The sequence below is a fragment of the Catharus ustulatus genome, chromosome 8 (genome assembly GCF_009819885.2).
Source record: "Catharus ustulatus isolate bCatUst1 chromosome 8, bCatUst1.pri.v2, whole genome shotgun sequence".
In the NCBI taxonomy this organism is placed as follows: Eukaryota; Metazoa; Chordata; class Aves; order Passeriformes; family Turdidae; genus Catharus; species Catharus ustulatus.
The window spans coordinates 25,232,470-25,293,417 of NC_046228.1; the positions used below are offsets into that span (position 1 = coordinate 25,232,470).

A 60,948-nucleotide genomic window follows, 5' to 3' on the forward strand; every position below is an offset into this window, starting at 1 on the left:
ATTGCTAGATCAAAAGGATTTTGGGGTCTGCTTGAAGCATTTTTTTTCCCTTTTTTTTAAAATTTTTATTTTTGTCTTAAACTTATGCTTTCTGTACTTTGGAAGAACAAGGCTATGTAAGGCCTGTTCAGTTCAGTCTGGAGAAGACAGCTCTTTAAAATCCAATGCTCCAAGCTCTGTTCCCCATCTCTGCTGTCCTCTTTTTGGAAACTCATGATCTGTATTCAGTATTCTTTCTTTTTCTCCATCTACCTAGAAATTTGCCTGGGATCCACTTCCCAAAATAACATTGCATTATTGAGCTGACAGCATTTCTCTGATTCCATGCTTTTTCATAAATATAAACATGTCTCATCAGCAATTACACTCTTCCTGTAAGATGTTTATCATCAACTTAAGGTCTAGGGCACACACAACAGAATTTTCTTTCACTATTAGGAGTGAACTACATTTTTTTTCCTTCCATTCCTGCATCAGTGCACTGTAAATTAGCATACAAACTATTTTATCAGTGTTTCTTATTTTCCAAAGGCGAGGGACTGTTGAACTTCCCATATTTTTGATTGGTTTTGTGTCAATAAAATTAAGTTGCAGGTGGAAGGAGGTAACACTTCACCTACTGGATTGTTTCATGACCTAAGAGGTGACATATGTTTAGTGCCCTGTATTTCTGATGAAGTCTTAAGCCAATGAGCACTCTTAAAACTAACTACAGAAGCTTAACTTTATGACTGAAAGTCAGCAAAGAAATTCCAGTGGAAATACGAGGCAAACATAAAAAATGCCTGTTGTTTGGAAGGAGGTAAATATGGAGAGTTGGCCTCACCTGCTCACCACACAGATGCTGTGCCAAGGACTCGCTCAGAGAGTCGATATCAGGAACCCACAGCACAGTGACACACTGTGAATTATTGTCTCACTAATTGCTGGTATAAACTGGCAAGGCTGTACTATTTTATGTACACTATTTTATGTACTATTTTATGTACACTATTTTATGTACTATTTTATGTACACTATTTTATGTGAAATACACAGATCAGGATATGATAAATTATCATATTCATTTAGTAATCAGCTTGCTACAAAACAGCAAAATGAGTTTACTTTGTTTTCTGAACAGGCTTGAAAGCTGTATAAAATTAGTTCTGGTTCTGAAACCTTGGCAGCTAGTTTTTTGAAAGAAGCGGTTTTTTGGCTACATGATATCTTGAAAATCAGATTCCTTTTTTCCCCCAAGTCCCCCTTTGCTGGTAGTTGAGCAGAGTTTAGGTTGAATTCACTGGCAGCACAGCATATTTAATATTCCTATGGTTCTTCCTAGTGATAAAAAGAGCTATGCAGTACCTGGGGTCCACTGAAACCAATAAAATTCCCTGGCTGTAGGGGTTTCCCAGCTAAAGGCCTTCAGCCATTACCACACAGGTTTACCTACAAATTTCAGAATTCCCATCCTTGTAGCTATTCTACAGGGATGCTGGGTTGCAGAAAAAATATTTGCTTTCTTTCTTCCTTGTTTGAGTATGTTTGTTTTCCCTCATTCTCTTCTGCATAACTAAGGAAAGTAAATCTAATGACTAAGTAATCTCTCACACTGGATTATGTTTTAAATTTCTTATCAGATTCCATTGTGTAAGTATAATCTGACTCATGGGAGAGCAACAGTTAACAAATGTATCTTTCTTCAAAAGTTTTGGTAAAAGATAATGATTGATAAGGTTTTCCTAGATGATAAGCCAGGTTTGGGCCCATGCCACACCTTCATAAATGGACAGAGATAATAGCTAGTGGAGCTTTACTGATCTCCCTGTTAAATGTTTTCAATTATTTAATTGTTTTATAATATAAACTGTGTTAAGTGGAAGAAACAGTACAAATCTCCAGAGATTTACCATGTTCATGTATCTGGGCTGCATGACATGCAATGATGGAGCAGGAAAAGGAGCCCTTACAACTGCTGAAGTGTTGCCTAGAAATTGGATCTGTATGAGCTTTTGTTCTGGTAACATTCCCAAGAACCTGGGCACCTAGTCATTTAAAATATTGCTTCTCAAAATCTGGATCCATTAGGTTCCGTCTTATTCTGAAATTGAAGGAATTTCCTATGTACCCCAGAGGTCTGCTGCCATCCAGAAACAGAATTACCTGTGTCTGACTGTGCTCTGTTGTCTGGTATCTGTGCTATTTCCAAACTGCAACAGGAATTGGAAAAAAAATATTTTATCTGTTGGGTACTGTCTAATCCACATCTTATACATTCAACACCACTTTTTTACATCTACCTCACCTGGACTACAGAGAGAAATAGTTTCCATTGGTGGGGTGAGAGGTTTCGTAAAAGGACTAATCTGCCTTCAGAGCTCTGCTCCCATCTGGTAGAGGAAGGACTTTGAAGACAGATTGTCTATAAGATTCATTTGTGGGTGTTAACTGTCATTTGCCAAGAAGGACACCTGATATGTCCTCATTTTGTTGTTTATGGGGGTTTTTGAGATGGAGAACAGGCCATGCTGGGTGCTTTTAACTGCAGGACAAGGCTCACAGTTGTGAATGGAATTGGATTTAAGTGCCTGCACTAAGTCCAAGGGGAATCCTAAATGTTCCTTCTGCTTTGGCATTTGATCTTGGCTAGGTCAGCCAGTTGATATTAAACATCTCTAATTGCTGAACAGGGAGCCTAAAGATGTTAGCTTGCAGCTGTGAATCCTGCTGTAATTATTCAGAAAGAAAAACACTATTATTAGGGATGGTGACAAAATTTAAATCGTTTTAGTAAAATGCTAATGAAAGAAACCATCCTATCCTTAAGAGACCAAAGTATAAACTGATGAAACACAGAAAAGCTGTGGAGCTGAGGCATTTCTATCTTTCACTGATGTGTTGGCTTGCTGAGGTTTATAAAACAAACCCCATCCAAACACTCTAGAGTAGAAGGCATCAGAACCAGAAGTTAGAAAATCCAAATATTTATTTCTGGGAAACAAGAGGAGCAAAACCTCTGGTTTCTTTTTTTTTTTTTTGGAAAATGATGCCCATTTGAGAATTTCCTGCATGTGTACAGATTTTTTCCAAGATCCATCTCTGACCAAGAGAAGCTGTCTTGTATGTGCAAGAGAGAGCAGAAGCTCATGGAAGCACTGAGCATTCACACACATAGCTAGAAAATTATATCAAGGTAAGATAAGTACACCAGATGCAGAGAGGGGAGACAAAGTTTAGAATTCTGATTACTGGGTCAGATTATGTGTAAGATACCAGGCTTCCCTAAGATTAACAAGAGTATCTTTCCTTTTACAAGAGCCACTGGTGATCATCTGCCATATTTTGCTTTTATAAAACAACTAACAATTTTTAAATATGACATATTTCAAGTTTTTTATAAATTTTGTGTCTTCAAATCTGGGGTTATCTGTTAGTTCTGGATTGTATTTTCTACAACTTTGGCTTTATTTTGTTAAAAAAAAAAAAAGAAACCCTTATAACTGAACTCAGTATTTGCATAACAAGTATGCATGCAAATCTGAAAAAGCTCATTCGTGGCCTCAGCATCCACTCTCCACTTCAGCCATATCATTTAACAAACACAACACTATATAAAGGGGATTTGTGTGAACTGCTTTTTCATTTCATTTTGGAGCAGACGGGTAAGTTGAATTTCCTTTTAATAAATCACGAGAAATTTCAGCTAGAAGGCAAACCCATTCTTTTTTATTTCTTTTGTGGTCATATTTACATTCTAAAATTAAGTTTCCCTTTATTAGTAATTTTTTTACTTTGCTTATACTAGCAATTTTGGTAGACAAGGAGGTGCCTGAAGGATGATAGATAGTAATGACCGATGAAAGTCATTAAAACTGGATTAAAACTGAAGAGCTGTGTTTTTTCAATTTTGCTATAACTGATCAGGAGCCTGACTCTGCATCATAATCCAATTATGAGCTGGATGCAGTAGTCCATTCAAATGTAATTCCCTGAATGACCATCCCCAGGCAAAGGGTACATGTTGTAATTGCATTTCCTTACCTCAAGGATGTAAGCATTCCTGGGCACCTAAGGTGGGTTTCTGTTAGGGTCTTTAATGATCTGCTCTCTCTGAGTCACTGGGCAGAGTTTCCAGAGGTGTCTGCTGGCCTTCAATAAAGGATAAACAGCTTGAGATGCTTCAGATTCAACAAACAAAACCCAGCAGCACCTTTAGTACTGCACATGTGCTCTCAGGTGGATTTGATTTTACATTCTTTCAAGTGCAAATTCTTGACCATACTGCTATTAGTTAAACAGGTCTTCAAATTTGTGACATAATTGAATATATTCAAGTATATTCAAGGGTATGTCACATCAACTTGACTTTGATAAGACATTCCTCTAGAAAAACAAGTTGCTGTTGATGCAGATTAAAAATAATCTCAAAAGTCTTCCATAACAGAGCCAATGTGGAAGATACATGTTTAATGCTTTTCTTTTAAAAGCTCATCCCATTTAATAAATGACACTAGACAGATATTTTGATTCTGCTTGGCATATATACTTTGAAATGTAATAACAAATACCTCATTATAGCTGATGAACCTAGGTGTTAATAATCTTACAGCATTCAAGCCAAGGATGTTTTTATTTTAAATTTTAAGTGGAGCTAGACTTAGAACCCAGTATGTGTAAATGCTGATTTTTTTTAAAAAAAGATTGAAGTTTTAAAGAGAAAGCAGGTGCAGGATCTTCTTTGAGCTGTGCCAACAGAAGAGTGAAGTAATAGATATTGAATTGTTTGTTTTGTATGAGACAACCCATGAGCATCACCCCCTTGGAAATGGATACCCATTCCAGCATCTTGAACTTTTCTTTATATCTCCTGCTAGTTTAACTGAATGGTGCCAACAACTGGATATTTCTATGCTTTAGTATCTTACAGTCCTTCAGGTTTCACAGCTGCACAGCACACCCACTCACTCTGCTGTAAACCCACCATGTACAGTTTTAAAATGCTTTTTAGTCACTACAGCTCAGCACTAAGATTGTAACCCTACTTAACTGTTTTATCTGTAGGGATAAATTAAGATGAGTAAGCCTATTGCCAACCAGCAAAAATACATTTTCTACAAGATTAACTGACATTTTCAGGCTTGTGGAATTTTGTTTAAAACAGGATAGGAATGTCAATTGAGCTATAAAGTTTGGCCCATGTGCAAAACATTATCGGTTTATGCCAAATAAATGTGCTTAGACAGTGTTGTGCTTTAACAAGCTCCCAAACATTACAGCTACCACTGTAACAGAATTGCCTTTCAGGTTAATATCCTATGCATCATTGAGTGATTATAGTCCTTGCAGGCAGCTAATGGCTTAAGATCAGTTGCCTCTGAGCCCATCATTTCTCAAGGATTAATCTAACAAATAGTCAGTGACAGTGGAAGGGATCATTTATCTTCACTACTCCAAGTGTATCAGTCTAGAAAGAGTTTTGTGTATAAACTACGCAATGGTCACAAAATGAATCTGGGAAATCTCTTATTCCTGAACTATAAACTTTATTTAACCAAGGAAATAATGTAAATGTCAAGAAGGAAGGATGGGGGAAGGAGTGTGCAGCTGTGTAAACCAATATAAAACAATTTCTTACAGAATCATTACCTGACAAACGTGTGGCTTTTTTTACAGCTGGCTGAGAAATCATGTTGTCTCACTCGTCCTCCATCCTCATAGCCCTGGCTGCTTTGTTAATGACTTGCCATGCATTGAGTATATGTCCAGGAATTTCTGGGATACCTGGTATCCCTGGAAGAGATGGTCTTAAAGGTAAGCAAACTTGCCTCTCTTGCAAGAGACCCATGTCACAAAGGCTGCATGACTGGAACCAGATAAAACAGAAGGACACTTGCTCTCAAGGAAGCAGATGTGTTAAGCACAGGAAGGAAAAGAGAATGGAGGAAACGGGCAATTTAATTTTTTTCTAAAAACCAGATCTCCTCTCTCTTCTGGGGAATTTAACAGATTATCAACACTTTAGAATATAAATATTATGTTTATGTATGTAGAAATGCCTTCTCCACATCTGCTGACAAGGCTAAAGCACTATCAGAATTATTCCCAGACTACCTGCATTAGGTCAAGTATGGTTTTTTTAAATGGAATGTGAAGTGCAGTAAGAGTTGCAATGCTGCAGCTGAGGGATGCAGCAACCTTTTGTGCTTCTACCTAGCTGCTTGTTTCAGTTGTGAATAGGGGGTTGTGGTCATGGGAGAATATTTTGACTATATTCTACAGGTAGGACCTCTGCTACCTGTGGAAGTTGGTATGAAAAAAAGAATCTACCTTTACAGTGGGCTCCCATCTTTAGCAAGCAGTGCTGGATGTATTTCACACTATCCAGAAACCTTCCACTACCACTGTTTATGGCTCCCATTAATGAAAGATAAACACAAAGCATACACCCTGCATTTCAAAAAGAAAATCACATGGTACCATAAAAAACTGTTTCCTCCTCAGAGTATCCCTCGTGTGTCTGTTCACTACCAATTACTAGAACAAGCCAACACTTTTTGGCAAAGCCAAAAAGACACAACTAACAAAAGGCTTCAACCTCCAAAGCGTCTTTTCTGCAGAGGGGAATTATCAGCATTTCAGAGGATTGGATGTTTTTGTTAGTTTTCTTTAATACAAACCATCAGCAATGTGAAAAAATACTGAGAAAATATTTATTTTACACTTGCTGATGTTAAATATATTTGACAGCTAGTTCTGAAAAACAACTGGTTTCCTCCAGGGCACTGTTCCTAATAGCACAGCTGGTTTTGCTTGATTGTGTGACTTCTGTTTTTACCTGCCTAGGTCTGCCTGACTCCCTGCCCACCGAACGCCACACTGCTTTAGCGAGTTTGAAACACCGGCTGCTCCGACTCGAGGCTGGTAATGCTTCCCCTTGTCACTTCTGCAGCTCACAACCAATTTTGGGTGCAATAGGCAAAGTCAGTTACAGAATCACGACTTGCAGGAAACAAACTGCATTTGGAAAGGGTGCTACATCCCAAAACTCCATTTTCTCAGTCAAAGCAGAAGTCAGATTTCTTGTTTCCCTGGAGAGAAGCAGATTCCTCTTGGCAATGCACGTTTATTCAAATTGGGTTTATTTTTAAAAATATTCCGACTGCCTGATGTTGCACTTTCCACATGGAGTCATGGAAACTCAGTCTTGTACCACTTTTATCTATCAGCAACCAGATTTGTTAAAGGTGGTAAATAGTTTTGTACTGAAAAGGGATTCACAAAACAGATATCGTATCTCTGTTTCCCTTGCTCGAATCTGAAGCACACTGATCTTCTTTAGAAATATAACAGGGCTTGTATTTAGCAGATAATGTTGGGACATCCTTGTCTTGGAGACAAGGACTGATGGTGGGCCACAAGCAGCTAAATATATTTAGTGAACTGTTAGTGAATGAGTAAAATTAAATATTTTTATTCCTCTTCATCCTTTGGTCCCTTTTTTCCCTCTGTTCCTCTTAACACTTTTAGTTTTCATCTCTTGATTTCTCTTTATTTGCTTTCACATCATTATGCCATAGAAAATTTACAAAGCTTTTCATGTTTCAGTGCTCGCTTTGAATGGGAAAATAAGAAAAGTAGGAAAGAAAATGCTTGCCAGCAACGGGAAGAACGTCGACTTTGCATCTGCACTACAATCCTGTGAGGAGGTTGGAGGAACTCTTGCAGCTCCCAAGAACGAGGAGGAGAATAAAGCCATTATGGACATTGTGAAACAGTATAACCAATACGCTTACTTGGGCATTAGAGAGGGGGAGACTTCAGGGCAGTTTCAGTATATAAATGGCATGCCTCTGAATTACAGCAACTGGCACCAGCATGAGCCTGATGGTCAAGGGAAGGAGAAATGTGTGGAGATGTACACTGATGGCACCTGGAATGACAAGAAGTGCAACATGTATCGTCTCACAATCTGCGAATTCTAGAACGGCCTTTCAGCCACTTCAGAGCAGGGAGAGAGTGAAGTGTCTGTGTTTCAGGCTGATTAAGTTTCTGCAGTTTCTCTGTATCCTAAAATATAAAATGAATCATATTGTGATATTTTTTAGCCTTGGGAAAATGCCAAATGTGCTCAGTGATTAACGTGATTAAAATGTGCCTGAACTGATGTGCTGATGTGTTTCCTTCTTTTGGGAATAGCTCAGAATTCATTCCTCATGGCAGATTGTCTCCATACCTTTGTGAAGATTAGAGGGAAATTCCAAGGTTTGACCTAGGATATTGGAAATGCTGAAGTTAAAATTACCCATGGTGTTATAGTTGGAAGTATTTTGAAGTACTAAACAGTTTCTGCCTCAAAAGAGATGCACAGAGGTTGACTTCACTGAGCAATAATGGTTTCAGGTTTTGGGCATCACTTTCAATCACAGAGCCTGTGTTGTGTCACATTGAACCACTCACTGATTCCTCAGCATTCACCTTTTGTTTCATGAAAATATCAGTAATTACCATCCATTTTTCTAGTTTCAGAAGCTACTCTCTATAAAACACAAAGATAAATATTGCACTCGAGTCAAGTAAACAGAGTGTGTAAAATGCTAAAGATTGCATTTTGTTGCTAAAACAGTTCATTCCCTCAGAAAATCATGAGATTGCAGTGTTGGAAGGCCTCATGGCTTTTCCCAAAACACTAAGTAAAGCAGATAATATGTTGGGAAGGCAGCTAAGAGGGCAAGTTCACACACAAATATCTCTGCTGATGTTATACCAAGCAACAGCACCAACAGACTTCAACTCAAATCTGGTAGGACCAAGAAGCCTTTGCACAAAATACTTTCACTGCTGCCCCTTTTGGGCAGCTGGTGAGCAGGGGCAGCTGAGCAGAGTACCAGGAACAGCAAATTCTGACATTCCCACCTTGCAGTGAGGAAGTCCTGGGCTCATCCATTGTCATTACACAGTACCTGAGGGAAGGGGAAGAAAAGAAAGCACTAGGTTTAACATTCATGCATTAAACACAACCTTCTCCCCCACATTTGGCTCTGTGAGGAAGCCCCTGGGAAGCTGGATTGACTTTGGGCAGTGATGTTCCCAAGCCTCCCGTGAGGAGGAGAGGTAGGATCTATTCCCATTCATTGCAAGCCCTGCCAAATTTTTGGCAAGGGGATGATTCTTCTCCAAGCTGCATGCAGCACTCCAATGGATGAGAGCAGACCAGGATTCTGAAATGATAAAAATACACCCAGGACCATGCTGGATGGATTTCCAAAGCAGCTTGTTTTTAGACCTATGACCATGGTACCCTCTCAGCCAAAAGTTTCAAATGGGAAGGGAATAGAGTCATGACAGCAACATAGAGAAAAAAGTAAGGCTCAAATTATACCTTTTAATTTTCCTGGCTTTACATATGACCAGCTACACTAAACCTGCTAGAAAGAAAGGGTTGAAGGCTTACTTAAAACTACCTCTTAAATATTAGTATTTTAGCAAGCAAACCTGAGTAGCAATTTTGGGGTCTAACTATGCAGTTTCTTTGTTAGAGCAAAGTGTTTGCCTATCACAAAAAGTCACCAAAACCTCCCCCCAAAAAATTCCTACCAAGATAATCTTTTACTCTCTGAACTGAAAAAGCATTTTTTTATTTTTTTAATGGACAGAGAGGTTAGGCACATGAGAAAAAAAATAAATGGTTTCAGTGTTCTGCTATGTTAATATAAATAATTTTGATAAAATCTGTCCTTGAAAGTGCAATGAGCAACAATAATTCTTGGTGTACAATGACCAGACCAGGAAAAATCCAGGTTAATAATTTTTTCCTTCTTTTATAATAATTTGCTACAGAAGTGCAACATAAAGGTAAGATGGTTAAAGTAGAAAATCAGTTACTGCCTAAATGCTATAGAAGCTGTTTTCAAGAATTAAGATCCTACTACAAGTAAAAAGATGGTAAAAATTCCAACCCTTTTGAGGCAAGTGGATCCTGTCTCACATAAGAGAAATTGAATGTAGTTATTATGGTATGTTTAACAGTAAGACTTTGCCATAAAATTATGGATATTTATTTCAGAGAGAATTGTCTCTGGTCTAGAGTGCTATCCTCTTTCATAGTGGTGTAATTTAATTAGTTGTTTCAGCTTTGAAGTACTATTATCAATTTTGGGCACTCAAAAATCTCACACCAGCCCCCATCAATCCCTACCACACCTGAAGAAATTCACCATCAATTCCAGCAAACACAAATTTTCCTGTGGCTCTCTGATTTTTTGTAGAAACTTGATTTAAAATCCTCATGGCCCATGGTTTTTGAGAAAACTGAGTTCAAATTCAGCCTGTTGTGACCCTAACTGGCAGGATGTGACACAGGCTGGCAGGGCTACCTTATCTTGTATAAACTGTGAGCTGCACCTCAGAGTATCAGGTTGCAAGGGATACTTCATTATAGGAAGTTGAAGCATATTTTATAAAATCCTATTAGCCAACAGTTACACAAACACAGCTGATTTCAAAACACAATTGATACAGGACTCTTGGAAATTAGAGTAGCATCTTAAAAAATGGTAAGAGGACTTGGATGTGTTTTTGAAGTTAGGAAACCAGGGTTTGGCAGAATTTGCCTCAAGGGTTATAACCCAGGTGTGATGCCAAGTGAAACCTGGAATGAAGCTTTCACCCATCCCTGCCCTTGTGGCTCAGGAGCTGAACAAAACTCCAGAGCAAGGGCATTTTAACCCTTGAAGAGGGTGGCAGTGGGAATTATTAAACTGTGAAAGAGAGGAGACATTGTCTTGCTATACAGCTTCTGAGTTTTTTCTCAGCTGAGCTGCACCAAGTGACATATCAGAGACATCCAGAGACCTGCTCTTAGATCCTGCACTTAAGTCCCAGGGCAAGGTGGCAGTAGCATTCATGTGCACTGATCACAGGCCAGATGAAGACTTTCTGCTCTAAAATGCTGCTCATAATTTAATTCTTTTAAAATTCCAGTTAAACTCTGCTATCCCCAAGTGTCTACATCTTGCTGAATTGCTTTCATTGCTCAGCAAAAATAGCCTTAACCCTCCTCTGAGAAATGGGACCTTGTATCTTCCCATGCTCTGTGCTCTTGCTGCTATTCCCAGGCATAAGAGAGTTGCCGGGGAAGACAGTCTGATAATTATTTGGAAGAGGAAAGGAAATGCAAAAGGCACAGGACAAGGCTGAAACAAGGTAGGGTGGAAACAACAGCAGAACAGAACAAAATCAACTTAAACAGAAAATATTGGTGGGGTTGGGGGCATTTAAATACAGAGAATAAGAAAAAAAAATTAAGGTTATCTGTGAATAGCACTATGGGAGAAAAAAACTAACTTTCAGGAGACTGAGTATACCAAGGAAAGGCTAAGAGACAGGCTCATGGAAGGAGCACACAGCCATTCCACTGCTCAACTCTGTATTTCTCAGAGCAGCTGAAAAAGCAGCAGTGACCAACCTTTGTCCTTAGCAGGTTGTGCCTTTGCCTGCCTACACTGCACAAGACAGCTCAGAGTATCTGACATTTGCCTCAGTGCCACTGAAACTATGAAACCTCTTGATGTGGACACTGAAGAAAAATTACCTCAATACTCAAAAATAGTTTGTTCTTTATCAGATCTATGTCCTTGAATCTTGCTAGACGTCTGTGATATGTGGTTCAAGGAAAGATTAGAAAATAGTTCACAAGCTATGGTAATTACATAAAATATTACATTAGGTAATCATAAACAAGCATATTAGAAATTCAGGTGTATTTAAATATCTATTTAACTTGCACCTTCTTATTAATAAGCTGATGAAAATCAAGACAAGAAAAATTTATAGTTTATCAAACCTACATCAGTTTTTCCTCAGGAGTCTATCTGAAACCCACAGCTGCAGGCCCAACCTCCTCCTCTTTTGCACTTGCCTAACTTGTGCTTTCTTCCAGGTGCATTAAATGTTCAAGTTGTTCTCACCATGGATGCAAAGGGCCAGGGGCTGCCAGTGACCTTTTCCAGGGCTCACACAGAACCCAGGCACTGGCTTGGCTCACATTCTCAGTTTGATTTTGGTGGGGTTTTTTTCCGGAAAATAACAATTTAAAAACCTCTGCCAGAAGAATGTTGAAAGCATTACACCAAACACTCAAAAACTAAGAAACTTGAAATTTGACAAGAATCTTGAAACACAGGTTACTCGTGCAAATTTAAAACAGCCCTCTTCTGTCAAGGTGCACAACTGGGCACTGCCTGTTTATTTTTCACAGGACTGGGGCACTCAAGGGCACTCAACAAACAATGCAGCAGGTCACTATCACTAGTGAGTTCCCAATCTGTACCAAAAATGATGGTGCTGCTCCTGGTGCATATTGTATTTCAGGTGAACTCATTATGCCTTATCTTGTGTGACATTTGCACAGCCACTCCGTGGAAGCATTAGGTATTTCAAATATGAATTGAGAAATTTGTTCTGTTCCAGAGTTGACATTTTAAAACTTGTGAAAGTGTTTCTGCAAGTAAAAAAGTACCTTCAAATACTTGTACATTTCCCTCTTAAAGAAAACAATCCCCCTATCATTCAAGTTAGAGTTCATTAAATTTCCATTTATATACAAATTCCTATCACATGACATATTCTTTGTGCTTTCTGTCGGTAAGAAGATGAATCTCAAGTTACATACCCTATAAATTGGACCTCCTAATGAGTCTTTCTTAGTTCACACTGGAGCTGCTAGGTAAGTTGAACATCTTTAGACAGATTGCTGCTTAAACTATGTTGAATCTATTAAACTGTACCACAAAACCTTCCAATTTTAATGTGTTTTATTTTTATTAACAATTTCACCTCTTTCTATAGACCATGTCACCTGAAGTGAAGAAATGTTAAAAAATGGATACTGCAATAGAAGAAAAAGCATTAGCAGTTGTTTTGCTCTTAAACCAATTGACAAAGACAGCATTGTCTTAAACATTCTCTTGCTGAAGCATCCATGTGTCTATTGTTCTCCTGTAAAACAAAACTATAACTTTTTCCATGGGAATAAATGGCATATAATGGTATATGATGTTTTGGGTTTTTGCTCTGTTGACTTTTGTTAACTTAGCAGACTCTTTGGAAAAATATTTCAATTATCTGAAATAAGATAACTTGACAACTACATGAATGACATTCATGTCACTGTCAGCAAAAGCATAAGACTTTATACCTAAAATAATTCTAAAACGTTATCTTTTTTTTTCTTTTTTTTTTTTTCTTAATGCAGGACTTTACAGTGGACAGCCAACCAGTCTGGTTTACTTTTAGCTTTAAATGATGCTGCCTCCCCAGCTGCACAAAATCTTAGCAGTAGTTTTTTTCTTGCTCCCATTCTGTGCTCCAGCTAAACTTGCAAGACTTTTTCCTTTTTTTGGAGATGGGAGTGATGACGAACAAATACCAGGTACATGAATTATCTCCATTTTTACCTGTTGTGTTCTATGCTTTGCAAACTCTGTGCTATCTACCATAATCTGATGTGTGATCTACTTGAAATAAAACAATCAGGACTTTATTAATTCCTTATACAAAGTATGAAGTTTAAATCTGTTGAATGATGAGTGGTTCAATTCACAGAGAAAAGTTTAGAATTTTCCATAGCACAAGAAACTTGCTGAGTCCTAGGCTGGAGTTGTAAGCAAGTGTTTGAAAAGCCTGAAGGATTCTGTTGAGGATTCAGTTCCTACACACTAGTGTCAGTGTTTTGCCTGGACTGGCTCAATCACTTAGTGAGAAAACAAACTCAGTTTCCCAGTTCCAGTTTTCCATAAACATCCCTGCTCTGCAGGTGACTTCCAGGATCTTATCCCCTACATCCTTACAAAGATTAATGTGTGAAGATATCTGTTTAAAACAGAGCTGTAAACTAAAGCTTGTCAAACAAACACTTTAACAGTTTGTATCCATTTCATATGCTGAGCTCTGCTTCATCTGAAATCCAAGATGAAGCTGTAATGTAAAGTGCATAATAGCTGGTTTTGTTCGCAGATCTCACATCACTGGCTGGCAGTGAGAATGGGGACGTTATCCATCAACTGGAACATCGGATTTCCAGACTGGAAGGAGGTATTTTATCTACCTTTACTTTCTGCTGCTGCTGGGTTAGTGGGGATAGACCAAGTAGGCAAAAACTGCTTCTTAAGAAAAAGGCAGAGTTTTCTGCAGTTCTATTGCATTCCTTTTATATCTCCTTCACTGTTATATCATTGAATGAAAACTTTCAAATGAGCAGGGGAGTGGCAATTAGAATTTTATAACTAGTGGGAGACACCTTAGTGACAGCTCTGAAGTATGAGCACAAGGAAGGCAGGAATGTGCCAGATTAAAATCCCTGCCTGCACAGAGCTGCTCCATGCACACCTTGTGCCCCCAACAGACACACAGAACACTAAAAACATACTAAGACAATCACAACCAGATTGAAGCTAAGATCCCACTCACTCAGGAACATTGGTATGCTGCAAACCACCTCAGAGTCTCAAAGAAAATCATAAGCTTTTTTAAAAAACAGAATTCCTCATTTCCTTTCCTTCTACTGCAACCTATGTAATTCTCTTGTTTCATCACCTGTGTATGTAGGTCTTTCTTCCCTTTTCCCCCCTCCTTATTTTCAAGTGTCTTTGAAATTTTGATTTCACGTTCTCCTTTCCTTTACCTTTTTCTGGGTTAAATCTAAAGTTATAGAGCAAAATAGTAGGAGTTAAAATTGACAGCAAATTGACCACAAAACAAATATTTAACAGCTCTTCCCTCCTCTTGCAGTCCTTCGCTTGAACAAGATGATAACAGAGTCTGGAGGAAAAATATTTGCTTCCAATGGGAAAAGTGCTGATTTTGAGGCTACAGTGGAAAAATGCAGAGAGGCTGGAGGCTCTATTGCCACTCCAAGGAGTCCTGGCGAGAATGATGCCATTCTGTACTTTGTGAAGTATTTTAATACCTATGCCTACCTGGGGATAAAGCAATCCCTTATTCCAGGCAAATTCCAGCTCCTGAATGGTGCTCAGCCCAGCTATACTAACTGGTATTCAAACGAACCTTCTGGCAAAGGGGAGGAGGAATGTGTGGAGATGTACACTGATGGCACTTGGAATGACAAAAAGTGTAACAAGAATCACCTTATTGTCTGCCAGTTCTAGTGCTTCCCTTGCTGCTCTCTGGAATATGCTTCCCTGTCACTTGTCTCTTCATTTGTAGCTAGTGAACTTAGATAATACAGCATGAAAAAATAGAATTTACTCTTTCCCAATCTGATTTGTCTCTTAATCAAATACCAGCCATAAAGAGGAAACTATAATAAAAGCAGTGGTCATTTTGTCTGTTTGTTAATCATTTCTCACCAAGTGTCTTAATACTCCTGCCTTTGGGTTCCTACTGCTGCTAGCCTGGTGATTTATTACAAGACCAAAAATCAGAGTTCTTGGCCACATATCTAAAGTGACTTGCAGCCACAAGACCTTCCAGTAATCCTTTATCCATTAACTTCTACTTTGTGTGTATTGTGAGCCCTTTCTGTAAGATTTCCTCACCAAAACTCCCTGTACAGACACTCTGCTGCTGCTCAGCCCCTGTTGCTTTAGCCACCCTCACCCCCACAGGTGCCCTGAAAGAGCAGTGCTGCTGGGGTGGCACAGAGCCACCCCCCTTACACTTCCCACTGGAAAATTTCGGTCAGCAGGTCTTTAACCTTCCTGCACCTCCAGAGTGGTGACCAGAAGCCACCTGTTTAGCAATTCCTAATCCATTTCCTGACTCAAAGATGTAGGAGCACAAGAACACCAAGGTGCCCTGGCACAGGGGATGTGTGCAGAAAAAACACAGGAGAATTACTGGGCCTATGTGGTATAGGGAATATCAGCAGAACCATGACAAGATGACCAGACCATTTTTTTTAAGCTATATTGTCACAAGATTCAGGTACAGTTAATTTTTGGGCACCACAAAGGTGCTTCTCAGACCCTCATTGGGATTCCCACAGGGTCAGGGTTGGCAGATGCCAAGTGACTCAGCACTCACTGCTGCTCAGTCTCCACTATCCAGCTTAAGATAAAGGGTTAAGAGAAATCTCTCTCAGTTTTCCTGCTTGTCTGTTCACCTACTGAAGGTGAGAATTCCCCAAGTTTAGACACACAGTTGTGCAGTACAGCTGCACACTCGGAGATATCTGATTTGGGTTTTTCCTTTCTCCAGGGCAGTTGAATTCAACATAGCTTAGGCAATGAAGGCTCTGCATCAGCTCCATGGTGCCAAGGCTGGCTGAGCATCTGGGGACGCCTCCACAAAGCCAAAAGCTGACTGTCAGTCACACTCCTTCACACTGTGCTAGTCCCAGTTTGGCCACAGAAGCCTGAGCAAGGACACTCAGATCGGCTCCCCTCACCTTCTGTGTGTCAGGGAGACAGAACAGCCACAGTGTGGAAGGCAACAGGGGAGGGAGGGTGTGCTCACAGCTCCTGTGGACCTGGGGGCCAGCAGAGAGGCTGCTTGGAGCCTTGTACCTCTGCAAATCACTGCAATTCCAGAGCAGCAACTTGCCGTGCACAACATTCCTGCGCTGGCTTAAATTCAATTACAGGATTATTTTGGGCACATGGTCTCACCACCTGCTCTGTGTCAAGGAGTGGGTCTTGCTGGCCCTTCTTTCACCCCGCTGCCTGATGTCAGGGCCTGTGAATCATTCTTGCTGTTATTCTCTGCAAACTAAGCTGCTTGTCTTTTAGGTATTAGGAAAATTAATTCAACAAGGTTGGTGTCAAACCAAGACACCTTTCCACTTGAACAGCCTGGTGCCTGCAGGTGGTCCACCTCCACAGGTACACTCAATTATTCACTCCAGCAGTATTCAAACCCTTCATCACAATGCACATTAAACAGGACCAAGAGCTATGAAGTTAACTCCACATATGCAAAGGTAAAACTTCTGTGAGCAAAGTCCTGTTTATCCATGCATCTGTTTGGCATGTGAGGAGATCTACAAGCTGTTAAAGAATGCCTTATTTCTGGACAGCACAGCCAAAATATAAACTATTGAATCCCATATCATGTAAGATCCAGACAGACTGCTCTGTTGACCCAGGTGAAACAGGTACACAGAGGGGAGATGAGGACTCAGGAGTCCATATGGCACTGTTTCATTTTCAAACTCTATTCTTACAGCATTTTACAGCTCACCAGTATGTGCCTGCACCCATCAGCTCCCCTGCCCAACCTTCAGCCTTGCGTGACTCCTGTTGTGAAATTAACTCTGCCACGAGCACAAGGAAACAGGATCAAAGCATCATCTCATACAGTAATTTTCCACTCATCATATTCCAATAAAGTTTAAGACATTTACATTAAACTGCCTGAGAATGAAGTTGAACACACAGTTCACCACCACCACCACACATTTAAAGTCATAGTAAATTTTTTATTTTATCCTGCTAATCTCCAGGGGGTCACAGAGTTATCACAAAATTAAAGCTATAAAGGTGTGTGAAAAAAGCAGCTACCTTCAGTGTTAATCTAATGAATATGTGCCAGAAATGTTCCATCACTGCCTCAGCTTTGGGCTTTTCCCCTGTGGGTTGCCAGGGAAGAGAGTAAAGGATTTTGTTCCTCCACAGCTGCAGATGCCCTGGTGAGGCACTGTAGCTACCCATGGTGTTGGGATGAGGACACAAAACCTCAAAGCAAATGTTTGCCACCCTGCCTGAAGCTGCAACCCTGCAGACAGCAGGCAGGTCTGGAAACAGCCGTTCTTGGCCTGAAAGACTAATTCAGCCTTTGGGCAGTGAATTTATTTCCTAAATCTGAATGAGAGGGCTGTACAGCATCCTCTGGTTTGTAGAAAGACAGGATTACCCAAGGCTAGCAAGCATTTACAGTAATTTCACAATTATAAGCTGCACTGAGTATAAGCCGCACTTCTGAGTGTCGGTAACTTTTCATTCTTTGTCCATACATAAGCCACACCTGATTATAAGCCGCACATTACAATACAGAGTGTGATAAAAGGTATCTGTCCTATCACCATCTGTTGAGGGTGGGGGCAGTGATCCTTATCTCAACGGCAGATATTCTGCTAATGGGCCATCCATTGAAACCAGGCAGGGCATTGTTCTTTATCTTTTCACAACCCATCCTTCCTCCAGCGAGTCATTTTCTGCTCATGGCCATTGAGTCCCACTGTGGGACTGATAAAATTACTGCATCCCATTGGAAGTTGCTCCAGCCAGGGGAAGAGCCCAACATTTTTTACCAAGATAAAAACAGAGGTTTTGGGACACTAAGGCAGCCCCTTTCTCCACTGGACTCCAGTGGAAAACCGGATTTCTCCACATCACCACTGGACCTCCAGAGGGAAACTGCACCTTCTACAGGAGCACTGCTCCAACTGAGCCACATCTGTCACTGCAGGAGGATGCAGCCACCATTTAATGGGACTGCTACCAACACCCTGCCTGACAGGGTGTCAGGTTGTACTCTGACTTTGTCAGGGTTTGGAGTTTGTTTCTTTGTAGTACTGTATTTCTATTTTAATTTCCCTAGTAAATAACTGTTATTCCTAATTCCCACATTTTTGCCTGAAAGCCCCTTGATTTCAAAATTATAATAATTTGGAGGGAGGGGGTTTACATTCTCCATTTCAAAGAGAAGTTCCTGCCTTTCTCAGCAGACATCTGTCCTCCAAACTAAAACAGCAACTTTTCATTCTTTATCCATATATAAGCCACACCTGATTATAAGCTGCACTTTGGGTTCGGACCAAAATTTTAGTCAAAATGGTACGGGTTATAATCGTGAAATTACTTCAAAAGCTGTTTTCTGAAACATCTGTGAACTTCTTTTAAAAGCTCAATCCACCCTATCCTAACTTTAAATACTAGTTGTGCTTTTAAAAACTGCCACTATTTGGCATGAATTTGCTAGTACTTGGGGCTATTCTGGGGCACCCAACATGCTGGCAAGCCAAACTCTGTGATGTTCAATTTTCAGTCAATGGCATGCACTTTCCCACTCTTGGTTGTAGGACTAATAGTACCACCAGCAGGATTAAGTAAAGTTAAAATTGTATTAATCTGATGAGTTAGTAAGAGAACAGGATCAACAGGTTTCTTGGAAAGCAACTAAGTGAGGAATTTGATTTTAGCAAGAAGAAATATTAGTGTCAAATACCAGGAGAGGTGGAAGTCACTTGCCAAGTTCTGCAGGGAAAAGTGTTATTGATTCCACCTTATACAGTGGAAAACAATTATTCCTTCCACCCACCCACCCCCCAGCCAAGAATTGTTCAGAAAACTGTTTTGAACTTTATAAAAATATCCATTATGTGAAAAACTATTTTTAACAGCTGTTATTTTCTGTGAAAATGCTCTAGTTAATAATTTTTTCTGCTTTGTAGGAAACTGAAAAACCTATCGATGGCTGTGTGGCTTTCAGGTCTAAAGGGGCATCATTGCAACCTGAAGCTCTGTAGAGCCCTTTGGATGTCCCCATTCCAGCACAGATAGTTCCAGAGATTCACTGCTCAGTTTTGAGGGCAGGCTGCAGTTTGGCCTTCACCTCTTCCCCTGTCAAGAGGCAAGAGCCAGATGCAGCAGGGCCACTTCGAGGGGCTGTGCAGTGCCACCTCCAGCAGCACGGACAGGAGCCATAGCTGGCTTAGCAAAGCCACTGAAGGGGTTTTTACATGCACTTCATGTAACAGACACTGCAGCAGCCTGGGCAGAGCTTGATTTTTCAAATATTTAAATAGAGCTAAGCTGTTAAGCAGCAAGTGGGTTGTTGAATATACTTAGGTGGAAGAGAGAACACCTTGGCTCTGCAATAAACTTAGGGGCACACTCTGAAGGCTGCAAGTGCTGTTCATAATAATCAGAATGAGTTACTCAATCAGGTTGCTCTCTCCTGAGTAAAGCAGATGATTGACAAGGAAAGGTTTTCTGGTGAACACTGGGTGCTCATTTTTCTCTGCAGGTGGCTGTGTCCAAAGCAGGCTGTGCCTGTGTGAAGAGCCAGGGATTGTGTGACTGATCCCTCCCTTCCCCAGGAAGGCTGGTGCCACTTTAAGAGCCGGAGTGGGAGGTGATAGAGGTCTGTACCACTGCACAAACAGGTGCTGAGTGCTCTGCTGCGCTCACCTGAGCCCTGCTGCACCAGGGCACCCTGCCCTGCCCTCCCACAGGTGGCACAGCAGCTCGGGCAGAGCAGGATGGGCACCCAAAAAACACCAGCCCAGCCCGGGGACAGCACCTGCAGGACACCCCGAGGGCCCTGAGCAGGTAAGGGAGGACAGAAATACCTGCTGCCAGCCAGCCAGGCTGAGAAAGGCAAAATATTCAACACAAATTCAACTTTGATACCTCTGCTTTGATACCTTTTGGGAAAAATAAGGGGGATAGCAAAACCATTTATAATTTGGGTAAGAGGTTGTCTTACCCCAACAGCAGAGAACATTTGAAGAATATAGAATTCCTATCCACATAATTAATTATAAGTGCAAAATAATTTGCTAAATAGTTAGAATTATATCTGTAAGTGGACAATCCATTATTCTCCTTTTGCAGTTAGCACACAAGCTAACTTGGATTTATACAAGCACTTAAGCTTGTATAAGTTCATCCAAGAGTATTTAAAATCTAAATATTCCAGAGCAGGAAATGTGTATGACTCAGATGTGGGCATCTCCTCACTGCTACACATTCAAGGATCAGAAACCTTGATCAGAGCAGACATGTGCCACAATGTGTTATCCATGAGAGCACAAAACCATCGTTTTAGACAAAATACAAAAACCTGAATTTTTATGTCAGAAAAGTGTTGCTTAAATTACAGCTGAGAAATTCTTCTTGCATTTTTAACTTTCACTGAAGTCACCTGATTACAATTACTTTTGGAAGTGATGTGAAACTAAGGGATTGATGGGCTTAATCACAAGAGTTTGCTGTGCTAGTTCTGTCTATTAACTAGTTTGTCTTCATCATAATTTTTGTTTTAAAAATCTTCCCCCAGGTTTCATGCATTTAGCTTCTGCACCCAAATTTCACTTTAAGATATTTTAAGCTAGATTTGTATCCTGCAGTGACTTTGCTCACTGAAAGATAAATGCATACAGATTTCACTTAAAAATAATCAGATTAAACTGCCTTGTGCCTTATAAAGGCTGAAATCCTTAAAAAATGAATACTGAAATATTTTAATTAATACTTTAGTTACTTGCAGAGGAAGATATTCATAAAAAACAAATTCAGTGAAATTTCTGTTAATATTTTAATGATTCTGAGGGTTTTCATACACTCTTGGTTAGAAAGTTTTGGCCCTCTAGAGACCAAAGCAGCATTGTTAGACTTTTCTAAGGTCCTCCACAGTTGAAATGCAGCTTTTTCCTCTAAGGTGCCAAACTCATTAATTTGATTTCTGGTTCTTACAGGAGTTTTAAGTGACAATTTTAACTTGCAGTGTAGTTATCTCCTGATCATCACCCTCTTTTCAAGTCCATCATTATGGCAGACATCCAGGTCTGAGAATTTTTCCAGTTCCTAGTATTTGCTACCTCTGTTTGTAGCACACAGGGAAGTGGCAGAGGAATAAATTCACCTTTCTGGAGTTGCCCAGGGCTGCAAGGCTCACTGAGGACGCTGCAGCAGCCCTGACCCCAGAAAACCATTCCTGGCTAATTATCTTGGAGTGCTAACAGGAAGCTGGCAGTCAAGTCAGAGAACAAGTACACAGCAGCACTTGTTCTCCCCACTTGAAGGGCAAATATTTGTATCAGTGACTGAGTGGAAAATGAAGCAGAACAAGTTCATTGTTGTTGTTGGTTTACCCCTTTCAGCCTGTTCTTTCAAAATAAGTGTGTGCCTGGGAGGAGCGTGGTCACACCTCTGCAGTGCTGGAAGTGTTTCACAGCTCCCGTGGTGCTAAAGCAGCTGGGAGCCCATCTTTGTATCTGAGCAGCTCCCAGGGTGGATAATAAAACCCTCCCCACATCAACTATCAGCCCTCTTTGTAGAAGATACTGGAAAGTCAATATAGCCCATGTGGTTTTATCTAATTAATAGCGGAATCTAGTGGAATTCCTGACCTAATAAAATATCCAAAATTGTATAAAGATACAGCTAATATTCAGTCTTTAATATTTCAGATATATTGTTTTGTATTTTACACAAATTTTTTTTTTTTGTACTCTTGATTGTGGTTTTTTTATCCAGACTGACTGCATTTATCTCCTCCAAGGTAAGAACAGAGCACTGCCACTTGATCTCACAAAGACAAGTCTTTGACATTAAGTGTTGTAGCTACTAATCAGAATATCTCCCTAGAAACAAAAAATATAAATATTCACTGACATAAAACACATCTTTCAGACTTTTCAATCTATTCTGCCATTTGGTGACTGCATTTACAAATTTACAGGTTCCCAAAGTTTTAAAACTTGTTTTTCTGTTCCCAGAGTTTAGCCAGTAGTACTAGGTCTGTGCCTTTGCAGGTACAGAGTAAAAATTATTATATGATAGCCAATAATTTTGTAATTTGGAGGCCAATAAATTATATAAATAGGTGCTAATTCGGATACCAGTTTATCTTTTAGCCCTATGCAGTACATTTTCAAAGAACCCACAGCTGAGAGCAAGTTGCAGACTGGAGGCACCACCTCCCACAAGCATCTTGCTCAAGAGAACTTCTCAAATTACAATAACTAAAGTTACTGTAAGATTCAGAGGGCTGTCTTGAACCTTCACACTATTTCTATAGAGTGCAAATAAACTTTTTTTTTTCTCTAACAGTATTGCTGCCTTCAGCATTTGGCCTCACTGGACATTGAGGAAGTGCAATTCCCCCCTCCCAGATGTGACAGTGGGATAAATATATCTGGGGGTTTTGTAAGGTTTTCCCTACTGTTAGTTCTCTAAAATGAAGATACTAATGTGCAATTTGGAGGGGGAGAGGAGGGGGAAGAACCAAGATGAGCAGATAAATAATTGCCTTTTTAACCTATGTTCCCTACAGCTAGCAAAGATTACATTGAACTCAGCAGGCAGGAAAAGCACTCTTCAGTAGTTTCAGAGGGTGGGAAGGACTGGGGTGGATTCCTTGCAGGGCAGAGGCTCCAGGGCAGCTGTCTCAGCTGCATCCTGCCCATCTCCTCCACTGCAAGGCAGCAGCAATAGCATAAATCACTGTCTCCCCCTATGTGGTTTCACTGTTTTTCCTTATAATCAAAGGCAATCAAACAGTATTTTCTGGCTTTTCTATATTGCAGCAGGCTGTAAGCCAGCACACAAAGTTCATCAGCTAAAAACACTAAAGTATTTTTTTCCTGCTTGTACTGTCCTCTGCAACAGTTGTGGTATTGCAATTCAAAAGTGAATCTTTGCTGAGACAAGGGGAGCAGCAAAGCAATCCTCAATCCAGGACACATTTTTACAGGGTCTACTTTTGATTGTGTTAAATATATGACCTTAGTGAAGAATACCAGCTTCATTTCCAGAATTAATGACTTAATATATCCAGAAATAATAAGTTTATACTTGTTTTCTCTGGAGGGTTACAGATTTCACTAAGAAAATATTCTGTCCACTGTGCTAAGATTAAACCACCTTCAACATCCAGAATGGGCTTTCATCAACTATAGTATAGGGGAAAAGCCCTCAATTTGTATAGCCTTCAGGCAAATTTTAAATGAAACACTGGAAATGGAAGATACAATCAGAAATCACACCTCTAATAGGCCCCTTTTTTCTCCCTTCCTCAATTGTCTTCTTTATTGTATTCTTCTCCAAAGAAATCATTTATCACATCTCATTCAATGTGTTCAGCTCAAATCCTGGCAGATGCTCTTACTCATAAAACCATTTCTTAATATCAGAGATAGATCTAAACCAAACTTCAATATAAATTATTTTGTAGTTTAAAGACCAGATTTAGCATGCTTACACATTCACTGATGAGGGTTTTATTTGAGATAAAGAACTCTCAAACCTCCAGTGACAGTATGTATTTATTGTAAAGACTTTGTATTTCCAGAGCTGTGTTTTGGTTGACCCCTATTTTGATCCATTTATGCCCTCCTGTAATCAAATACCTAGTCCCTGTGAGAAGCACCTTGTTAATGGAGCAGTCCCAGAGTTTAATAGCTGTGCTGCAGGGAGCAGGCTGGCTGAGATAGCCTGCAGCTTTCACAAGGGCACTGAGCCCTGCCTGCAGCCTCTGCTGATTGCTCAGCACCACAGCTTCCCTTGGCAGTGCACCTGTGTCCCCTTTGGGATGAGTTCTGCTCTCATCAATGCACCTGACTTTTGAGAATCTTACTGAAAATTATGTATAGTAATACCGATATGACACTCCTTGTGACATGGGCAGAGTATTTGTATATTCAGCACCCCAAAGACCAAAGCATGCTGCACATTGAGCCCTGAGGCTGTGCAGCACTCACCAAGCTAAGAAAAACCTTAGAACACGAGAACACAAGTACAAGAAAAGCTTAGACTAGGTTAATGCAGAACAAATACACACTTGAGGGACCTCCTGTAACACTTCCTAGCCAGCAGCAGCTTTTCTAGCTAAAGCAAATGTAGCCAACAGCTCCAAAAAGTGAGCCAGGCCCTTGGCAAATGAACTGCTGCTCTTATAGCCTTGAACTACACATCCTTGAATCCTCAGAGCTGCCTCAACACTATCACAGGCCTTCCCATCACTTCCCAGCTGCTTCTGCAATCCCATCCAAGGCAGATGGAAACCCAGGCAGGGCTGTTTTGCCCTGCTTTTGTTTCACTGCCAGGGGTACAGCTGGCAGGACAGCAACTCCTCATCCAAGCATTATCCATATGTTATGTCACCTCCACCAGGGATGAAGGAGGGGGGTGTGTGCTCAAACACACATCACCTCCCCCACCTCAAACCACAGCATTTGCCTTCCCAGCACAGGAAAGGAGCAGAGCCTCCCTTCACCCTCACTCTGTTTCCTCTTGGGATCTCTATTTCTTACACAGACTGGCATGCAGTCCAGCTGAAAATCACTGGAAGTTTGCTCTCTGCAAAGTTAGCTGGTGTGACCTTCCTTCACAACCAGGATTTAAGGCAATGCTCTGCTCTCACCCCCACCACATCTGGCTGCTGGCAGAGTAGTGGATGCTCTCACTGGATTTTATTTATTCCCCCAGATCCAGACACTGGTGAGGAATCAGTAGAGCAGATAATGGGAATTCCCATGGAAACCATGACTGAATTTTCTAAAAAGGGAATTCCAACAAGCTGAGAGGGGAAAAATGAAGGGAAAAAATGACAGCAAGATTTGAAACAAAAGAAAAGTATCAACAGCTAGAGCTTAAGAGAAGATGCCTGGCAGAGAAAAAGGCAGGGGAAAAAGGACCACAAAACAAGTCAGAAACTGAGATATTTAAAGGAGTTAACTGACAAAGATATTTAAATTAGCAGAGAGGAGGCTAATACAGCTTTCAGATGAATGGGTTCTAGCAGAGGACTTGCACTCCCGATGACTTTCAGGTGTGGGGGTCCTGTGGAAGGAATTGCATTGAACGCTGCATTCCCTAGGGCACCGCATTAACACTCAACAACCTGTGACATTCCCTGTGCAGCAGCAGCGAAGCAGCACAAGGAAGCTCCCTGAGCAAAAAAAACCCAAAGAAGCTAATGGCAATTTTAACAGAGTCATGTGCACAATTACTGGAAATTGTTCAAATTTTATACTCTCCTTAGACATACATATTCTAGCAACACTATTTCCACCTTCACCTTTACATAAAGGCAAGGATCTAGTAACAAAAATCCAGGAAAGCACGTGCTCAGACAAACCTGAGACCTCCTCTGGTGAGTTGTAGCCCCAATTCCCGTGGTACAGCCTCTCAGGAAACCTCCTCACTACCGGTACAAGGGATTGCAGAGGAAAAAAAAAAACCAAAACTCTTCAGCCCCTGGCACCTCCTTTTATTCACCCACTTTACAGCTTTCAGGTGTGTGGGTCCTGTGGAAGGAATTGCAAGGAATTGCATTGAACTCTGCATTCCCTAGGACACACCTGTTAACACTTCACACAATCAACATGATTTAACTCCTTCCTAAACATCCTGCTCTTTCTAAAGTGTTAAAGTGTTTATGGAAAAAGATGAAATACCTATTCTGATTGCAGTTCACTTTCCAGTTCTCCTTTGCATTATATTCTTTTACTTTCAGCCTTAGCTTTGATACGTGTCAGTGTAGTAATCCTTTTGTGTAATGATGCTCTAAGTAGAAGAGGAGGGTCTTGGAAATCAAAATTTTAAAGAGAAAGGCTTACCCAAGGGTTAGGAGCAGTGCTTTAGGGTGGAGAAGGTGTCTTACAAGAGCATCAGCAACTGCAGCTGAGCCAAGGGGGAAAGGCAGGCTGATGATCTGTGAAGGTTCCTGAGGGCACAGGGAGAGAAAAAGACCTGGAGCTCTTCTGGGGCCTGCAGCCCAGGAAATGGGTTTATTCTTCAGGGTAAAAAAGGAATAGACCAAGGAGAATGATGCCCCTATGCTGACTAAAACAAACACATCTATTCAGACATAATTCCTATTTTCAAGTTAATAATGCCCACATTTTTTGCTTTACAGCTTCAGACTCCTGACACAGGGGAAGTCATGGTGGATACAATCCTGGCCCCATGGGAAATCCTGCTGGTGATCTTTGCTGCAGTGCTGGTGATGAGTTTGCTGATGCTGCTGCCCCCCGCTGCAGTGGTGCTCTGGAGGATGAAGCGAGTGCCGCAGATCTCGCTGCACGGCTCGGTGTGAGCCAGCCCTGCTGCCCCACCACTGCCTGGAGCATGGATCACAGCTGTGGCACCTCTCAGGACCACCCTCCCTACCTGAGATCCACCCAAAAGCTGTGGGCCTACCAGTCTGCTGCCACTCAGCTCCTGTGAAAAGAGAACCTGTGTGATTTTGTCATCAGGAGCTGCAGCTCTCGGCACCTTGCCTTCCATTTTTTGGCTGGGTTGTTGTAATGGTTTTGAAAGCAAAACAGTGAGAGACTCCAAGTCAGAAATACAATTTAATAGGAAAAAAGAGAAAAATAAAATACATGCAATAGTACAAAAGAAAAACCACTGACAGAGTCAGAATACAACCTGACACTCTGCTAGTTAGGGTGGTGGTAGCAGTCCAGATGAAGTGGTCCTGTTGAAGTAGTGATCCTGTAGAAAGGTTTGATAGTTCTCATCCTCTGTAAACCAGTGGGTAAGGGCTGCTTTGTCTCAGTTTTTATCTAGGTAAGAAAGGCTTGGCTCCTCCCACTGGGTGGAGCATCTCCCAATGGGATGATACAATTATGTCTGTGATGCAGTGGGCCATTAACAGGAGATACCTCCCTGGAGGATGGATGGGTTGTGGGAAAGATAAAGAACATTGCCCCATCTGGTTTTTAACAGGTGGCCCATTAACAGAAGATATCTCCCACAGAGATAAGGAACACTGCCCCACCGGGTTTCAGCAGATGGTGACAGAACACATTCCTTTGGGCACATCTTTACACTGTAACCTAGGACAATAATTACTGTAATTACTGTTGTTGGCTCAGGTCCTAGACTGAGTTCTTCTCTTGTGCTACAATGGACTGAAAGAGAAGCAAGGATAAGGAAGCACTGTATCCCCTTAATTAATATCAGGAAAGCCTCCCTCTCTATAGTTGCACTGTAAATATTACCAAAGCCTTCAGCTGACTGACAGGTGGACTTATCAAAGGTATGCAGGATATTCTGGGGAGGCAGTAGATTAGTCTGGTTGTATTGCAAAATCTAAAAAAAAAATAAAATTTCAGAGAGTGTTTCAATGAATAAGACTTCCCTGCTTCTGTTATTTGATCTGAAAACTTAATGGGTTAAAATGTTCTTAAATTCTTTCCTTCTATATGAATTTTCCTCTCTCCCCAACTCCCCAGTGCCAGAACAAAGCCTACCCCATCCTGGGGCCAAAGGAATGGTCCAATTCTCAGGCAGGCCAGGCCAGACACCAAGAATTTAATGCAAACACACAGCAACCATTGACATGGATTAAATTATGCAAATGTGGGAAATAACATAATTAAATTTACTTTAGTTTTCAACGGTGTCATATGGACTTACTGAGTCAACTCCCTGTCTCATACATAAATAAGAACTCAGGTGGTGAGAATAGAATAAAACTTCTCTGCAAGTTTTTGAAAAGCACCCCAGCAACCCAATCTCCAGCTTAATATCATGATAGATGGTAATTAAAGCTTTCCAGCCCAATTCTTCCACGCTGTGTGACACTGACTATGAGGATTTCTGATCCCCAAATGAAACAGTTTCTGCCAGTTTACAGGCTTGAACTCCCCATGAAATAAAATATGAGTGACTTTTCTTTTGTTGGTTGGTTTGGAAAGTCACTAGAATATGTTAACAAAATTGAGAGAAAAACAGGGTTTAGCACCAGTAGAAAAATTTCACTGCAAGGTACTCCAGATATTTGGAGCACTGGTTGATAATGATTTTGCTGGAAAGACTTAAAAACATTATAATATCATTTGATAGAGATCACTTGTTTGCCAGAAATAAAAAAAATTTTTAAAACCCCCAAAAACCCTGTGATTCAAAACTCATTGTTTTTCTGTAAGACGACAGCATTTTTGTCTCCAACGCAATTACCTAATTTATTGCCACATGGTTTATAAGCAGCCAACTCATCCCTTCTCTGGTGAAATTGTCTGCTCCACTCATTGTCATATGCAGTGCCCTAAAGCAACTGGGGTTATTTATGGGGGTTTTTTGCTTGTAAAGACTCGATTCTGAGTCTGAAATGTAAATGGATATATTTGAATCATTTATCTGATTAATGATGTAAAAGTCAATTTTACATCATGTACCACAAAACTATGCTGTCTGTGTCTGAGAGATCGACAGAAATAGGGAAAAGGTAAAAAAAGGGAAAGGAAACACAAACAGATGAGCTGTCTGTCTTCAGATCTACAGCTTCACTGTTTGCTCAACAGAGGAAAATTAACATATTACCCCAAGCACAGATTCCACTGAAAGCCAAGCAACCAGTTACTAAATGTCTTGTTTATATTTCATAATAAGTCACATGCACATTGTTTGGTGGCTACAGCTCCACAAGTAAGCTGGATCACCAGTGCTAAGTTGCCTTTGATCTTCACTTTCACTTAGTGCCAGGTGGACAATGGACAGGTTTTCTGCTCCTGTTCTAAGCCCCAGCCAAGCAAGGAAGTGAATAAAATATTATACTCCTACAGCCAGGAACTGTTGTCACTTACACAACCTTAATGCTCATCAGAGCAATAATAGTGATCAACTGGCAGCTGTAAAAGTGAGTAGCATTATGGCCCTTTCTCAGTAAAGATGACCCCTGACACAGGACAATTTCTGATAAAAATCAGTGTTATCACTATCTTCAGAGATCCTGAAGAAGTTAAGCCAATAGGAAAGCATCTATTTAAAAACTTCAGTTCTTATTTAATTCCAGCTAGACAAATTTAAGCCATGAAAGTGGTCTTCCTTCTTTGAAACTCTTCTGCCATGAGCTGTGGGATTAGATTTAGCCTACATATTTAGCTGAGGTCATGACTGTGATCTCCAGCCCTTTAGCTAGATAAAAGCTGTGTGTTTGCATGTGTTAGCCATGATTTCCCTGCTTTGTCCTGCAGGCTGGGCTGTGCTCAGTAACCACAGAGGATGCAATCAGCCCCCTGGTGCCGGCTGGAGACATCGATGCCTTGCGCTGCAATCTCCTTGAGGAAGATGTTCAGCTGCTCTGTCTCAGCCTCAGGGAAGGCAAGCGTGTGCACACAGCTGCTGTTGCTGGGAAAATAGGCAGATTTAGCTCCACTGATGGCCATCTCAGAGGCTGGGAAAGATAAAGATGACAATAAATAAATAAATTTATATACATATATTATATATATAATATACATATAGACAGCTGAATTACTCAGTTTAAATTTCTCCTGATCCTTAAACACGCGCTGGCATTCCCATTTTCTAGACTAAAGTCTTCAAATTGGAAATAAAAGTGCCTAGATGGTTGCTTGCTTTCCATAAGCCTTGGAAAACAACTCAGAACTGCTCTAGCAACTGCCAGCAGTAGAATATTTTCCTTTAAGCATAGGAGAGGAAGGGTGGCCCTTTTGTGTATCTATATGCACATTTATTTTTAAATTAAGGCAATACCAACCGAGTCATACAGCTTGCTTTGGGTCACAGACTGAGCAGGGGATACAGTGGGAGCACTCAGACTCCTTGGGCTGCCATGAAGATGGCAGCATTGCTGGCTGGAGCCCAGCTGATGGCCTTTATTCTGTGTGCATACAGGTGTTGGACAATTTGGCTGAATTCTTCAAGTATTGTTGAAAATAAAAACAGTTTTATGTCCTATTGCTGTCTGTCCAATGGGTCACACAACCATTGTTCAAGGTGATACCAATTTACTGGTTTTTTTAACAAACAGGTCCATCTTCCCACAAACATTTGCATAAATGTCATATTTAGTACCCCAAGATGAAACAGCAATGCCTTCATGTATTAAAGCTAATGTGTTTCCTTACTCATCAGTTTGCCAGCTCAGCACTGGCACTCACAATGTCACACACAACACAGTTATCACAAAAAGAGAAACTTTTCTTTCCTCCAATTGTTTTGAACAGAACAGAGGGAGCCTTGTGACCTCATGGGCAGATTTATCTGAGAAGCACTCACGGTTGCAGACAGCCAGGGCATTTCCTCCAATGAGCTGAGTGGTCCAGGAAAACCCAGTGGCATTGCCACACACTTCATACAGCCTGCTGCGTCTGAGGAACCCAAAGTCATAACCCTTGGGAAACAGAGATGGGGGAGAAAAGAAACAAACACTGTCTTAGGGGGAAGAAACAACCAGGGCAGCTAAATACAAACACCACAACCTCTCCCAGCTCTGAGGAATATAAAAAAAATATAGCAAGCAAAATAAAGCTTCACCAAATAAGGGGATGGGATGGGATGGATGCAGAAGTAGGGCAGCAACATTACCTTGTTGCACATGGGTTTGCAGTACTGAGTGCTGTCAATGGTCACACACACAAGCCCCCCGTTTTTTGGGGCCACTGGGCGTGGGCATGGAGTTAGCTGCTTGCAAACTTTTGGGTCGATAAAAAGAAGAAAGAGAGCAAGAAAATATATGCGAGTGAAAGTGGGTATAAAAGCCTCTCCTTCCCAAGCAAATTCCTGTCTCCACTAGCTGGCACCATCAAAGCAAGCATTTTGCTTTTAAATTTTTTTTTTTCTCCCACAATTTTTTTTGTTTTGTCTTTTTTTTTTTTTTTTTTTTTGGCCACACCCACCGAATTTCCCCCTCACTTGTCACTGTGCCAACCCAGTTACACTTTAGGGGCAGCTCACTGTGGCATTTGCAGTCACAGCACTGACAGTTCAGTGTTATTGTGGCCCAAACTGTCCAAATATGTCCTGGGAAAGTATGCCTGGCATGCCAGAGAGCAGAGAGGCTGTGGCTGGCTGGAGGGCAGAGCAGGCACTGCTGGCCCTGTGGCTGTGCTGCTCCCAGGACCCTGGGCTGCAGGGACAGCAGGACCCTCTGTTTGTGCTGCTGTGCCTCCCCAGTCCCAGTGCTCTCTGTTGCTGTCCTTTATATTATGTCACTCCTCCCCAAAAGAAATGCAGGCACTTGGCTCATTCTGTAGTAGAAAAAATTCCCTTTGTGCTTCTCCACTCCACTTTGTTCAAAACCCAGGGAAGGCAGAGTTGGTTCAGGAGGGGTCTCACATTGTTCTTGAGCAGGGCGCAGCAGGTCCAGTGTTTCCTGCAGTGTCCATGCCAGGAGATTGATTGAAGCTTTTTCACCCTTGGCAATCATATCAGGCAAGCATTCTGAGTATTTCTGTGAAGTTAGGGGAGAAAAAGGCTAAGTTTAAAAGCCTTTGGAGCCTTTAAATTAACCTGTCTGTGAGCATATGGAAATAAAGAAGGTCATGTGTTTCTAGGTAACTATTGTTGCTTATCTTGCTATACTGCTTATGTTCAAGTCACTTCATGTATCTGGAGCAGGGAAAAACTGGAAAATATAGGACACTTTTTGGACCAGCAGTAGCAGGACCAAAGCTGTGGTAAGTCAGATGACTTGCACAGATGTTTTTCTGCTCTTGCATGTGGCTCCCCTCTCCAGCATGTACTCTGTGCATTGCCAAAGCAACACACGAGCTGTGCTTGCCCAGGCAGGGCAGGCAGACACAGCAGGAACCCCCAGCACAGGAGGTGGTGCAGAACAGACCCTGGGGCAGCCAACCTCTTACCTTGAGACTTTCATTCACATCATCTGTGGTTGCTCTCTTGCATTCACTCAGACCAGCAAAAGCTCCAATTTCAGTAAAATCTAAAAGAGAAGCAGAAGCAGGTACTTAGCTAGTCACAGTCGCTCCTGACACACGAACAAACCCCAGACACCACTTGTTCAGAGGAATTGTCCTTCTCTCCTGCTTCTATCCCATCCCACTGTCCTAGTACTAGCTTGTACACCTGAGGTGATGAGGACACAAATGTGAATAATCTGTACAATACTGATTTGTTGGAACCAGCAGTGTGAGCATCCATTTGGGGCACTTAGGGCTGGGTTCCCAAGCAGGCCCTTCATTTCCCTAGGACAGCCCTATTTACATAACTGTTAGTCTTATTCAAGAACATCTTACCTGCAAGAAGAACTGCCAAACTCAGAGCAAACAGCGTTTTCCAGGGGAGGCAGGAGCCGAACATTTCTCTGTGCCACCTGTTGCTAGTGGTGGCTGAGAGCATGGGCAGGAGGCAGGCACAGCTGTGTGCTGTGTGTGGCTGGCTGCTCACCCTGTGCCTCACTCCACAGCAGGGCTGTGCCCAGGGCTAGTGCAGCACACTTTGCCCCACTTGCTGGGAAGCCCCAGGAGAGCTTGCCAGAACAGTCTGGGGGAGGGCAAGGGCACGTCCTCATTAGGGCACAGAGGCACACTGGCTCTGCTGCTGCCAGCTCCACCGGGAAATTTTCAGATTAACTGGCTTACTGTAAACATGTTTAGTGTCTGCACATTCTTGCATGCTCTGGCTCTCTTGCCACATTCCCATCTGTCTGTGTTTGCCTCACATACACACACACAAAAATATACTTTCATAAAGAAGACATAATAATACCTTAACTTGTAAGTCATGCTCCAAGAGAAAACTCAGAACATCAAATGATGACTGATTTGAACCAAAGGGGTGTGATCTGTATCCTGTAGCATCCAGAGTTTAGATAATTTTGGGGTTTTTTTCTGTTTTTCTTTTTGATGGAGCCATGAACCTCATCTGTTTAAATCCATTTATGGCAAGAGCTGAGTAAGTAGCCAAATTTCCACAGAAGCTCAACCTTTTCTACCCTACATATTTACTAGCAATTAATCCAGTTGTCCTAGGGTGCCTGATCCATGTGTGAAATGCAGGGTTCAGAGCCTGTCACACACTCCCAAGCCTCGGGCCAGACTCCCTTACCTGCCACCCAGCTGGAGAGACACACACACCCTCCTCTCCAACAAACCTTTAATGGTTGTTATTGTCACCACCTGAGCACAACTGTTCCTTTGGTCTGCAGGTGTTTCTTTTTGTTGAGACGCAGACTCTCCGCTTCCATTTTATGTTATAAAACACATGTATTGATTTATTTATTTTAAAATATTTTAAATTTTATTTTTATTAATTTATTTTTATTAACTTTTCATTCGTTTCTGCTGGTTGTAGTGTACTACATTATGACCTGGAGCTCCCGAAGAAGTTAAGCCAGAAGGAAGGCACCCAGGGCATTGACAAAGAAATGTCTTCATGTGCTATCTCAGGGAAATCTCGATGAACAGGTATGTGTAGCACTGTAACGCTGCCACAGAACGGTTCTGTGTCAGTATGAATGGTGACCTCCTTTTTATGAGCAAAATGCCTCTGTACACATCCCTGACAGGTAAAAGATCATTAGCAGAAGAGGTCTTTAATAACAAAGGTCGAGGTTTATGTTTCTAGCAGACCAACAGGACCTGGCCCCAAACAGCTTACATTTCTGAGGCTGGCACACACACATATTCCGTATTCCTTGGAAGACAAGCAATACGCAGCTAGGAAAACAGTCCCTGGGAAATCTTTGCCAACTCATTCTTTAAGATGCAGGTGGTCTTTAAGGTATCTTCCTGCCAAAACATACCCAGGTGGATACCCAACGAGGCCCAGTGATTAATGTGGTAAGTCCTTGGGAGATCAGAAGCTACACATGAACCTGTTTATCTCAACTTACACAGAACATAGAGCACATTAGCATAATTAATAGAAGTGGAGAGACCTCTGGCTTGACTAGATAGAAATTGTGTTTATGACACACTTAAAAGAAATAGATGACAGCTTTTCCTTTAATGTTCATCACAGTCACTCTCTTTGCACCACCACATCTGCTCGAGAGGCACTGTATGAAGACATTTATTTGGGAGATAAACACGGGGTGGCAGCACTTCTCCAGCACAGATTTATCAGAATGCTGGCTGAACCACAAAGCATTAAGTCCCCCTTGGGGGCCCTACACAGGCATACACTGGAGGATTAAGCTGCTGCCTACTGACAAACAAAACCATCACAGAAGATAAACGTGGTTTCACACCCTCCCAGTTTAAACAAAGTTGTGCTCAACTCACAGACATTTGCAAAGACGAGTTTGCCACTGCCCAGGACAATTTAGCACGTGGGCACTGAGAGGTTCTTGTCCTCAGTCTTGGCCATGTCCAGCCCACCTGCAGCAGTGACCCTGACCTGCAGGGAGGAGAGGGGGACGGTCCAGCGGGAACAACGGGACACCGGGATGACCCCTGGAACCACTGGAATCAGCTCTGGCAGTCACAGGGATCGCCCCTGGCAGACACTGGGGTCACCCCTGGCAGTCACTGGGATCACCCCTGGCAGTCACAGGGATCAGCCCTGGTAGTCACTGGGATCACCTCTGGCAGTCCCTGGGATCAGCCCTGGCAGTCACTGGGATCACCTCTGGCAGTCCCTGGGATCAGCCCTGGCAGTCCCTGGGATCAGCCCTGGCAGTCACAGGGATCACCCCTGGCAGTCACAGGGATCACCCCTGGCAGTCCCTGGGATCACTTGTGGCAGTCACTGGGATCACTTGTGGCAGTCACAGGGATCAGCCCTGGCAGTCACTGGGATCAGCCCTGGCAGACACTGGGATCAGCCCTGGCAGTCACAGGGATCACCCCTGGCAGTCACAGGGATCAGCCCTGGCAGTCCCTGGGATCACCCCTGGCAGTCCCTGGGATCAGCCCTGGCAGTCCCTGGGATCAGCCCTGGCAGTCCCTGGGATCACCCCTGGCAGACGCTGGAATCACCCCTGGCAGTCACAGGGATCAGCCCTGGCAGTCACTGGGATCAGCCCTGGCAGCCACTGGGATCACTTGTGGCAGTCACAGGGATCAGCCCTGGCAGTCACTGGGATCACCCCTGGCAGTCACAGGGATCACCCCTGGCAGTCACAGGGATCAGCCCTGGCAGTCACAGGGATCACCCCTGGCAGACACTGGGATCAGCCCTGGCAGACACTGGGATCACCCCTGGCAGTCACAGGGATCACCCCTGGCAGCCAATGCTGGCACAGCCCCGATCCAGAGCTGGGCACACGCCCTGAGCCAGAGCCAGCTCTCTGGGAGAGCACTGGTCCAAATGTAACCTCAGGCTATAAGTGTTTGGTGAAGTTTTAAAGTTATTTCTCTCAGCTGTCTTTTATTCCCAGTTTATATCCAACACTGAAAGCCATGCAATAAACCGGATGCTTGGGAGCAAAAATTATGAAAAAATACTATGTAGCACAAACCTAAGAGTTACAAATAAAAATCTATTTGTTTTTTACTGAATTTCCATTAATCACATGGACTAAATAGTGATCATACATTTATTAAAAGGGAAATTCATACAACAATTTCAAAATCTAATCAAATTTAATCATGTTGGTAAACTGAATTCCTTCAAGAGTAGAAAGCAGCTGAGTTGAAATGACCATTTTACAGCAGCATCAAAACAAACAAACAAACAAACCACCAAAAAAAACCCCCAAAAAAACCAAACAAAAAAACCCCCAACCCCATAGAAAAAGATACACCTTTACATACATGGTAGGAAAAAGCTTTTTATTCTATGATTGTTGCTTCATAGGAGAGCACTTATGTTCCAAAACACAGATAATTGAAGCACCACAGTAACAGCACATATGCATGGAAGGTGATTTAAATATTACATATATGTTAACATTTTTTGTAAAGGAGGCCAAGATACTGTTAGGTGATATTCAGCCTTCTCCCACCAAAGCAGCCCCCAGCCATATGCAATGCTAACTCCAGTAAGGAAATTGGACCCCAGAATTTCCCATTGTCTAATTAGAAGCAACAGATCTGCTGATCCTTAGTCAGAGTTGGGAAATTGTCTTCACCTTTGCCCATCAAAGGTTTGAGGTTCAGCTTTTGGGTTGAGTACCTGAGTCACACTTTGTCTTTATCCAAAGAACCAACAGAGCAGCAGTTAAAAGTAAACTGTATTTTGTTGTCTTACGCCGATTAAAAAAACAGACTCTGTCCATTATACCTTAGATAATGAAAGACACTGAGGGTTAAAAAAAATCAATTTCCAAGAAAATAACCTTTTCTTTCTTTCCATTTAAAATCTAAAATTCCTTATGTTGAATATAAAGCTGTCAAATTTTATTTTCAGAAGTATCCTCATCATTAGTGGTCTTCCTTTCTGTTTTTAAAAGGTGACATGTCACTAATGTCAAAACACAAGTTTTTTAGGCACTTCCCATGAGAATTCCTGTCTTCCAAAGTGACCATAACAGGCAGTCTTCTGGTAAATGGGCTTTTTCAGATCCAGATCCCTGTGTGTAAACAAAAAGAAGGAAATTTTTTTCCTCTTAAGATACTTCGTGATAACTACCATTAAAATCTTGATGTCGATGTCTATCCCACCCCCTTAGACAAGCAAGCATATTCTGGGGATGCAAGCATACCAATGAATGTGTTCAATGGAGACAATTAAAGTGGCAACACTACTGTCTTTCATGTATTGGGGCTATAGGAAAAGGCCTTATTATTAAGATTTATTAGTTGTAATGGAAAAGATGAAATAACCTTAAATTCCTTTGGTAAACCAAAAGATACCTTTTTATTCAGAGCAAAGTAACTTCAAGTTCTCAGAATGCAAAAGTTGTTTTATTTGACTTCCATATATCATGGAAGGCCAGACCTTCAGTAATAGCTGAATATTTTGCAAGAAATCATTTATTGGATGCAACTACAGGGATATTTTCCTTTCTGTGTGTTTCTTTACCTGACAATGACTCCAGGCCGAAGATCAAAGTTTTTGTGCACAATGTCCAGCAGCTCTTTCTCTGTTTTTTGGGAAGTTCCGTATGTGAACAGTGAAATAGACAGTGGATGAGCAACCCCAATGGCATAAGAAACCTGTGGGGAAAAGGCACCTTAGTCAGCCAATAAACACAGCTCCTCAGGGTAACAGTGGGTGGCAGAAGAAAGCATTGATTTATGAATCATCTTATGAAAACTAAAGCCTCTCCTTCCCTTCTCATATTTGCACAATCTGTATTTGTAGAAAAAAGAAAACTTTGAAAATGCTGAGGCCTCTGGACTACTTTCTCCCCTATTATCCAGTCACCCCATGCTCATTTTCAATTACAATGAGTGTCAGAGGATTGAGGGCTCAACAAATATCTGGAAAAATAGCCAACAGAAAGAAAGCTAAAGGAAAAGTTCCAGTTTCAAGAAACCAGCTGGCTATTAGTGACATTATGGTGGGCTTGAACTAAGCACACCAAGTTTTCCTTTCCTCAAAAAAACCATCACCAAGACCACTTCTACTACAGTGGGTCATACAATGGGCATTCAAAAAAATCTAAAGAGGGAAAATCGTTTTGAGAAAAGCAACATCCTTAGCAACCCATGATTTACCAAAATATGAATATTGGTCTAATACTGATACTCAACTGTGATGGACAAAAGACTCTCTAACTAACTCTCTAACTCTCTAATTTAAAGTTAGAAAGGGTATGTTTATTCAGTGCTGGGCAGCAGCGTGGGGTAGCCCCCTAATACACACTGCAAAATTACAGGTGATCACAGAGTCTGTTTATTGACAAAAGCTTCCAACAATTGCATGTTCATAATACCAGCCCCTCCTATCCCCTTCCTATGGTAATTAGCTTGAATGGCTATTAAGCATGTGTGGTTGGCTTCTTGAATTAAGTCTGGGGTCGTTTTTGTGGGGAGGGGTCTTAAAAGGAGGAAGTAAGGCGAGTCTTCCTCACCCTGAACTTTCGACCCTTTTCTATCAATGACAATACAAATGGCTTCTGAGGATAGTCCAATTTTTTAAAGAATGGATTTCTGGTCGTATTGTCTATGTTTCTTTGGGTCTGCTTACTAGTTTTGTCTTTTCCCACTGTAAGCATAGCTGAGCAAGCATAAGATGATAGGCAATCAATTATTTAAGTTTCACATAACTACCTCAAGCCTGGTTTTCCTTCTAACTTTTAATTGTTTTCAGCAAGGCCTATCTATCCATTTGCTTTCTAATTAATTCTAGTAAACAACTAACTTTTAGCTAAAATCCTAATTTTTCTGAGATTGGCGTTTCACCCGTACCTGCACCAGGACGCGGCGGCAGAGGCCAGCTTTGACCAGGGACTTGGCCACCCAGCGGGCGGCGTAGGCGGCCGACCTGTCCACCTTGGTGTAGTCCTTGCCGGAGAAGGCGCCGCCGCCGTGTGCTCCCCAGCCGCCGTACGTGTCCACGATGATCTTCCTGCCCGTGACACCAGCATCACCCTGCACCAGACACAGGCTGGGCATCACACACCCGTCCAGCCTCAGACAGGGCTGTGCATGCCTTAGAACCCTGCAGCAACGGGTGAGTTCAGCACACAGGCGCTGCTGGGGGCAGCTGAAGGAGTGCATTGTCTCACCAATCCACTACAGTGGTTCTAATTGCTGTTAAAGCCAGATTCTCAAGACAAGCCATTCACAAATTCGTTTGGTTAATCGAGCAAACAGGTTTACACCCAAATAGCTACAGCATGCACTGCCTGTTTTAATTATAAACATGACAACTTTGGCTTAGAAATGACCTACTAAATATCCAAACCTATTACAGAATATTGCTAAAATGCTATGTGCCATAAAGGAACTATTGAGAGATTTGACACTGTTTAAAATATAAATGAAAACCCCAACAATCTAGGCCTTGTTATCTTTTAGTGAAAATCACAAATTGTATGGATATTAAATAGTAGATTTTTTTTTTATTTACAGTCAGTGGTACCTTATAGATGGTTACACGGACATTAACACCCAGCACTTCCAGTGCAGTATCAGAGATTGTCATATATGTACTAAAAATGCATTTCCAACCCCAAAATATTTATATAGTCTAATTTAAACTGTACACAACAGGTATGGAGTGCTACACACATAACACAACAGGTAGTTATAGGTAATTAAGAAAGGATCACGTCTTTCTAAGAACAGATACTTGTAAATGAATATTCTAAAATATTTAATAAGGAAGTACAGATAATATTCTAGTTGTCTACAGCTTTCTTGACTGCTCCTCACAAGTACTTCATACTTTCATTTGATCTAGGTTAGCTAATCAGCACTGGACTAATTGTCTGACCCCTGCAATTTACTAAATCCTTAAACTTTCTGGTGTGAAAGAAAACATGTTCAACTTTTAAATTCCCCTGCCACTTGTGCAGGCAGATTTGAAATTCTTGCCTCAGAACATCATGTCACTAAAATTCAACTGCTGGAATGTTTGCATGGCAAACACAACTGAGGAGTCAAAGTTTTTCATAGAAAGAACTGTGAATATACACAGAAGTAAACCTTTGGCACTGTTTGTTCCATTCTGCTAAGAAAGCACTGAGATATAAATCTGGATTTTAGATAGCTGAGCATGTATTAAAGGATCCTGTCTTTGGGGTTTTTCTCCATGTCTCAAACCCTAATTTTTGATGGTACAGACAGTTGCAATGAGAACACCTTGTGTGCCACCATGACTTGGCTACAGAGCTGAGTGAGAGGAAGAATAAATGGACATGTGAAAAAGGGAAAAAAAACCCCACCCATTATTTCAAAGTTGCTGGACAAGTACAAATGCACTTGTAATGCATGTGGAAGTCATCGTTATGATGGACTGTAATGTCTGTCTTCATCACACCAGCAGGTATTGCTGGTATGAAAACAACAACAGCAGCAAACCTACTCATTTTGCCGTAACCAGAATTCAAGGTCCCCCCACAATCAAAAACACATAAGATGAAAATCCCAAGTGAAATATTTGTATCTTCCTTAGATGAACTGAGCTGGAGGTGAGAAAGCTTCCTGCAGCTAGCTTTGTTAAAAATAAAACTGAGTAACACTCTTCTGAAAAATAAGCAGAAAGCTAAAGCTGTTAAAGTCAAGAGGAGAAACAGTCATTTTCTGGTTGCTGAAATGCCATTGTAAATTGCACAAGTGATGATAGCAGTTGCAAGGTCATGGACACATAGGCAGATTGACCCACACTGAGTAAACTTAGCCCAGGTTTGAAAAGCTGTAAACGGACACTGTGACTTGCCTCGGTTTGTATGTGCAAACATATGCAACAGACTCCAGCACAGGAGTAGCAAGGGTATTCATGGCTGCCTTATCACTTTTACATTTTTTAATGGATGCAGTTCAGTACAGATCTGAGAGATTTACATTTTTAATGGGTGCAGTTCACTGCGCACGTAAAAAATTTTCTGTATGTAGCCTTCTTTTTGTATGTAGCTATGATTGCTGCCTTGGTTCATTCACTCTAAATTACAGCTCAAGTTTGACTTTTGTGCATAGTCTAGGATGTCAATGATACACAAAATTACAGTGATACAACCCATTCAACTGCATAAAAATATATTTGTTTCTAGAATCAATAATTATAATTATAAATCTCAACATCTTTTTACCCATTACATGGCAAAACTGTAAAAAAGGGAGTGCCTAAGGAATATTTCTAAAAAATTCCAGTAAGTGAATGAATTTGTAAAGCAAAGGGAAAACACTGTCTACTTGGATTAGTTGTAAAATTGAACCTAATTTCAGGAAGGAGCTTTGACGTTTTGTTGTGGTAGCTGTGAAGGCATCAGAAGACTAAAACATTCATAATGGTAAATTTGTTTCAAAAACTAAATCTCAGAATTGTTGATCCTACAGAGAGTGGAAGTTCCTCCCGGTTTTGGTGAGTACAGGATCAAATTACAAATCCCATCTCCTGCATTGACTAAAAGTAAAAGGAACGTTTCTCACCAGAAGAAGCCTTATTGGAGCTGGTTTTCAGAACAGATGGACACCTTCAGCTCTTACTGGTGTCAGGCAGAAGAGTGAGAGCTATACAGATCTGAAAACCAGGCTCCCTGTAAGAGAAGTAAAGCTTCTCTTGTCCATCTCTCTGTAAGAAGTGCTTCCCACGAGGAAGGACTGCAGGTCTCACTCAGTGCTGGTCCCCAGAGGGTTTGAGGAAGCCCAGAATTGGGTTCTACAGCAAACTGCTATTTTTAAGTAAAATTTTTGGCAATACCACACTTGAAAACTCTTTTAGGACAAGATGGGATATATAGGGTTGCCTTTCTTGATTGTTACTGATTTTCTCTTCTTGTACTGACTCCCTGTGCCAAGCCAATTCAGATTATGAATTGTCAACTGCAGAAAAGTAGTCTAAAAGGTAAATAATAACCCCCTCCCAAATGAATACTAATAAAGCCCTCTACATGAATTTCCAGAAGCTGAGTTTTTCAGCAACTGAAGACTCTGCTCTCTGCCACATTATTTGTAATACATGCAAGCCAGTGTCCATATTTAAATTTCTCATGGGACTTTGCATGAACTGCAAAGAGAAAAACACCAGATTCAGATGTCAGATTCACAACAAATCAGGAAATGGGACTTTACATGACTTTCCAAGACAAAAAGTAAGATTCTAAAAAGAAATTGAGAGACTTACAGAAGATTGTGGCAAAATTTCCCACCTGTTCCTAGGTATATTAATAGTGACATGCTTCTCTCCAAATCCAACCTTTCCTAGAACTGTAGCTACTGAATTGGGCTCTACACTCTATATGCAATGGAAGATTGGATGCAGACCTGCCTGCCTGGCCACAACACATGTACACTATCACCAGCCCCTCAAAGGTTACTTTGGCATAGGACACATAAAACCCTGGGCCCTTCTCACACATCCAGCTGCAGGAAAAATGTTCCACTGGGCAGCTTTCTCCTTACACCCTGGGACAGAGATGCCAAAACCTGAGCACTGAAGACACACACACACAGTGAAAGGCAAGCTCATAAGAGCACCAGAATAGTACAGCACAAACCTGAGGCCCTCCAATAACAAAACGTCCGCTCGGCTGAAGGTGATAAACAGTTTTGTCATCCAAGTATTTGGCAGGGACAACGACTTGGATCACGCGTTCCTTCAGGGTCCTGCGCATGTTCTCCAGAGAAATGGTCTCATCGTGCTGCACGGAGATCACAATGGTGTGAACACGCACAGGAACCACTGCTCCGTTCTTCTGGATGTACTGAACCGTCACCTGGGGGACACAGGGACAACAGGGAAAAACAGCAAAGCTGCCGTCACAGTGGTACTCATCAAATACCTGTCACCTAGGCTGCTCCACAGCAAAACGTCAGTGCTGACATTAGAGCGAGCCCTGCTCACAGTGAATAGAAAAAAAAATAATAGCAAAAACCCCAACTCAATAAGGACAACTTGATTCTTTAGGAAATCATCCAAAACATGTCTTTCAGGTGGGATTTCCTTCAAAACTCTCAAGCCTCAGAAATTTATGTTCTTAGTTCGTCTTGAAAATGTCAGCCTGAACTGCTAAATACAAATAAACCCTTCGGATGTTGCTTTTCCAGCAAGCACAAACCACTGTAGTTCTGAAGGGTTAAATCCCTTCAGTGGCAGCTGGTGAAGTGCTCTGAGACCAGTGAACCATGTTCCAACAGCCAAGGAGACGATGTCACAGGCAGTGGAAAAGCTTTGTCTGCTCCTTGTAGGTGATCCTGATAGGCTGATACACATCAACTTCCGTCTTCAAAAGAATTCAGTATTTCTGGAAGAGAAGGTTTCCAACTTTCTGAGCAATGCCTTGCAGTATTTACCTGTGTCTTAGAGTCGGGCCTCAACCAAGGCAGTTCTCCACTACGCCTCAGCTCTGCCAGCCTGGCGTTCAGTTTATGAGCAAGAATAATTGTCAGGGGCATACATTCTTCTGTCTCATCTGTTGCATAACCAAACATCAAACCCTACAGGAGGAGAGAACATACTTCAATCACTGTTAATAGCACCACAACCAAAGGCAATGAGATTTCATCTGAAGAAGAGTCAGAGTAGTATCCTCAGGTTTACTTTCTACTGTTTTACATCACAGTGCAAGAAGCCAAAACTCAGATCAGGCTCCAACATGTTACAGTGTAATGAGAAGCAGACCATGTTCCTAGAATTGTTTCACTAGCCTGAAGGCTTACATGTTGAGCTAGAAACCTGGACAAAAATGAAGACATTTCTGCGAAAAAACCAAATAGGTTCTTTCATAGAAAAAAAAAAAATCTGCTGGAGAAAACATTTCAGGACTATTCTGTCATGGGAAAGATGTTTCCAGTAGCTTGGATATGTTCCAGAGGCTTTTATGTATGAATACAGACACACTTGCACTTACTGCAGCTCACATCTGAAGTTTCAGTGGAATGGGGTGTGAGCACTCCATGAAGGGCATACCCTTCAACAGTTTAAGGCACCTGCCTCAGATTTTTCAATGCCACATGCTTAGAGTCACAGCTTCTATTGTTATATATTATATTTATACCGTTATATATTACTTTTATAATTCTCTCATATTCCCTGGATCAGATTATTATTTCCTAAATAGTTAGCAGCCTTTTCTTTCTCCTCATCCAGTGTCTGCTGTGGGGGAAAAAAAAACAAAGGAAAAAAAAGACAGGAAGGCACTTTGATCAAATGGAAAGTGAGGCCATCAAAGTGTCAAAGAAAGTCAAATCTTTTTTCATCTTATGTAGTGTTATGTCCCCATGACAGCAGAAAAGCATTTTAATTTAGTCCTCAAGGGACTTTTTGGACAGTATTAGCTTGGCTCCTGGAGTCTGATACCTGCACTTACGGGTCTCAACAGCACTGGTATAAACTCGATATTAATTTTAATGATAACTACTAAATGTTAAATTCACTCACACGGCATCAGTCCCATGATGCAGTTTTTATGTTAGTATCTCTCTCTTGGGAACACACCATAAATGCCTACATGTGTTCTTCAGCTCAGAGAAATGCAGTTTGGACAGCCTTAATTACATGGAACGCCTATTACAAGAGCTGCCTCCAGGAAAAAAGTGAGAATTAAAAGTACTCTGGTATTTATTGTACTAATGCTGAGGGCAGATGAAACATCACTTAATTTTTTGCTGCACAAAATCTCAACAGCTCTGTGAATGTGAAAAGATCCTTTGTTTACTCCACGTTACACAGCAAGTCTGGCAGTAAGATGAATGGTTGATGGACCTAAAGCTACACAACAAAAACATGAAACACATACACAAAAACCTTTGCTGAGTTCTGAAGGGAACCTCCTCAGCTACTACAAACTGCCAGAGCTCTGCTGATTTGCCTGGAGTGCTAAAACAACACCAGACAAAAGTCTGCTCTCAAGGAACCTACAACTGTTTTAGTAAAATTATGGGTTTTATTCTGGGGTAAATAGAAGTGTGGAAATACTTTGACGTGGGTTTTGACTTATAAAATAGGGCATTAAGATAGACTAAACTTTTCCCATTAAAACAGCATTGGTGTTTTAGATGTGATACTGTGTCTACCTGATCTCCAGCACCAACATCCTCTTCATTCCTGTGTAGATGAACACCTTGGGCAATATCAGGTGATTGCTGTTCCAGTGCCACTAAAACATTACAGGTCTTATAGTCAAAGCCTATTTGGAAAAAAGAATAGGAGTGAATGAGCTTTTTCTGTCACAATTAAAGAAAGTAACATGGAACCAGAGGACAATATTTTTATTCTGAAGGATACCACATTCAGAACTCAAAAGCAAACTGCTATTTTTAAGTAAAATTTTTGGCAATACCACACTTGAAACCTCTTTTAGGACAAGATGGGATATATAGGGTTGCCTTTCTTGATTGTTACTGATTTTCTCTTCTTGCACTGACTCCCTGTGCCAAGCCAATTCAGATTATGAATTGTCAACTGCAGAAAAGTAGTCTAAAAGGTAAATAATGAGCCTCTCCCAAATGGACACTAATAAAGCCCTCTACATGAATTTCCAAAAGCTGAGTTTTTCAACAACTGAAGACTCTGCTCTCTGCCACATTATTTGTAATACATGCAAGCCAGTGTCCATATTTAAATTTCTCATGGGACTTTGCATGAACTGCAAAGAGAAAAACACCAGATTCAGATGTCAGATTCACAACAAATCAGGAAATGGGACTTTACATGACTTTCCAAGACAAAAAGTAAAATTCTAAAAAGAAATTGAGAGACTTACAGAAGATTGTGGCAAAATTTCCCACCTGTTCCTAGGTATATTAATAGTGACATGCTTCTCTCCAAATCCAACCTTTCCTAGAACTGTAGCTACTGACAGCTGCTGACCAAACTCATGTCAGCCAGTACAACATATATACACGTCCATATGCATATGATCCACTTGAATGCTCTTTACCCTCTTTTCAGCAGGCTATGTAGAGAAGAAAATTATATTTCTGTACATAATTGTTTGGTTTAGGCTTTTTTTTTTTACCTCTAGAAATTGGTTTTTAATGCATCACTGAATCTCCCCTCATCACTGTTGGCAGTTTGGATAAAAAGGAGAATTATGACCTCCCAGATTTTCTTGTGTTTTCTGAAAGCACTGCTGTTGTGTGATGGTGGAGGCAACCTGCAGCAGAGCTGCTGTAATACTCTCCCACCACAACCTCCTGCAAATCTGATTGCAATCGAAGGACTGCAGTAAACAACTTATAAACCAAAAGCTCTTAAAAGCTACACTTCACTGTTACAGAATTCTTGGAATATTTCTATATATCTGTATAAACAGACACATGCAAATCAGAAAGTGAAATGTGTCTGGTGCACAGAGCATTTTGTCTTTTTTATTATTCACACATCTCACAACCTAGGTCTGGACCACACACTGCTCAGTGTAAAAGGAGTCAGAGCTGACAAAGCACCCTGCAGTGACAACCACCTTTATACCTGGGAATTCTAAATGCTACTGCAGTACAAAAATACAAAGGTACAGTGAAATGAACTTGGTTTCTTCTCTCTCTTTTGCACCAGGATGCAACAATCAGCTTGCCAAATGAAAAACCAAGAGTCAAGTTCTTGCAAGTTTGGAGGAGTGGTAGGTTCTATGGTTCACGCTGCAGTTAACTCTTGTGGCCAAATACCACAGTTCAAAGTATAGTCTGCCTACTCAATTCATTTTTAACTAATAGAATGCTTGTACTTACTGGGGTAAAGCCATAAAGTGTATAATGTAGCACCATGTAAGCAGCTTTCACACAGCACAATCAGTTTGTATCAGGCTTGCTAAAGCCCCTGTATGGAAGTGGTGACAGACCTGTTTTGCTGTTGCCTATTGCTTGCTCTTCCACGATTTCATGAGTTTTTCCACCAACCTTTAGCTGAATCATCATAGCCAATATGTCTAATTGCATCTCGGACAACTCGCTGATAATCCACAATAGCACGAGAAGTGATCTCCCCACAGAGCAATACCATTCCTGTCTTACATACTGTCTCTGAAAAGAGAGATGAAAACAGGATTACACTAGCAGGATAAGCCAGTCACTAAGACAAAGAACTGTGTGATGATGCTGATTTTGAGAGATCTATTGGATGTGTACAGTGCAAATCCTTTATATCCTTTTTTTTACCACTACTAACTCCATCTGTTAAGAATTATTTTCATATTCACCCATCTGTCTGAAAGCAAGGAAAAAACTAATATGTCCAATTTACAAACAGGAAAGTCAAAACACTGAGCATGATTCAGTGATATGCAAACCTGTTTCTTCCAGGACAATTCAGTCCACACACAAAATCAATGGCTCTACTCTTCTACAGCCTGCTTGGGCTTCAGTCTTCACAAAAATTTCTACTGTTTCTTCTCATCTCTCCTCTTGAAAACTGAAATTCTTATGTCATTTTGAATGAAATGAGCTAGGTCTTCGCAAACATCCTAAAAAGAGAAAGTGACTGTGTGATGACTTAAAGGAAAGCAGCAAACAACTTACCACAAGCAACCTTGGCATTCGGGTCCTGTTTGAGATGGGCGTCTAGCACAGCATCGCTGATTTGATCACAGATTTTATCTGCAAGACATCAAAGCTGTGATTCAAAACCACAGCACTTAATACAAAACATGGACTGTTTGCATCACTTTCAGTAGGCATTTCAGAAAGGAATTCCTGCATTGCTTACTACTGGCATACTTAAGGTAGCTAACTAGAAAGACATATTAAACATCATTCCAGTGAACTCAGTAGACAGAGCGGGGAATTTACCTACCAGTGTAAACCAACTAACTAGAACTTTATCTGTAGTTTTCTATGCTTAGATGTGAAACAAGTGTGTAATGCATAGAATAACCTGAGAGGTTGAGAGGCTTTACTGGCAGCTGTCTCCTTCTCTAGCACCACCAGCTCTGCAAACCAGGGGTGTTCAAAGGGAACAGTGATGTTCCACCACCAACTTCCATCCCCCCAACAGAAAGTTACAATGCACCTGACCAACACTGGTGGTAAAGCCTGAGAAAGTGTTTAGATTAATGGAGATAATGCACAGCTCAGTGGAGGGCTGGATTTTGGGCTGCTTTGCGTCACTACCTACCAGCTGGCAATGTCATCTCCTAATAATCCCTGCAAGCCACCTAAGGCAGTGCAGGGAATACACACACAGAAGCAAAGAAAGGGTTACCAGGTGAAGTTTGCCTGAGGTAAACCTTTAGTTACATGCCAAATACAAAGGTCTCAGCTCAAGTTTGTCATAATAATATTTTACCTTTTCCTTTCTTTATTTTCTAATCTTTAAACCAAATATTGAATCGTAATCAAATAACCTAGCTAATCTAATGGACACAAAAGGGCAGCACCCACAGCAATGTCTTCCGCATTAAAATGGTTAATTTTCTTATATAATTTAATTTTGTTCTTAAAAAAAAAGGTCTAGTATTGCTTTTAGATTTTGACATAGCAGGCTGTGTGGCAAAATAAATTAATCTCCTGCCTTGTCATTTGCAACAGTCTGTTGGAAATGTTTTGTAAGAGTCTGTCATTAGAGGCTTTTAATACGCTTAAGCTCAAGTCAAAATAAATTCTAATTTTCATGACAAAGATGTACATTTAGCTAAGAGGGATAAATCAAGGACTGAAAAATTAATGTGATTCTGACACTCTGATCTCCCATATTCACTCCATCTCCCCACTTCAACACCAAAAGAATGAACACAAAACACAATTAGCAAATGTAGGCTGCATTGGAACTTCCAGCCTTGCAAGAACTGTATATGGATTAGGATTACTAAGTTTGGGACAATTATTACCAAACAGGAACCAGATACCGTTCTTGCAATTTAATTAGGTGCCCAAATGAACCTTGTTCAACAAACCTGGGTATAAAGGGGCAGGAGTGATTAAAATGTATCTGCTTTCTCACTTCAAAGTTTTCATTTTTATAAGGAAATATATCCACATTTTCCAGCATAAAGCAAGTAATATTGAAAACAATAGGTAATTTTTTATTACCTGGGGGAGACAAGAGAACAACTGGGCTTAGAATAGCTTTCTTAGTGCAGGTCCAATACCCAGCAGCAAACTCTAGTGACTGGGACTGCTTTGTAGTCTTTTTTTCACCTCCCAGACTTTCAATGAACAACCTTTATTGATGTCCTTGCTCCACATGAAGAATGTCTCACCTGCATTAGATGCCACTGCCCCACATCTGAGTTCCCTGTATGGTACACATTTATATGCATTCTTGCCAAAACACCCAAGAAGGGTGTTAAGAAGCTGTGGGAAGGTTTAGGACAGAATGAGAAGAATGCCCTAAATCACAAAAGTCTATCTTACAGGGTGAAATCAATCAAACTCAATGTAGTTCTGAGAGGCTGAAGGAAAGGCAGCCTACCAGAGGAAACCCCTATAGGCATTGAGATCCTGGTCCCTAAGAACCTAAAAACACTGCACTCAGAGAAAAGGGTTTCTTTACTGATGGGAAATAATGTATCTACAGTTGATAAATAAAGCTAAAAAGATACAGGTAAAGATTCAAAAAGGAAAATCTGAAGAGTGAGAGCCATGTAAACCATTCATCTAGAGGCATGCAGGATTCCTTGTCCTTTAAATGACACATGAAAATTGGATATCTTTTTAAAAGATATGAATGAAATTCAACTGCCATTTACTAGCTAGTTTGAAGAACTCTTGCATGAAATATTATTATCTATGTATGAAGGCCACATCAGATTATATTTTGGAGATCCCTTCTGATCCATAACATATTTGTGAGACCCTAACAAAATAAAGTAATACATTAGAATAATTTAATCAACTACACTTGGAGCATACCTTTACATTAAAATAGTCTAAGGCAGATCAGTTTGATAATACATGTCATATCTGATTGTTAGTGCAACAACCAGCAGTTCTAGTGCAACTAGATCCAAATCCAGATAGAGATATGTCTATGAAGATGGGAAAGAGAAATCCAGCTGGATGATGAATAATCTGTCAAATTAAAGGCATGTCTATTAGTAAAGGTCTCTGATGTAAAATAAAACCAGGCATTCTATTTTTAGCAATGCTTAGCAGGCTTTGTGTACCCTTCATTATGGTATTTAGATTTCTCATCTCAACTGGCCCATTTCTTTTATTATCTGCTAAGTGTGAGAGGCTAAGTTTGTCCACTATTTTTTTTCCATTTTATTTTCCCTTCTTTTTTAGAAACAGGGAAAGCATAATGGAGCACTTCTGGTGAGACACTATAATCTTAAAAAAAATATTGAATAGGTCAGAATTCAGTTCATGCACACCTTCATGTCATGAACTACTATCCAATAGAATGAATATTGGAAAAGGGGTATCTAAAATTACTAAGCAGGCAAGTATTTGACAGGCATGACCCTTTTCATGAAATCCAACTATCCCACAGGTTCAGCCTTATGGCAGACTGCCAACTAGCCATGAAACTGCTTTTGCTAACCATAAAATGAGTCCAGGGAAGCTGATAATAAACCCTACTCAACACCCCAGTTGTAATACTAGGAAGGAACAAAGGTGATCTCTGATAATTAGAAGGAACTTCACAGTTTTCCAGATAGTTAGACATAAGTGTGTTACATGAATATAGAGTATGTAAGAGCCTAACAGAAGTTCTCAGGACCTTCTACAAAAAAGCTCCACAAAGCACAACAGCCAAACTTCTGGCTTTGATGATGTAGTAAGTATAATAAACATGGAACATTTGAAATGGCAAGGTTGGTTTTCTTCAAAATCTGTAATCATCAACATTAAATTCAGTATTTTTAATGATACGTTATTTTTATCAACAGAAAAAATTAAACTAGAATGAGAATTTTTATATTCAAAATATGGCAAACTGAGTGATTCTCAATTTTCTGCTAAAAAAAATTTAAACAGGGAAGAAATACAGATACTTATCATAACCATTTAATCAAAAAATCAGCTTTCCTACAAAAGACTTTCACTAGAAAGACTTCAAATACCTGCATTGTGCTGTACATTTTTCCTATTTAAAAGAACACTTGAGGAGTGCTAGTTGATAACTGCAGTGGTACTGCAATATCAACAGTGTTCAAATGTCTTGTACATCTGTTCTCCTTGTTCAATGCACAGTTTACTGAAGTATCATGCATATCATTAAGTATATATAATCTTAGATATAAGACATGCTGGACAGATCTGCATTTTCCGGAGGTTTTTTCAGTCAAGATTTTTTTTTCCTGTGAATATCTACAAGATAAACATATGCTTTTAGCACAGTTGAAAAGCTGAGGGTGCTTTTAGAAAATGTTCGGTCTTATATTTTTAAAGAGATTCATTGATACTTTCTGGAAAACTGAATGGCAGTCAGTTTGCAGCTAATTCCACCTGAAGCCCCACCAGACAGAGGAAAGAATTAATCCTTGGTGCTTTGACATCTGTAAGACATTGTGGGGCACAGAAACACACGATGCTTTTCAAAGCACCATGAAACCTGTGCAGCATGACAGACACTACTGAACTAAGGAAAATAGAGCAGTGACAAAATACAGCCACAAAAAATAAAAAAGTTCTCTTTTTCATGCTTCTGTGTGTGTGCTTTTATTATTATACTGAAAGGAAGAAGTCGTGTAAGTCTTCAGAGAGTTTGGAATTTACACCACTAAATGACTAAAAGATCTGAAAGGAATTCCCAAACGTTATGCTCAAGGGATTTTGAAGAATCCCTTGGGAGTGAGAAGATCGCATAAACAGTCTTCTATAACGTCTTTGGGGAGCACAGGTAATACCTGCAGGTTAATTATTGACAGCTATTACTTGCTTCTGTGGAATCTGGACTTCTCAGCGAGACCCAGCTCTAGGCATTGCACAGACACAAGGCAGTTCTCTGTACACTCAAATAAATAAGCATGTAATTTCTCCTGCTTCGTGCATTAAGAAGGTCTCCATTAAAGCATTCAATACTCAGCTAATATAATCAGAACAATTCAAATTTCCACCAGACAAAGATCTGGTTCAGGATCTTTACTTCACATAATGCCCTCTAGCAAAATTATACTATCACATACGGAAGAGAACTAATCAAGAACACGCAAATTATCCATTTTGTATAAACAGAGGAAATCAAAACTCACAATAAAATTCTATTGCTACAGATAACATCAGAAGACCAACTACAGCCTCAGGCACTGGGCCTCATTTTAAGAAATAGCCAAGATTTTCCTGGGTGATAAAATCCAAATGGCATGTCTACACTTCTTGTGCAAAACCACAGAGGGGAGAAGAGGGGCTTGGCTGGGATGTAGAGGTGATCAATTTGCTGTCAGGAGCCAGAGCTATCACTGAGATGATTAAGATCCATTGCTGATGCTCAGGAAAAAGAATTTGCAGGACAACCCAGAGTTACTTACTGGCAGCCTGCCCTCCTTTAATCAGTAAAATCTCTATCCTCCCTTTGCCACAGCCATTGGGGATTTCAGTACCCTATGCAAAGATTTAGGCTGTTTAAGAAAGTATAAGCATCCCTGCCTTGAAAACACCCAGGCAAATTTCAGTTTCCCACTGCCTCTAAAACAAACCTCCCAGGTTGGTACTTTGTATCTCACAGCACCCCAGACCCAGCAAGCTCTGTCAGGCAGAGAAGTGCACAGATATCCGAGCGGTAACCGTGTTTCTCAAGGGCCAGCTATTTCAGCACAGGAGAAAAATAATGTTTGTGGGGCTTAAAAGAAAGCTACTGAGGGCCAACAGAGGGTTTGGAAATAAAGGAGGGAATGTGAATAAGAACGAAAATTTGGCCAAATTCTAAAACAAGAAACAAGATAAAGAAAGGACTGGTAAAGAGACAAAGGGACAAAGCTAAATCTGGGGACTCAGTTAACTCTCTCAGCTTGAGATTTTCCTATTATTGCCCCACGATGACTAAAAATTAATGATCAGAGTAGCATAAATTGTGACTAGTTGTAACAATATGGAACATCATCCATATTATTTCCAAAAATTAACACACTGTATTATGTTGTTTTCCCCATGAAACTGCATAGTACTAAAGACCCTGGATGTAGTGTATAATTATACATAAATTTGACATGGGATATATGTTCCAATGACAAAACGTGCTTGTCATTTTCTGACTGTGTTACATCAGAAAGAACCCCAACTGGTTTAACCTGATGTAGTTGCCTTCACATTGATGGAGATGTACTCAATTGCATCAGCCATGGATTTGATCGGCAGTAATATGTTAATAGAGAAGAGTATCAAAGTATAGACATAAAGTACTTGTTGCTGACCTTTTTATCCTCTGCTATACATGAATACAGACCTGAAAAGCCTTATTAAAGCAAAAACTACAGACCACCAAATTAGCTTCTAAAACAAATACACTTTTCAGGACATCAAATAGCCCATTGTGCCCTGGCCTCACTTGAGGGAACAGTTGCTGTTGACACAAGGTGTATGTTTATGGTGGATGAATATTTGTTTTCAATAATATTGAACTAATCTCTGCTGACCATACATAAAGTTTAGCAAATAACTGTCCACTCTTTGCTTAAGCAATTCCATATATTGCATCAGATGATGGAAAGGGGTGGGAGGCAAGGGGCAAATTGGTGACTTTGCCATGTACAGCTGCTGGGACCACTATAAAAAGGCTCTAAGATAGGCTACTTAGGGATATTCCTATCATGGTTGACAGTCTTAGAGCACTCCATACGTGCAGGACAGTTTCACAGGGCCCATAAAGATATGGAACTTGAGAAGCAAGATATGCATTCTTATCCATATGTGAAACTTGAGCCTGTCAGAGATACAGTAGTGTCTCCACAGGAATACTGAAAGAAATTCAGATGAAAAGGAAGGAGCAGCAACCACAAACCTCACTGCCTTCCTCCACACACCCGACAAAAGCACACAAACTCCTGTTGGAAGCACTCTAGTGACAGCAGTTCTACAGTCTGTACGGACAAAGTCCAGTAGAAATAAAGTAGAAAAAGCATCCTGTTACAAATAACTTCTCTAGTACGATTAACTCCAGGTGAATTCTTCTTCAGGCTTTTAAAACACCACCAATGAAAATATTAGACTTTTTAGACTTTTACCAGAGCTGGCTTCTTACCTGGATGCCCTTCTCCCACGGACTCCGATGTGAACATGAAAGCCCCTTCATCATCAAGCGTGTAATCACATAAACCATCCACTGGCCCATTCATGGCTGTGATGCTTCCTGATGGATTGTTACAAACGGTGGTTGAAGAGCTCTACCTTTAGTGCCTTCTGTTTAAGAAGGCTCTTTATCAGCAGGAATATTGCTGTCTTCACTTATTACCTCTTCAGCTGACTTGAATTTCAGTGTGTGAGAGCAGCATGTGCCTGCATCCGTGCCTGCATGCAAGGAGTATGCATGTGCCTGAAGTCTGTATCCCTACCTAGCCTGATCTGTCAGTCCCTGAGCTGCTCCTATATATGGAAAAGTGAAAGTGCCCAGATAATCATGTGAGGAAAATGGAAGAGCCCATTTCTTGGCAGGGGAGTTAGTTAACTTTAGGATACTTCACTAATTAACTCAGTTCTTGGAAGCACTCTGCATTCAACCTGTGCAAGACTGGCTGCCTTAGCAGCTCCACTAAGCATGAAGTAATGCAGGAGTGCTAGTGACAGTTCAGCTCAGCTGCTTTTCTCTCTGGCTCTCCCCTGATTCTGGGATCTGTGGTGTACTTCCAACTCTGTGTTGTGGTTTTGCAGGGAAAGATACCAAATGTATAAACGCACATCTTTCCTAGTGAAAGACTAGAAGAAGTTTGCTCTGCACCATATAACCATATTTTCCTTTTACTTTTTCATCTCTAGAAAACTGGAATTCCCTCATGAATAGTTTCTTTCTTTTCATTCATTTTTTGTGCACATTTGAGAGACAAAACATCTGATAAGATCTAGCACCACGGCTGCTTCACAGTCTGCTACACAGAGCTCGATCTTCAGCCTTTGCTTTTCTTTTCCCCTGCCCTTTCTTCTATTAATTCAGGTCCATTTCAATTACATTTTTGCATCATATTCCCATATTATATTCCATAACCCTTAGAAAGAACTGCCACATCTCAGAAGTCAGTGATCAGTTCTATTGCAGAGAATTTCTTCTAGTCAGATGGCTCATGTCTGGACCATGCTGATGGTATGTCAGGTATGAAGGCAGAGGGCATTTACTGGGTATTTGTGTCTTTAGGTAACTATATAAAAAACGAGTAAACATACCCATGGGACAGATCACAAAATGCCCACCACTATTACACCAATATAAATAGGTGTAATTTTCCTTATTTCCTCTATAGAAACCATTATAGTCTCAATCTCTGATCCAAGCACCAGTCTATGAAAAAAATGAATTCCTTATCACTCTAATTCTTATCACTAAATTTAAAAATTTAGTTCACTTCAAACCCTTAGCTATTACTATTAAAAAATCCCCAAGATGGTTTCTTGGATTCAAATTTCTGCACTGCTACGTATTTATGTAAGAATTGATTAGAATTTTCACTTTCTGCCTACATTCCTGAAAACAATAACCAATGCCTGTGAATGTTCACCACTAATCTGCTGTAGCATTGGCCCCTCTCTAATTCTCATTGACATGGAATTGTTAATTTCAAATACTCTTCCTTGGTTTTCTATTGTGCAGAATTCATCTCATGGAATGATAAGCACTGGTTGCACTTAAAAAATTTCACAAATTCACACATCAGATACACATTATGAGGAACAGATTCCTCTGGAGTAAAGTGTGGTCATCCCACTAACATGAAGATACTACCCCAGCCTGAATAAATGACACATTAACACCACTCAGAAAAATAAAAAAATTTTAAAATGTACGACCAAAGAGTAACTAACCATATCAAGCCTAGTTAATCTCTAACATTCAAAAATTACATTAACTTTTAAAGTAAAATAACACCAGTGTTAAATGCTCATTCTTAAATGCAAATTTTTTTTCTTCCTTATGGACACACCAAAAGACACAATGGGAATGAATGAAACAAAAAGTGCTTTTTGTATATATTAAGAATTTTTTCTGATTCTACAAACAATCATCCAACAACAGCAGACAAGACTGATTATCATCAGCCTGTGAGTTCCATTCTCTCTTGCTTTTGGTTTTGCTTTTTCTTGGTTTTCAATGCCACTTAAGGAGAGTAATTGTAGTCTGGGAATCAGCATTCATGGTTTTAAGGTAACACTTCAGGAGAATGCACACCTCTCACATAATCCTCTTATCACATATAAAAAAACCCAAAAAACAAGTTCTCAAAATGCTGAAAAGTACAAGTATTTGACATACACGAGACATGAGTTTGCAGGACTATTGTTTATTTTGCTTTCACAGGTGTTTTTGGACTTGCTTCTGTCTAGTTAATTGCACTGGTGACCTTTGGAGGGTCACCCTCCATTGAAAAGCCTCTCTGGTACTAGTACTCCAGAAATGTTGCCCAGCTGCATTTCACATTAACTTGTGTAAAACCTCAAATTTGAACTTCTTCCAGCCGTGCTTTTACTATCATGAACAATACATTTGCTTTATGGCCATGAAGCACCTCAGCAGGCTCTCTTCTAGGACAACTGTGACCAACGCTAAAGCATTGTAGGGTTATGTAATGTTTAATTTGGCTTCTCCTCCCAGACCATTTGACTCTTTAAATATTTGTAAAAAGGCAAGATAGTGCTTTACCATCATGTCTTTTTGGCATAGCACTTCTATCTATGGGGGGAAAAAAGGATGATCCTAAGAGAATGACTGATATCAGCATTTTTCCTTATTCCATTTTACTGATAATGACTCATCACTCAGTGTAACAGGATTCCAAATTTTCTGTTAACTTTATTGCCATACTCACCTGGACTGAGCCATAATAAAGTTTCTCTGTAAATCTCTTTATACTTCATGTATTGCCTATCATTGTATTATCTTTTGATCATATTCTATGATCTTTACTCAGAAGATACCTACTTTCAAAATCTTCCACATCAGTTTGACTCCTTTGCTTTGAATGAAGCTAAAGACAGGAAAAAAATTGATGTAAAAACAACCCTGCCCCTCTGCATTTCTCTGCATTGTCTTTAATACCAATTGAAACCACTGTTTCAATTGGAATAGCAATGTGAATCTTTCTATTGACTGTAAGAGCCTTCATATTTGGTACCAGCCTACAGTTTTGCTGCTTTTACTCACTGCAGTTCTGGAAGACCACCCCTCTTCTAGTTCATATAACAAAGACTGACTGGAAGGCAGAGATTTACTACAGCCTTGAGAAAGTCCTGGAAATTAGTGAACAAGACTTAACTGACAAAAACTTTTGTGAATGATTGCTACTGATGGTGCTGATTCTCTAGAAAAATGACTGATAAATTGCCTTGACTCTAGATCTCACATTTTCATCAGGTTGTTTTACCTTTTCATTTTCTCCTTTGCTACATTTATTTGCCTTTCTCCCCTCCCCTCATTTTGTCTTGCTTATATCCATTTAGATAAAACACATTTCCCTTTCTTCTTGTGTTTTTTCCTCCTTTTACTTGTGTGTTTCCATCTCATTTCTTGTCACTACTGATATCCCATTCAGGTTGTAAACCACTGAGAATGGAGCCTACATGGGTGAATGATAGCTGTAGAAGTGAGAGAACAAGTCTGACTACTACTAAATAACAGACAAAACGTGAGGACAGCAGAAGGGGAAAGAAGAAAACAGGTATCTCTAAGGCTTAGGCATCCTCACTTCAGCTGCAGAAGAATCAAGTTTGCCCAGCAAGCAGTACAGCTCCTTCACTCATATGGTTTCACCACCATGGCAATTTTTTGGTGAGTTCTTTTGAGTGAGGATTGTATCAAGAATTTAGAACAACTTCTGCATTATTAGAATCAGTTATGGGAAGACCATTTAATAAGCTGTGCAATTTCTCTCTCTTATAGGTTTCAAATGCTAAAGGTAATGACTCGATATGTACAGATCACACACTTTTACTACAGTAACTTAAAACTACAATTCCACTACATGAAAGAACCAAAACATGCTTAAGTGTAGCAATATACAGGAATACTTCAAGGATACAGATAACATGTAGGAAAAGCGTTTTCCTAAATGCTTCTGTTTTGTTCTCTCACCTTTATCTTCAGATATGATTTCACCAAGTCAACTGCTTAACAGTTTAAATTTCTTATTTGGCTATTTTATTCTCACTTCATACAAAGAATTTAGTCCTAATTAATGCCTGTGGAAACAATTTTTCAGGTGTTTACAAAAACTACTTTTATACTAGTTTCATTTTTGCTGTTAGTATGATACAAATAACATGTTTTCAAGGAATTTCTGCAGTCCATCTTTTTTTTCCTATTGGAAATGAGCAATAAACTCATGCAAGCCTCATGGGAATATCCCAGGGCTTTTTGGTTGGTTGGTGAAAAGCCTTGACTGAGCCTGTACATTTTAGTTAGGGGGAGGTAGTTGTTTTGGTTTGTTTTTAGAGTTAACATAAGGAGGATTTATTAAGATGCATTTATTTCCTTTGTATGAAGAATGACAAAGCAATAGAGTTTGAACATGGGGAATTCAAAACTCACTTCCCACCTGCTTCAGAACTCTTGCCTCTATCTAGTATTATCTGAAAATGAGAGTGGTTGAAGGCCTCCCAAACGTGCAGCTGTAGATTTCACTGGCCCATAAACATCCAGGGTAAAATAAATACTGCAGAGCAGGAAAAAAAATGTTGTGATTGTAGAAGGAAAGAAGGCAGTGTGTGCCCTGAGATGGGTGTTTATCACCTAGCATTTATTCCTTCATCTCACCTTTCACCTTCTCTGGACTGGACTATGGGACCTCTTGCACATGACCGTGAGCACTTCATTCTGGAGGGCTTTTATGACCTTTGAGTAAATATCAATTCCACTCAGAGCAATTCCCATTCCATATTCATTCCACAGTAACTTCAGCCTCAGAGAGATCATCTGCTGCATCTCCCACCTGCCATCCCTGCCATTTCTTAAGAAGTCTTTCCAGGTTACTCTTTTACTAATATCAGTGAAAATAATTAATTTTGCTTCTCTCCCCTGTGCTTGCCATTTTTGCATCTGTGTGACCTCAAATTCTCTATTTGACTGAACACAATGTTTGAAGTTGGACAGTCTGTACTCCAACCTTCTGCTCAAAGCAGGACCAACTTGAACAGGTGGTTCATGGCCATGTTATAAAGTAATATGTGCCAGGCCTTTAAACATGAAGTGGGAACTTCTAGTTTCTCAGGAAATAATTAAAGCTACACTGGGGCTGAACTGGGCTTTCATTAAAATATATATTGGTGGTCATTTCACTGGGAGTATTATTTCTTTAAAACTAAGCAGAAATGAATACAAATTAATTTTCTATTTATTCACCTAATAAAAGTACTAGCAGTTCAGGTCTTCACCCCGAGATAAGGATAAATTTAAAAGCCCCTTTTCTAATCATTCTTCATAAATAAGCCTTACTGTGCCAGAAATGGTGCAAAAATAGCTAGATTAGTCAAAGTTTTCAATTTACTGATTGGTTACTATTGCTTTATTTAAACAGCATTAAACCATTCTGGTATATAATTAGTTCTGCCTTTAGTCTTTGGCAGTTTTCCTGTTTAAATTACAAGCTCTGTAAAGCAATGCACAAGCATTTGTTTATGTTACATGCTTATGTGAAGGCCTATTACAACAGAATTAGAAGTCCGTTGTATCCTTCACAAATGATGAGAGGGTAGAAGGGAAAGAATACAGCCCTGTTTCACATTCACCTCACACAATTAAAAGTTTCAGTTTGCAAATGTAGCAGTGCAAAACATTCAGATTTAGCATTTTACTCCTAAGCCACTGTAGTAAATTTAGTAAACTATGCCATTTATTGTTAAGATTATGCCTTCAACAGGTAAGGAAAAAGTCTTCAATTAGAAATTGCCCCCTTTAACCTTACAAAAAGTCATCTATATATTTTACTGGATGTTTTTTCCAGCTGCTGTGGTCAGTTGTTTGGCTAGGGAAAGATTGCCATGACATGTAACAAACACAACCCTTAATTTCAATTGCTTGGAGTATGATCACCCATGAGATCCACACACAGCCACAGCTCCTTTCTGTGGGTGTAGTTAGAGCTCTCTGTGGTGAATGACAGGTCTGATCACCTGCCCAGACTAAAGCCCATTACAGCCATAGATCTGTATCTCAATTTGGCTAGGGAACTTCAGCTGGCTTCCAGCAGCTTGGGTTCTGCTTTTCCGTGTCTTGTGACATTATTAGTGTATATATGTAAACCATTAGGATTTCCTCAGTACCTTAGGAAAGAGACTGATGCATTTGAACAGCTATTACCCAAGAGTTTTTGCTGCAGTGTTTCATAGATGTTTACAGTACAGGTGGTCTTTGGACTTTGAAACAAATATTGACTTTAGTACACGAAGTCAAGTTTCAGAAACCTATCTGCAAGAACAGTTGTGGAATTTTGTTAATTCTGGCTTCTTGACAAGGAACATTAGGTTAAATTCAGACACATTTGACTTTTTCAAGATATAATGCCAGAAGATACTTCTCTTTTATCTGGTATAAACCTGTAGTTACTCCTCTGGACCAAAACCCTTAACAAGTCTTCCCTATATGCATAGTGTATGTGAAACAATAACCAATATTTGCAGATGTACTTCTTCTATGCCTGAAATGAAAATATTTACATACTTAAACTGCTTGATACAGGCAAACATCTACTCAAAAACTCAGTTGTAATCTAGTAAATAATGTATAGCATAATTTTACATGCATTTTGCATGATTGAAAATTACCGCACAATGCTGTGAGCTCAAGAATTAGGCTTCTATGGCCATCAGGAGAAAAGGATACTGCACACATCCAACCTCCATTTTAGCCATGATTCCTATCTGTGGTTATTCACAGCCTTTTTAGAAATTCTTCCACTGTCACTGTTACAGAGCTCAAATGCTCTACTGGTGCTGGGAGGTCTGCAGGAAACTCTTAACTAAATCAACTGATTGGTGACATATTTCAGAAATCCTCC

General features: G+C 40.5%; 4 protein-coding genes across 4 annotated transcripts; 2 read left to right on the forward strand and 2 right to left on the reverse strand.

Moving 5' to 3' along the window:
- The first annotated feature begins 5,659 nt into the window (after positions 1-5,659).
- LOC116999564 (pulmonary surfactant-associated protein A-like) lies at positions 5,660-8,146 on the forward strand. The gene is made up of 3 exons (XM_033066385.1): positions 5,660-5,793; positions 6,826-6,903; positions 7,588-8,146. The coding sequence occupies exons 1-3, from the start codon at positions 5,670-5,672 to the stop codon at positions 7,962-7,964; spliced, it is 579 nt and encodes a 192-aa protein (XP_032922276.1). The 5' UTR covers positions 5,660-5,669; the 3' UTR covers positions 7,965-8,146.
- Positions 8,147-12,269: 4,123 nt separating this feature from the next.
- On the forward strand, positions 12,270-15,146 carry LOC116999414 (pulmonary surfactant-associated protein A-like). The gene is made up of 4 exons (XM_033066112.1): positions 12,270-12,291; positions 13,352-13,411; positions 13,996-14,073; positions 14,770-15,146. Exons 1-4 carry the CDS (start codon positions 12,270-12,272, stop codon positions 15,144-15,146), a joined length of 537 nt encoding a protein of 178 aa, XP_032922003.1.
- A 14,505-nt stretch (positions 15,147-29,651) lies between these two features.
- On the reverse strand, positions 29,652-32,815 carry LOC116999138. Its single transcript, XM_033065456.1, has 6 exons — positions 32,678-32,815; positions 32,285-32,364; positions 31,758-31,872; positions 31,008-31,114; positions 30,699-30,813; positions 29,652-29,850 (listed from the first exon to the last, which is right to left on the reverse strand). Exons 1-6 carry the CDS (start codon positions 32,778-32,780, stop codon positions 29,663-29,665), a joined length of 708 nt encoding a protein of 235 aa, XP_032921347.1. The 5' UTR covers positions 32,781-32,815; the 3' UTR covers positions 29,652-29,662.
- Positions 32,816-36,141: 3,326 nt separating this feature from the next.
- MAT1A (methionine adenosyltransferase 1A) lies at positions 36,142-54,393 on the reverse strand. The gene is made up of 9 exons (XM_033066699.1): positions 53,997-54,393; positions 47,393-47,470; positions 46,775-46,897; positions 44,951-45,063; positions 43,229-43,372; positions 42,433-42,651; positions 38,681-38,863; positions 37,350-37,483; positions 36,142-36,897 (listed from the first exon to the last, which is right to left on the reverse strand). Exons 1-9 carry the CDS (start codon positions 54,088-54,090, stop codon positions 36,795-36,797), a joined length of 1,191 nt encoding a protein of 396 aa, XP_032922590.1. The 5' UTR covers positions 54,091-54,393; the 3' UTR covers positions 36,142-36,794.
- Positions 54,394-60,948: the final 6,555 nt, after the last annotated feature.

Bases quoted from the DNA above. Each gene is read 5' to 3' on its own strand.
- LOC116999564 (XM_033066385.1), top strand. From the start codon at position 5,670: ATGTTGTCTCACTCGTCCTCCATCCTCATAGCCCTGGCTGCTTTGTTA. The intron at 5,794-6,825 runs GTAAGCAAACTT...TTACCTGCCTAG, and splicing joins TGGAAGAGATGGTCTTAAAG to GTCTGCCTGACTCCCTGCCC. The intron at 6,904-7,587 runs GTAATGCTTCCC...TTCATGTTTCAG, and splicing joins GCTGCTCCGACTCGAGGCTG to TGCTCGCTTTGAATGGGAAA.
- LOC116999414 (XM_033066112.1), top strand. From the start codon at position 12,270: ATGCAGCAGGTCACTATCACTA. The intron at 12,292-13,351 runs GTGAGTTCCCAA...TCTGTGCTCCAG, and splicing joins GCAGCAGGTCACTATCACTA to CTAAACTTGCAAGACTTTTT. The intron at 14,074-14,769 runs GTATTTTATCTA...CTCCTCTTGCAG, and splicing joins GATTTCCAGACTGGAAGGAG to TCCTTCGCTTGAACAAGATG.
- LOC116999138 (XM_033065456.1), bottom strand. From the start codon at position 32,780: ATGCTCTCAGCCACCACTAGCAACAGGTGGCACAGAGAAATGTTCGGC. The intron at 32,365-32,677 runs GTAAGATGTTCT...CTTCTCTTTTAG, and splicing joins TTTGGCAGTTCTTCTTGCAG to ATTTTACTGAAATTGGAGCT. The intron at 31,115-31,757 runs GTGAGACCCCTC...TCGACCCAAAAG, and splicing joins GCGCCCTGCTCAAGAACAAT to TTTGCAAGCAGCTAACTCCA.
- MAT1A (XM_033066699.1), bottom strand. From the start codon at position 54,090: ATGAATGGGCCAGTGGATGGTTTATGTGATTACACGCTTGATGATGAA. The intron at 43,373-44,950 runs GTAGACACAGTA...CTCCTCCTGTAG, and splicing joins ATGTTGGTGCTGGAGATCAG to GGTTTGATGTTTGGTTATGC. The intron at 42,652-43,228 runs GTAAATACTGCA...TGTGTCCCCCAG, and splicing joins GGCCCGACTCTAAGACACAG to GTGACGGTTCAGTACATCCA.